At 40.6% G+C, this 71,848-nt stretch overlaps 5 protein-coding genes across 6 annotated transcripts in view; 2 read left to right on the top strand and 3 right to left on the bottom strand.

Annotated features, from left to right (window-relative positions):
• The window catches only part of plek (pleckstrin), a 4,450-nt gene extending 2,852 nt beyond the window's left edge, over positions 1-1,598 (top strand). Inside the window, exons 4-9 of the mRNA XM_029520980.1 lie at positions 15-106; positions 203-387; positions 503-607; positions 843-926; positions 1,049-1,118; positions 1,253-1,598. Of these exons, the coding sequence (XP_029376840.1) occupies positions 15-106; positions 203-387; positions 503-607; positions 843-926; positions 1,049-1,118; positions 1,253-1,392 (676 nt within the window). The 3' untranslated portion in view covers positions 1,393-1,598. The remainder of the gene's footprint in view (positions 1-14; positions 107-202; positions 388-502; positions 608-842; positions 927-1,048; positions 1,119-1,252) is intronic.
• An 11,332-nt stretch (positions 1,599-12,930) lies between these two features.
• Positions 12,931-16,949, bottom strand: prokr1b (prokineticin receptor 1b). The gene is made up of 2 exons (XM_029521811.1): positions 16,483-16,949; positions 12,931-13,654 (listed from the first exon to the last, which is right to left on the bottom strand). The coding sequence occupies exons 1-2, from the start codon at positions 16,947-16,949 to the stop codon at positions 12,931-12,933; spliced, it is 1,191 nt and encodes a 396-aa protein (XP_029377671.1).
• Positions 16,950-22,020: 5,071 nt separating this feature from the next.
• Positions 22,021-29,028, top strand: bfsp1 (beaded filament structural protein 1). The gene is made up of 9 exons (XM_029521667.1): positions 22,021-22,382; positions 23,168-23,228; positions 23,454-23,549; positions 24,625-24,717; positions 26,070-26,183; positions 26,921-27,141; positions 27,691-27,782; positions 28,016-28,784; positions 28,866-29,028. Exons 1-9 carry the CDS (start codon positions 22,021-22,023, stop codon positions 29,026-29,028), a joined length of 1,971 nt encoding a protein of 656 aa, XP_029377527.1.
• Positions 29,029-31,025: 1,997 nt separating this feature from the next.
• Positions 31,026-53,627, bottom strand: pcsk2 (proprotein convertase subtilisin/kexin type 2). 2 transcript variants are annotated; one of them, XM_029521003.1, is made up of 12 exons: positions 53,171-53,356; positions 51,126-51,230; positions 47,257-47,370; positions 46,701-46,809; positions 46,026-46,063; positions 41,864-41,940; positions 40,814-40,902; positions 40,199-40,374; positions 38,256-38,471; positions 37,084-37,184; positions 35,579-35,806; positions 31,026-32,033 (listed from the first exon to the last, which is right to left on the bottom strand). In XM_029521003.1, the coding sequence occupies exons 1-12, from the start codon at positions 53,354-53,356 to the stop codon at positions 31,544-31,546; spliced, it is 1,929 nt and encodes a 642-aa protein (XP_029376863.1). In that variant the 3' UTR covers positions 31,026-31,543. The 2 variants fall into 2 exon arrangements, with proteins under 2 accessions (XP_029376863.1, XP_029376864.1); XM_029521004.1 differs by lacking the exon at positions 51,126-51,230 and having other exon boundaries at positions 53,171-53,627.
• A 17,259-nt stretch (positions 53,628-70,886) lies between these two features.
• LOC115055683 (otoraplin) overlaps positions 70,887-71,848 on the bottom strand; it is a 1,543-nt gene continuing 581 nt past the window's right edge. Inside the window, exons 3-4 of the mRNA XM_029521654.1 lie at positions 71,569-71,679; positions 70,887-71,440 (exon numbers count right to left, since the gene is read on the bottom strand). Coding sequence (XP_029377514.1) covers positions 71,417-71,440; positions 71,569-71,679 — 135 coding nt within the window. The 3' untranslated portion in view covers positions 70,887-71,416. The remainder of the gene's footprint in view (positions 71,441-71,568; positions 71,680-71,848) is intronic.

Raw genomic sequence — 71,848 nt, 5'->3', positions numbered from 1 at the left:
TTGTGTTCCTTCAGTGAGCTGTACACACTAATGAGAGACCAGGATGACGGAGTAAAAGAATTAAAACTGGAGCAGCAGAACCGAGTCTTCAACCACTGCTTCACCGGTACTGAGGAATTTGTTTTATATCTCAGTAGCGCAAGGATTTTTTATTCTTTTGTAACGTCTCACAGTTTTTCACTTTTTTCCTACTTTGGCTCAGGTGCAACAGTGGTAGACTGGCTAATTTCCAAGGACAAAGCAAGGAACAGGCCGGAGGCCCTGATGTTAGCGACAGGACTCCTGAATGAGGGTTTTCTGCAGCCTGCAGGGGACCTGGCAAAAGAAGGAGCGGAGAGTGCAGAGCAGACAGCCTTCTTAGATGAGACAATGGCTCTTTACTACTTCGTAAGATTAGATCCAAATATTACTGATGAAAGAATTTTGTCTTTATTTTACATGGAAATAATATGTTATCAGGCACTGATAGAAATGATGTGTGCATGGCTGTGCTTTGTCACAGGCAGACAGCGGCTTCTTCTGTGAAGGCTACTCCAGTGATGAAGATGTCATTGTGAAGGAAGAATTCAGAGGAAATATCATAAAACAAGGCTGTTTACTTAAGCAGGTGAATCAACACAAGCACATTCGTTATCGTGTTTTTGCTGGTCCTTCTGTTTCCGCACTGTTGATATTCTTGTCGTTGGATAGTGAGAAGTGTGTGTTGTGCCTCTGCGAGTCATCACCCATTCCTCCATGAACTGTCACAATCACACGTTAGAGGAAAGATAAAAGCATCATACGGGGGTTTCGCTTTGTGTTAATGAAAGTCGCTTGCTTTCTGTTGCGTTATTTCTTCACAGGGACATAAGAGAAAAAACTGGAAGGTCAGAAAATTCATACTGCGAGACGACCCTGCATATCTGCATTATTATGAGCCCTCCAAGGTACATTCAGTGGCCGGCACAGGCTTAAACACAGGAAAGGATGATTGCAGTTTCCTCATGTTACTTTGCTGCCACTTTTTTGTCCTCATGTGGTTTCTGGTTCTGTTCTCTCTTCATGTCAGGGTGATGACCCTCTAGGTTCGATCCATCTCCGCGGGTCTGTAGTTACAGCTGTGGAGTATGTGCCTGACGGTAAATGAGACCATTGTCGCACAACAAACCCAGTTGCTTCCCTACTGTGTCTGACAGCGGCCATAAAATGTAATTGGTATTTATCGCCAGTTGTTCCTTTTTAAGTCATCCTACTCATCTTTTCTCGGTTTCAGCCAAAAAACACGACATTGACGGAAACCTCTTTGAGATCATCACCTCAGATGAGGTTCACTACTTCTTCCAGGCTGCTACAGGAGAAGAAAGAAAGGATTGGATCAAAGCGATACAGGCAGTGTCAAAAAGTGGAAAATAACTGGAGCGGTGAAGAAGCACTGCCTGCCACAGTCTAACTGATACTAAAAATTAGACAGCACTGTAATTGCAGTTCATCTTCTAACTAGAACATCACAATGTTATTCTCTATCATTCTAAATAACTGGCAACTTCTACCCCCTACACTATATTTTCTGTGTGTAACATTTAGATATAGCACAAGAAATAAAACTATCAGTGAAAAGGTTTTTTTTGTATACGTGCTTCTATAGACACACACCAGAGTAATTGTATTAGTCTGATGTGAATGGTGTTTTAAATTAGTAGCTTAGTAGCACTTCACATTTTGGCTCAGCATATTGTGGTAGTTAAATGGTTAATAATCATAGTATAGCAATGACAGAGGTCATATTTTATGCTTTATTTAATTGTGAGTTTTTGTTTGTTCTCGTTTTGGAAAATTACAGAGAAACTGATATCAGCAATGTAATCACGTTGAGCTGAAATGGCTCTGCTAGACACGCGCCTACAAGCAAGGGAGGGCAAATAACCTGCTTTATCATAATCGGAGGCTTTGAGCTCGAGCTTTGGTCTCAGACGCAGGAACAACTACAGATGGAAAGTTTCCACAGAATTGGACTTTGAGAAACTCTGTGACCTATTTCTTCAAATGAAACAGGGCTAATGTGATGCACAGCCAACAAGCAGCGACTGAAATACCATGAACAAGCCAAGTTCGACAAAATCTTCTTACTATCTAACTTTCTTTTGTTATACAACTGTGAAGGCACATTTCATTGCAAGCTGTGTGCTGGGGTTTGCTCGCCAGCTTACAAGATAAGGAGACTAATGTTACTCTTTTTGCATAAGCCATTTCCTGAGAGAGTTGATCCGTGAACACTTTCAAATACAGATATGATCCAGTTGTGCAGCGCTATGTCACAGCTGTTGTGTCCTACAACTGTCTGAACATATAAAGCAGCGAGGATAACTGTTTCAGTGTGGTTTTTCTGGTATCCTCCGCGTTCGCTTGTCTTTCAAACGTTTGACAGACTTTGAGCTATCACACAAGCACATGCAGTTCCTGACTTTGAAGGGTGTGAGTTATGTTTTGTCCCCACTGCTCGTTGGTTCATTGCCATTCTGTGGCTTCCAGGCCTCGATGTGTGAGAAAATATATGAGCCACACTGTGTGCGCATTAGTAACTTTTAAAGTAATGATCACTGAAATCAAGATAAAGCAAAAGTGAGAATTAAATTCATAGGTTTGGCTTGGGCATCAGTTCTTTCATCACAAGATTGCAATGAGATCTATAAGTCAAATAATTAAGTTCATCAATAAAATAAGTTGGGAACTGTCACCAGCAACTCACTTGTTCAATCAGCTATTTTGCAGTTCATAGGACAGACAAGTAATCTTTGATTCTAAGACTATAATAGTCATAGTCATAGTCAATAATAATGCCAATGTTGTATTATGTCAATGATAATTGATGTTTATGTGGTTTAATTATAGATTTTTTGTAGAGGGGTTGACATAATCTCCCAGTGTGTTCACTTTTAAGAGTCAATATTTTGAAAGCTTGAGGAGTCAGTCAATAAATGTGACATTTCAATTGTTAGCATCCAAAGAGACTACTGTGGTTGTCTTTATGTGGGTATTTTACTGTTTAAACACAGGAGGGCACTGTTTATCAACCTGAGACTGTCGCTGTGGGTCTTATCAAAGAGGGATCTTGTTCTCAGTGACTGATGGTCAATTGACAGAAATTGAAAAACATGGCAAAAAGTAGGTTAGACTAATAAAACTACTTGAGCTTGAATAAATGTTCCTTGCACCCTGTGGTTCAATCTCTCCTATGTACTGTCAGAGTTTGAAGAATGCTAATCAATGAAAACATTGGGAAATGTGATCATTCAATAAAAAAAAACAATCAGAATATTTTTGGAACTGGGCCTATGTCGGAAGAAACAACATGTATAAATTATTTGCGATATGAATTTGATATCCTTAAACAAACAAACACGTTATGCAACAATAGTTTTTGAGCCTTTGGTGGTCAAATGCAAGCAGAGATGTGCTGTCCACGATTCTAGGAGAAAAAAAAAAAAAGAAAAAAAAAAATCAATGCCAGAATGGTCACCATCTACCACCATCTGGCTTTTCTAATAAATAAGTGACGACAGATTTAAGATTCACAGGCACAACAGACAATTTTTCAAGCAGTGTGTCTAAAAACCAATTCTGGAGGAGGATCCCAAATCGTCCTGTCAGCTCAGATGGAGGAAGCTGTGAGCTGCTGTTTCAGCGCAAACATGGACCAGAGTCCAACAACTGAAACCACAATAGATGAGCATCTATTGAATCCAATTGTTCAAAAGAACACAATGTTCTTTAGTGTGCACTTGATGAAAGTATGAAAATTCAATAAAATTCAATTTTCTTCACTTTTGGGAACTTTTGGAATCCCATGGGTCAAGTTGACCCGAGACATCATTTGGATTTTATGAACATTACAGACAAAACTTTACTAACTAACTCATGAACATATGAGCTTCATCCTAATTTCAAACAATATAGATGACTTATGGGATTGATGTTTGTGATTAAGTTCTACTAGATCATGTATAACAATATTCCCTTTTCATTATTAAGTTGTTATACATGTAAAAAAGTGAATATAATAAATCCTCAGGTGTCATAAATCATGCTGTACCATTCATCTCATTGAAGATGAAAACCATTCAACCTGGTCATTCTTGGACAAATATTTCTGGTTTGAGATCCTCCAGCTCCTTGTGATTCATCTTCAAATTCACTTTCTGATCAGAAATTATTACTGAGATTATATTTCTTCACTATCCTCACATTCTGAAACAGCTTCGTCTTTCACATCGCAGTGTGCCTTACACTCTTCAAATATTAGCTCCAAGGCCCTCTGCAAGCTGAGGGGGAGGTGGGATCAGGGAATCTGCGTGCGACTGTGCAGTTGCAGAGGGTAAAGAATCCATGTACCAATATCTATGCATGTGTGTGTGAGCCTCATACTCACTCTTTCATGGTGGAAAGCTGCACGATTAAGTGCCTCTGAAAGATGGAGACAACTTTCATTCTCCACCACCGTCGTCAAAGCATGAGAAGTGGCCTTCGTCGCTGCTGTAGATTTTGAGAGAGACTTGTGGAATAACTTGTGGGTTCAGATTCATATAGTAAGAGATGCCGTTTGTTTGGGGACAGGGTTATATGGTGTGTGCTAGAAAATCAGAGCTCATATTAGCTTTGTGCATGACACTGGATCCGTCCTAGAAAGACACCAGGGCTTCTCTTTTCTGAAGTTGCATTATTTTCCGTTTAATTTTAAGCTCCACATTTTCCTTGTTTCCTTTTTCAGGCCTAATCACATTCACACACACATGGATTTACAGAGAAATGCATCATTTGCAACAATAGCCCCTCCAAATGTTTCAAGACATACCTGTACATGAATGAAGCAATCTTTTTCAAAGGGTGCTATTTGCATTCATGTAGCACAAGCTGCCTGCAAAAGAAATGACAGAATAATTACATTAAGAAAGAACTGTTAACTGATGTGTGCGAAAAAGGAATTAACTCTAATGTGAGGTGCAACAGGTTCAGCGTTGTTGCACTGGATATATGACAATATATTTATGCTGCTCGCTATTCACAGCTGACACGTTGTCTTACACAGTTCAAGTAAACAAATAGATGGAGCAAATATTGCCTGGCTATGTCTCATCGTCCTCACAAAGAAAAGCACCATGGGAGCAAAAACAGTCAAAGTCACAATGACAACAGAGAACAGAGAAAATGCACACGTTCGCGTTGGTCGTGGGAAATAAAACCTATGGCAGGAAGTAAAACAGTGATTGCAGCTGATGCGTAATAAAAAGCTCAAAAAACGGGAAGTCAAGAAAAACAAATAAAGAGCTAAAACTACCAAATCAAACATTCAAACAGATTTGTATATCTACACAAACAATGTGAAAACTGACTTCTGCACCAATATTCTGTATTGAGTGAAATTATAATGAAGCACTTGTTTGTTGATGACACTGAGCAGTATTTTATTTATTTATTTTTCTCTTAGAAAGCACTTCCCTTTTCAAGTTACGTACAGAAGACTTTTCCTTTTTCTCCTTGTTTGTTTGTTTGTTTTTTTCTCCTGCTGTCCCTGAGGAGGAGAAGCTATTTCCAAAGCCAGCAAAAGAGAACACTTAATTTTCTATTACTCTGAGAGCCCTTCCATGGCACCAAAGAGGTTGATTGGATTTATGCTGCAGCTGCTCAGGTCACAATAAATGACTAGTGAGACAGAGCAACAGGGAACGCAACAGGGGTTTGCCACAGCACGAGAAAAACACTAATTGAAATAACATCTGAAATAACAGTGGTATGATTGTTTCGGTTGAATTTATAAAAGGACGTATTCTGTTATTGTCTGTATATGTGGCTTTGTTTGAGCAAAGGGAAGCTCTGTAATATTGGCACAAGCAGAATATCGATGACAGCAATAAAAAAATAATAATAAAAAAAAAAAAGTAACAAACAACAAGTCTTTGTTTAAAGTAAAGTAATCCATGTTCCGTATCACTGCACTGTCCTCATGTCTAAAATGTGACCTCAGACCTAATCAGTTGGAGGTTTTTAATGACAGTGCATTGTATTCAAACAGTGCTATTGATGGAAGGCTACGTGGTCAACTTGCCTCTTTTCTGATGTTGCAGAGCAGCGGCCGCAGCAGAGCCATGAACACTAACAGCTCCTGTGCTGTTTCCTGTTCAGTGCCTGGTGGGGAGGAAATCAGAAAACATTTTGCTTAACAGGATGAGACGTTTCGAACACTAGAATGACATGAATGTGCTGCACACTCGATTATCTTCTGGAACAGTTTCATACATATTGAAAATACAAGTGCTGGATTATTATTACATTTTTTTTACCCTTGATTCTGTATTGTTACACCAGTGTAGTATTTTGAAAGGTCAATTTTCTGAAGACAGATTACCAATTAATCAACATTGTCAAAGGCAAGAACTGAAATAGTAATTAACCTCGAGGTAACATAACTATGCTGAGCAGATCTTACTGTTGTTGCGCCCTTTAAGCTCAGCTCTGGGAATCATGTCCCTTTTATGACTGAAGATTGACAAAAAAGTGTTGCATATAAAAAATTTCTCATGTTGATATGCAAATACACACTTTAGAAACAGGAGCAGAATCTACTGTTTCTGTTATGTAACCAAAAAAAATAAAAAAATTCAATCAATTTTAAGACAATGAATGATAGGATTGTTCTTCTCTCAGTTCACACCATCCTGTTTAGAGACACCTGCAACTGTGTATAACAAGGGTCAGTGGAGAGATGGCCAGTTATTCATTTAAGCTGTGAAAGGAACAGTATTGATCAAATTGCTCTCCGGTGAGCACAAACAGAGCCTGAAATCAGAATCATTATTCACGACCAACCAATGATTTGCTGTCTCTGGAGGTCCGTTGGCCGCGTGAGGTGGGAAAGTATGCAACCGCTACCACGGGAGATGTCCTTAACAGTGCTGGTTTGTTACATTCGAATCATTTGTAGCTGAACATGCGAGCTCCAGGCAAGACCTGCCCACCAGATGATCTGCCTGAAGGCTGTTGGTCAAACAGAAGAGCATCTTCAGAACATCAGTGGTGCCCTCATATCTGGTTGGTAGGTAAAGCCAGGAGAGGGTTAGCTCATAGCTTAGCACGACGAGTTACCATTTTTAAGTTTGCTCAGCTGCTCAAAAGCAACGTAAAGGAAAAAAGCAAAATGATGGAGTACTGAGCCGTGGAGACACACTGAGTGTTTAGAAACACAGCACGTTCAGGTTGATGTGTTTTGACTTTTTCTTTTTATCCTTTTTATCCCAGACATTCTGGTTCAATATTGCTGTTGTCACCTTCTGCAAGCACGTAGGCAACGAGCTTTAGAGCCACCTTTCACCCCTGACTTTAAGAGAAAAGTTGTTTTATGGAAATAATATTGACAAAAGAGACTTCTACCAATAGATACTATTAAACGTGGATGTGTATAAATTGAATTCCCATTTAAGGAATTCAGTGTGTAGTATGTACTACATTTAATAAGAGAAAAAGAAGAGCAACTTCTTGTCAAAGTCAAAAAGAGCTTCCTGGACAGACTCAACCTTCTGGATACACTTCTGTTGACAGTCAGCCATTTAAGGAAAGCTTTTTCTAAACCAAACAGAAGTCTCAAAATAAAGTCCTGTGAAGTTCAAGCTCAGCACATTTGGAGAAACACCAGTATATCTTTTTGCTCAGGGCAGGTATAGCTCCATTTCTGGATAGAGTCAACAGGCTGGATCTGCTCCTGATGGCTGGTCAGACTCAGAGGAACTGAGCAGAAAGAAAGAGAGACACAAACAGGGGTCAGACTGGAAACGGCACGGTGGTCCCTTTTACATGCACTGAATTATCAACAAAAACTCATTTTCATAATGTTGTGGACTTATCCAGAAACACACGCTTCTCTTTAGCACATCAACACTGATAATTACTGTCGAGACAGTAGTTTGAGTGTGCTGAGACAGAAAATGAGTAACTGGCTTAAGGATGTCAAAAGGGGATGAGTCAGCCTGTTAAAAGCAACTTATGGGTCATGGCTGGAGCTTGTGGAAATTATGTCACATTTATTCTGCAAGGCCCATTAAGGGCACTAAAAATGTTGTAAATTGGCATATATTTTTACTTTCCTTTTTTTTTTTTTTTTTTAAATCAAGACTTGGTCAAAACCAAAAGTATATTTGCGTGTCATTTTTCAGCTGGTTTCAGATTGTGGATTTCCAACTGGAGATGCTCACATTTATACTAACTCAATGCAATCAAATTTCTATAGCTGTTCTATAGCCGTTTTTAGCAACACAGTTTTAATTTCTAGTATAAAATACTATGTCTTCACCAGCAGTCAACAAACCCTCAACGAAGTATTGACCAAAGAAAAGTTCATTCAGGGGTGTCTGTGGAGGGAAAGTCTGAGCTCCAATACAAGGAATTTTCCTTCTATTGTATGGGAAATAGCTAAATAGCCTTTTTGAAAACTCCCTAAAGGATTCGGAGAAGTTGTTCAATCATGCATCAAAGGCACAACAATGCCAATCCTTCTTGTTTGTTTGGTAACAGCCAGTGGTGAAACTCCAGCACCCGTCTGGCAGATTGATTGTGCAGATTGTGCAGCTGTTATACTATCTCTCAGTCATGGGCATTCTCATTTATATGGCTGCACGTACTGGTGCAGTCCAACAACAACAACAACAACAACAAAAAAAAAAGATTCATATAATGACAAAAAAATAATAATTTTTATATCTGAGAAATTCAGACTAGCTTCCTGTTGTTTGCAGGATTAACGTGTGAGTTGGATCGGAATGAGCCATCGTCCATCTCCAACGCTGACTTATTTCTTCATTATTCCCCAATAGCTAAACAAGTTATTCATTCTGAACTTTTCATTAGGTGATTCAGCCTAACAACGATAGATGACTCTTGTTCACAGTGTGGATACTGTTAACATGCATCCCTAATCAGAAAAAATCTCAACCCTCAGGTGCTGAGAACAGGAAGCGTTTCTCTTCTCACCAAAGAGATGAGGCTTTCAATGATTAACTGTTATATAACCATTCCCACTGGGACCGTTTTATTGTAGTCATTGATCAACATGAGAAAGCTCATGTAATTTCATCCACGATTATAGAGGACTTGGAATAGTCAAATATTCCACAGAAACCATCTTTTTTCATATATATATATATAAAAAAAAATGGGTGAACTTTTATTTGAAGGGAGGAAAAATTGCAAAAATTGATGCCATCTTTTATATTGAAACATTTCTGTCTTGCTTACCGGCATATTTGAAGTAGATTGATAAGTACATTTATATCAATGAGTCTGTCTAGTTCTACACTTCTTTGATAAGTTTTCAGTTCAAACTAGTAATGAACAGTTATTATTCCTCCTTGCCTGAAAAATAATAATGGCCTTCAGACAACATTGGAAATCATTAATGCCTGTGATGAAGAGCCCAATATTTGCCTTTGGAGTAGAGAAGAACGATCTTGACAGGAAAAGGAGACATAAAGACTTGCGACTCACTGAGGAAGAGCTCACTGGAGCCTAATGTTGAAAGACTGAGGCGTATGAAGCCAGAAAATATATATACTTGAAAGTGTTGTGGCACCCCGCGTTGACATTTCATCCCCAGGGGCCAGAGCTCAGAGACTAATGGGAACAATAAACAAGGGCCTAGATGGTGGCAAAGTAAACATTTCCCAGCATCAAACAACAACCTGGAAGAAAATTTGCATAAAAAGTGATAGTCGTTTTAAGCTGTCGAAATATTAAACAAGAACGTAATGGCCTGATTGGGCGAAGCACTAAGCTTCATGTCCTACAATCAGAGAGGCACACATAAACCACAGGATGGGAAAGAGGAAAGAGGGAGGAAAAAAAAACAAACAAAAAAAAAAAAAACGGGTCAATATATGAAATGCTAATGGTTAGGAGCTTGTTGAATTTTGAATACAAGTCAAAAAGTGAGTGGCCTTTCAGATTTGCTGCTGCCGGTTTCTATAAGATAATTATAAGCAGGCAGCTGCTCAGGATGCGTTCCATTACGGTGATCCAATCATGCCCACGGTTAACCACCTCAGCGGCCAGAGGTGGAGAGTTTAAAGTGAACTGAGGTTCTGCTTCCCTTCACTGCTCTCCACCTGGTACTACCAATACACTGTACTGCTACACGCTTGGCACTGTCCTGTAGTTTGAATTTATACTTTGAATGGACCCAGACTTCCAGCATTTTAGTCCGTCTTTCAGTACTTTCCCACTTTTCGAACTTCAAAGCCATGAAAGTCATTAAGGCAGCACCTCAAAAAGCGTTATTGGATGTCATCCAGTGAGACTTCCCATCCACGAGTCTTTCTCCAGTGTTCAATGGAGACAGGCTCAAAGAGCATAGAGCGACATCTAATACAGTCTGATTCAGAGGGAAAGGTATTCCATTCGCAGCTTGAACTTCAGGTGACAGATTGAAGAGACCTGACGTTCCTTTTGATGGTCTTAACATCTAGAAATATATTAAAAGCTATGGAGGCATAGTTATTAACTGTGGGAAACATTACCATCCTCTGTCGCACTGTGTTAGTGATTTCAACCTATGTCTCTCTGATGTGAACAGAATTTGCTCTTGCATTAGACGGCGTAAAACTCTTTTGGAATACATAGATATATAAAACAACAGGTTTATGAGTGCATAGGAATTTTGTTATCGTAAGAAATGAAAGCTCTTCACGCAATAAGAGTTTTCTTTTTGTTCATCGCATTTTAAAAGGCCAGAATTTTTAAATTGCCTTTGTGTATAACAATTTTTGTACAAAAAAAATAAATAAAGTAATTACTTTGGAGGGAATTGAAGATCGTGAAGGTCACATGGCTGTCATGTGAGAACGGTCTGTGTTACTCCAGTAAGGTGCCAAACGCTGTGAAAATGGGTAAAGCGATTGAGAGTCACTGCTCTGTTTCCACTCACCCCTCCGGGCTGTTTGATTTCCTCGATAGATAAGTGGTTTCTGCATTATATATCGTGCCTTTTCACCCTGTGTGCACCTGATGAACGGCTCAGATGGAATTCTTTTTAAACCAATCCCTGGTGTCTGTCCAACATGTGTGCTTAGTGATCGTAAGAGAACTGCCCTCATCCTTCAAACCACTGAATCTTGCCGTGAGGAGAAACTAAATGCCTCAGCAGTCAGTAAATACTCCCACCATCAATATACATCATGTCTTGTCACATAAAAGGGGAGGTCAGCTGTTGCTTGAAGAGCTCGAATATCTCTGAAAAAGTTGTTGTGGTCTTTGATTAAAAAACAAAAGCCTCTTTACTTTTATCCCAAAATGCAGATTCTAATAACCCTCTTAACCATGACAGACGAAGACAAGCTTACGCACTGCGGTGGCTTCAACAGCACTCAACATCGTGCTTAAGTACTCAAAGTCAGATTTTTGCAAAGGTACCAAATGTTTGCAAACTGTTTTACTGATCTGAATTCAAGTTTTCATCTTCATTCAGCGAAACCAATTTTAACCTTACAACACATTTTTCAGAATTGTTCAATATAAATCTGTTAGTCAATTTTCCAAATCAGAGAACTCTCAAAGTAATATTAATGAAGATGACTTACTAAAGACTGTACTATGTAAACTATTTGGGATGTGTTTAAATTCCTCGGCATTCACGTCACCGACTCTCCTTCCTGGTCACTTGTTAAGAAAGCAGAGCAGAGACTGGTCTTTGTGAGGTGCATCCAAAACTGCATTTTTTCCACACCAGTCCTCATTAACGTGTATGGAAAGAGTGCATCCTGTCAAACATTCACGCTAAGGATCATAAACTCATTAAAAAACAAAAACTTACCTCCTCACTTTTTAACCCCATGTAACGGGTGTGGTATGAGCCCAGATGCAGTCCACAGAGGCGGAGGATGATTTCCCAGCAGGCAGACAAAACAGCTGAGTCAGGAAACAGGCGGTGTCGGTAGCAGGAAATCAGGCAGGAAAAACGCTGGTAAGGAGTGCGCGTGGAGCTGGCGTTGATTGCAGGGGATGGGCTACAGGTGTGTGACCAGGCGAGGGGGTGTGGCTAGGCAGGCGAATGGAGACACAGGTGCAGACTGTGACACCCCAGAGGGTCGGACTTTTGAACACTGGCTCTTGAGTTTTGTATTGCCCTGCTGTTACAGTAAAGCAATGCAGTTATTTACAGTTAGTTATTTAATTTTTTTATTATTAAGGGAAGCAGTGAGGTTGACTGGGAAGAGGCATTTCAGCATTTAAGGTATATGACAATAAAGCAGATATATCTAGTTTAATAAATAAAAGCAAGTTTGTTTGCTGGATCTCTTTTTTTTTATTACCATAAAACACACATAATATGCATTAATCGACAAAGCAAGCATGCAAACAATGCAGTTCTTTAGAAGACTTTTTTTGAGACATTGAAAAAAACATTAAGATTATGTCTTTTCTGGTCCTCAAAGGGGCCTTGCAGGTACTCTTTAGAAAATGATATATTTTTTAGAGGCAATAAAACAATGATAGAACAATTGCACAAATTTATAAATACAACAGCTCTCACCAGTGCAAGGACTTCTTAAGTATCAAGTGTTTTTAATGTTACTGAAAACCAATTTTACCAACTTTACGAACATTAACCTTATGTACAGTAGGTAGCCAACACGGATCAGATCATTTTTAAGTCACCAATATATCGTGCATATGCAGTGTGCTTTAACATTTCACAATACGCTGTATGCTCACAGTACGCACATTACACTCTCACACCGTAATACCCCAAATACAAGACCAAGGAAATTGGAGCTGTGTTAACTAAGGACTTCATCCTTCCCTCTGCTTTGTGATGCCTGCAATCTCTCCAAAATGACATTTAGACATCAAAGAAATGCACCATGGGAAAGTCATTCCTGTTGGTTATGTTATTTTTTATTATTGACTGTTAGATTACAGACTCTCTTCTTTGCACCTCAGGTGAATGCATTCAATTTCCTCCGTTACAGGCATGGAGGTGGTCCTCATATCCATCTCATCCACAGTCTTACTGGGGGCGTATGTTGACCTCCACCGCAGCAGTACAATCTTCTTCAAGTGCTTAACGGTGTTGTTCTTGACGCTGACAAAACACAAAGTATTGATCATGCTGTTGCTCATGGCAATGCACTCGATGATGTAGAAGGCCACCAATGAGTTCTTCTGGCGGGAGATGAGCGTTGGATGGAAGTCCCGCAGGATGGTGAAGCCGTAATACGGTGCCCAGCAAAGAATGTAGGCTGCCAAGATCCCAATCAGGACTATCACTGTCTTGCGGCGGCAGCGTAGCCTCTTCCTAATTTGCTCGGTCTGGAAACCCGGGACATTCTTGAACCAGAGCTCGCGGGAGATCCGTGTGTAGCACAACGCCATGACGATTACAGGCATGACGAACTCCACAGCAAAAACAAACAAAAAGTAGGACTGATAGTAGGCCTGCTGGTCCACTGGCCAGATCTGGGCACAGAAGACTTTGTGGATGGTGGGAGAGGTGCCACTCTGAGGGTACATGGTCTCTGAGGCAAAGTAGGCTGAGGGGACTGATATCAGAATAGGAACAATCCAGACTCCTGTTATCAGGCAGTAGGCGGTCTGATATTTCATACGAGGCCTGAGAGGATGGACTATGGCCATGTACCTGAAAGAAAACAGATATTACAGGACATAAGACGATGAAACTCCATAGATTTGGCAAATGGCTCTTGGTCACTCATGGAAGTTTAAAGTTCATTACACCACGATCTATTATTCAGTGAACTGAATTTTTCATAATAGTTGGAGGTGATTTATGCTCATTCAGATCTGTAATCCTTCTATAAATGGAGTAGACGGCACCGAATTGCTGAATTTATTTGCAGGTCATGTAAATGCATGCGCGCATAAAAACCATTTTTGATTATTCAGGTTTTGCATATCATTTGCTCTCCAAAGAGTAAAAATGTCTACTACTTTAATTTCAACTGCTTATTCTCCTCTCTCTTTCTATATATTTATGCACACACAGTGAGAGCGAGAGAACTGTAGTGAGAATTAGTAAAGAGGAATTATAGATACCAATGAATAAAGCTGTCTGTTTGCATTATGTGTCTGATACAATTAGCTTGTAATTTATCCTATAAATTTAATACTGTTTGGTACATTTTGAAATGTTTTTTTAATGAGTAAATATTCAACTTAATGACTTTATATATATTCCTTTTCCTCTCCATCTCGTTGCCGAACTCATTTCCATTTCCCAGTTTTCTTTTCACACAGTAGAAGCATTTAAACATATTGAGCAATATCCACAAAGTAGTAAATGATCACATGGTGGTCTGCTGTAGTCAGTAAGCTGTTGCTTTTTGTCAGCAATAACAAGCTAAAGAGCGAACATAATGTCTCAAAGATTATTGATGGAACTATAATTCTTAACAATTACTTTGGTACGCTGAACACATTATCCACCCTCAATGTTATGTTTTGGCCACAAATCAATACAACAGTCCTGACGAGACATCTAAAGTCTGAACTATACTTCTTTGTGAGTCTGTGGGTGTTGTGTGTAGTCATGCACACAGAGAGGAAGCGTTATACGCTGTGATCGTTACCTGTACCTCTCTCAGAAGCATTGTAACAGAGCCTCCGGGCTTCCTTGTGTTGCTTTTACTGGCTTTTTTCAGTATTTGTGAAAGTAAGCCTTTTTCACAGGAGACTGTATGATTTGTTGTTGGATGAAAACAAAATGACACTGCTCCTCCCAAATGTCCCACGGAAGGAAAAGGAAGCCCAGCCATCATTAATCTTATTTACACCTGTGCTTTTTCCTCCTGTGACATGTCCAAAGGTCCTGTGTGGTAAAAGCCCGGTGAGGATGTGAGCCTGTTCTGTCACTTCCACACTCTAATTAACTGAATACGATTCGGACATTGAACATCGATTGTGCCTGTGTCCCATATAAAGACCCCCCGGATCCTATCTGTACACAATAAAGTTACAAATGTAATGTAAATGTAATTTTAGTATTCCCTCTCCTTTAGGTTTCGGTTGCAGTATGATGTTAGGCCTTAGCGACTCGACTTAGCAACAGCATAGCTGATATGTTCACCGAAGCATTTATCATGGCAGGGAAAATTAATCCTGTCAACATTCATCCATCAATCCATCCATCCATCCAACCAACAGTTCATCATATTCCCGAATAATCCTGGAGGTGATCTGTCTCTGATATAAACGCTAATGATCCAGGCTCACCTGTGCAAACCACGTTACAGTATGGCTTTTACTTGCACTAGTGGGACAGTTTGGCCGTATTCTGGGATGAATGGATGGATGGATGAATACATGCATAAGACGGCTCCTCCGCCAAAACTAGGGAGGTAGGGATTAACCTCTGGAGGAAAAGGCAGGATCGTGCCCAGGTTCGCATCAAGAAAAGGTCGTGGACTTCAGATTTCTTGAGACACAAATCTCTGGACCAGCAACAGCTCTGCCATTGTGAGAAAAGCACAACGCTGTCTACACTTCCTTACACCGAAGAAGTTTAGTCTGCACCCTGGAACCGATTCTACGAGATTATACAAATCTTCTGTCCATCGCACACCTGAACTCGTATGCGCTCGTGCACTTGCAGGACTTATTTACTTCTTACTGCTGCTTGTCGCCACAGTTTATTTATTTATTGAACTGCTGTTGTGTCTGCTGTTTTGATTTATTTCTTCCAAAAGGAGTTGATTTTGAATTTTGCTTCATAGTTTACAAAAAAGGAATTCTATTCTACATTTCTATTATTGTTTGGTGCTTTGCCAAGGTTGTGACCGAGGACCTCTAACCATCCACTCAGTGGTAGGAACAGGCAGTTTGAGTTCACTAAAACTTAAATAAAAGTGGTGAGTGAGTCTTGCAATGGATGGAGGTGTTGGATATACTATGAGTGCTCTTTTTGAAATATGCTGATTTTGCCCTTTATTCATACGGACTTCAATGTCAAGTGTTAGCTAAATCCCAGTCAAATTGAATATTCCATTGGATGACTTTCATCATGGAAACAACATATGTAACTGCTGTTTGAAATCTGCTTCAGCCACGGGCTGAATCAGTTCACTGTGAGAGGTAATTCTTCCAGTTGCATGTTAAACATAACTGAGGGAATGTTTCCTCTTTTTGATGTGATGAACAATAAAAAAAAGATCAGGGCATGTTTTTGAATTTGCCGTACTATTCACACTAGTTTGTGCACAAGCACAAACCTTTTATTTTGAGAAGTTGTGCATGAAGAAAAATCTCTGACTCCACATCACAAATGCAGCATTTACAGCTGTGTCATAGTACACTTTTTTGTGAAGAAGATTTATAAAGTCAAATCTCTCTTGGGAGATTTTTATAAGAAACAATGACTAATTGAATGGAGTTCATGTTCACATTCACAGGTAAACACTGACACTAATAAAAAAAAAAAAAAACAAAACATTGAAAACCAAACAGACTCACCTGTCGACTGCGATGGCGAGCAGTGCATTTGTGGAAACGTAGAGTGACACAGTCTGGAGATAGTTGATGGATGCACACAGCACCATTCCATGATTCCAGGAAAGCTGCTTCACCACATAGTAGTCCACCAGGAACGGGCAGCACACCACTGCCACAATGAAGTCTGAGATGGCCAGGTTAGCAATGAGCAGGTTGGTGAGATTGCGGAGCTTTTTGTAGCGCGTTAGCGTGGCGATAAATATGAAGTTTCCCAAACCACAGACAAGCATGATGCAGACCAGGACCACACCGATAACAATAGTGGCCACAAAGAATGCCTGGCCCTGCGTGGTGTCTGGGATCTCATCTGGAGGGATACCATAGTCCATATCATAGTGGTCCATATGGTGATCCAACGTCCCTGCAGGGAGACTCTCCTGCATCTCAGTATGAGCTGCATCCACGTGGCTGATATTGGATTCCCCCATGTCTTAACGTACACTTTTATTCTGGTAACTTTAAGAAACGACTCCAACAAATTAAGTGGAGGGACGCTGTTCTTTTTGGCACATCCTTAATTGAGTTGTTGGTGCAATGATGAAGACCTGAACGGGTTGAGTCAGACAGTTAAGCACATCTTCACCTGGAACAGAAAGTCCCCATCTAACCATTACTCACGCTGGGTTGGGATTCATGGCAACAAGATATCGTCAAAACAAATTACATGATCTCAGGGCTTCGGGCCTAACCACAATGACATGTGTGACATTTCTATGCTCTTTCCTGATGAAAAACGTTTGTGGGTGAGATCATTATATCTAGCAAAGGCCTTCAGTTAATCTATTAGGACAATGTCACTTTACAGCAAGGCAACATGACAGGGCAATTTTAATTTGCAGCAAAATTGTGCACTTAAATCCCACGGGGTGCTCACGAGGAAAAAGCAAGCAATAAAATAAAAGAAGAATTCAAGAAACACAAGCGCGTGTAACAAGTCAAAACAGATTTGTGTTGATGCATCTGCACAGGGCAATTCTTCTGGCTGCAAAATACCAACAGGATATCATCTCCATTACCAAAGTAGTTTCCAAAATCCTGACTTTTGAGATCATTCTGAGCAAATACATGCATAAATGAGAGAAATGATTGCTTGCAGAGTTCAGCATATGACACAACTCCATGTAAATAAAGAAATGCTTTCCACCTAATAGGCTGCAGGTTCTGTGATGTAAGACTAAGAATGGACAAATGCATCGAATTGAAATCAATCATCTCAAGTACTTACCAGCAAATGCAGGTTCCGCGACCTTTTTTTTTGGGGGGGGGGGGGGCTGATAATAAAAATGACAATGAGCAGAAGAAGGAGTAATAACCATAAGAAGACGAGTCCCTGTAAAAGTCCTATATTATATGTCCCACATTATGTCTCCTGTGGAGACAAGGGTCGCTCCTGCCTCTGCAGCCTCGCCGCTCCGCTCTCCTCCTGACCGCTTCTTTCAGAGAAAACGGTGAGGGGGGCTAAAAAAAAAAAAAAAAAAAAAGTTGCCTTTTTTTCTCTCCGCCTCACAAACCAAACCAACATGACGAGTACTGAAGAAGCCCCCCCTCCTCCTTTCAGCCGGAGAGGAGAGGAGTGTGTGTACGCAGGCGCCGCGGGAAGTCTTAGATGGTTGAAAGTTCACCAGCTAATAACCCACAAATATACTGTGTGTTAGATTTTTTTTTTTTTTTTTTTGCATAAGGGGTGAACCTTTCTGTATTTGGCACAACGTGTGGAGACAGGCACTTGTTAAAAAGCAGGTTCCCTCAGTCACTGCAGCATTTCACTGTGTGGCTGCGTTTCCTCTTTATCAGACGCTTGGTTGACTGAATCCTCCTGAAGGGTTCTCTAAAGCTGGAGAAAAGAGCTGCCCTGCTCATTATTAAAACAACAACAACAACAACAAACTGCTAATACGTTTGCTCTCACCTGCAACGAAAAGCAATTTCCCCTTGGGAACCAATAAAGTATTTCTGATTCTGATCTCTAAATATACAAATAAATAAACTGGTCCACGGGATGAATTACTTTGATATTAAACCTGCACAGCAGCTGTCGGAACAAACTCAGCTCTGACATGTGGTGATATGGTAAGTTTATTGAACTTTTCCAAAAACACAGTGGATGTGGAGTCTGAAAACACCATAAAATGGCTAGCAGGAACTTTTGATGCACTTCTTTCTTTGATTTTCTTGCACTCAGATGGTATTCTTAATATTTCTGGATACGAAGTGAGGTTACTGGCACAACTTCACCTACTTCCAAAGTGCACGAAAAAAAAAAAATCTTAAAAGAAACTCTTAAACAGAAGAGATTTCAGATGCCAAGGCTTTCAAAAACTTTCAAAAAGCGTCCGCCAAAGTAGTAAATACAATATAAATGTAAATGTAAATGTAACCACTTGACATGTGTAAGTACGACACTCTTTCTCTCGCTTTACCTCAGGAAGTCTCTCCCCCACACCTGAGGTACAGCCCACATCTACAGCTTTCACACATGAAGCTCAATATAATGTGGATGGTGGAGTTCCTTGAAGCATAGAACTACTCTGGTTTTCCAGTTCAACAAAAGTGAATACGCAATCACCGGCAATTAACAAAGAAATGCCAGAGAGAAACCCACTGGGAGCTGCCTCCATCACTTCTCACTTGTTGCTGTGGACGCGTCAGCACTTGAGGATGAGACAGAAGCGTGCTCTTTAGCAAGCTTCTGTGTCCTTAAGCAATCCACACTTTTAAGATTCTCGTGACATTTTGCAGGGTGGTACTGTTTGTGTAATGTCTGGAAGTAGAATGTTGAAAAGTAGTATGATAATGTTCTCATTTCTGTTTCCTTAGCAGTTAAAAACTAAAAAATGTCTCGTCAGATTTCCAATAAATCAATGCCTTGATTGATTGATTGAGCTTGAAAAAAAAAAAGATTACAATTTGAATTTTTCATGTTTTGGTCAGTACCTTCTTTACATCTCAGGTCATTGCTGTATGTGATTCAAAAAGTCAAAAAAAAAAAAAAAAAAGATGATGAGACTCTCAACCAGTCTGAGAGTCCAAAAAGATGCAATTTATTTGTGTTTGCTCATCACAAGAACTCTCCACTTTGCCAGTCTCAGGTTGAAAGACCTATGATATTGAGAGCAGCCATGGCTGACACTGATTGCTAGAAATCCATGTTGAGATGTTCAGGAATAGGTTTGTCCATCGATCATTCTTTCCTTTTCAACTGGACTCGGGAAAATAGCATCATCAAGAGTCATTTAGTAAGACTGACTTCAGTCTGAGGTCCTTCCCCTCTTTGTGGTGGATGGTTTTGGGACTTGGGGTATGTGTGTAGCCATATCTTTGTGGTCAGCCATCCTGAACAGCAGATAAACTGTCACAGACAGCAGTACTGATGACTTTTCAGAATCAATTTCTTATTGTGATGGAGAGGTAGCGCTGCTGATCTGTCAATAGCACTAAGAGAGCGTTTGTGTGTCCTCTCACTCCGAGTGCAGAAGGCTGGCTGACATCGACAGCGCAGTTTGAATACCAAAGTTAGGGTTAGGGGGAAAAGCTTGTTCTCCTGTCTAGGCCTTGAATTTATTCATCGCTGCACCTCGCAAATGAAGGGAAAACTCCATATGTATGTTCCTGTTTGGTTTTTATCACTTTTTAAAGATCAACAGCTTCTTGTTCAGCCTTGATAGTGTCTGTCACTGCAGGCGAGGAGGCCTGAGCACCGGATAAACGCTAGGCTTCCACTTCCAACTCCGGACAGCTCTCTAATCTCACACAGTCTTCAGATTTACTGCCACTCGTAACAAATGAATATAGATGGAAAAAGGGGGGCCAGTGTGATCCTGGCATTCTCTGTTCAACCATGAAGAATATGCACAGGATATAATTTATGGTATCTGTTAAAAGACACCACAGACACTGAGGTAGTTTATTGATGACAATGTTACGCTGGAATAAGCAGCAGTGAAACAGAATCCATACAAATATATATGCGGGGTTAAAATGTGACGCTGACTTGGTGAGTCAGTATCTGTCAAACGCTCAGCCACTGCTCGGCCACATAATCCATTCAAACCGGTGTACTTTTTCACTAACTAATTCTTTCTGTGTTTATTTTATGAGTGGAAGAGCAAAGAGCTTACTTTTCTCTGTGGAACTCAGGAGTCTGGGGATTCCTTCTGCATTTCGAGTTAAAAAAAAAAAAAAATCGCCTTTGTAATCAGCTGCAGTTTCTGCACATTTCCTGCATGTCCTCTTTAATTAAATCTGAGTGACATTTGTTTGAAAAAAATGATATGCACCATGACAGTTTTTGTCACGCAGTGTGACCACGCTGATATTTCTGCTCGTTTCATCTACACATGATATATAATGTAAAATACCGTGAATGGCATTTCACATTGGTGGGAGGACGATTCTGTCTTCTAAAAGATTTTCATGGTCTTGTTTATTTTGTTGAATGGATTTGAATGAGAAAAAAGAGTAGACCCCTGTGGCTTGAACAGGAAATTAGCCAAACAGTGTTATTTTACCGCCATTACATTTTCTGTTTTAGCAGCTTAACTGCCACATTCTGTTCCCAAGCCATGGGATCTGTTGGTGCCGTAATATAGTGAAATGCTGATGTAATGCCATTTGACTCGTATTTTATTCAGCTGTTTTACAGACAGCCCGCTGGATCTGTCCAGAGGGACATTTTGACTGACCTTGTCCCACAGCCGGCAGAGAGCAAGCCAGAGCAGAGGGTCCTCTGCCTCCTCATCACTTTTGAATCACTCTGTCGCAGTCTCATCTTGGCTAAATATTAAACTGACTGGAGGTGAAAGAATGAAAATACAAAAGCTCTATTAGTTCTATTTAAAACAAACATAACATGCAGAAACACACATTGAAACATTTATTATATAGAGCCAGATCATTATACTTTTTTTTTACTTCTAACTAATTTCTTCTTATGTTTCCCTTTCCTTTTTATATATTTGGTATATTTGGTTGTTTTATACATTTGTTTGGTTTATATGTTGGCTTTGTGGAAGAGTGCAGTTTGTCAAAACTAAGCCAATTAAACAGTAATGGAAGAGTCTACACAAAATGCACTGCCCGAACTTTCTCCTCTGTCCTGCGGTGCACCACCATCCAATGCACCATATCAAATGGGGATCTAGAAAGCAGCTGACTAAGAACCAAAATAATGGTGTGCAACAACCCAGTGTTTTCGCAGGCCAGTCAGTTGTTTGTGTTTGTTGGTTCAGTTAGTTCTGCTTTGTCATCAACAGCACGGCTTTTCTAATCTCTGCCACAAAAGCAACAATACTCTCTGGAAGGCCCGAGGCTCACAGCACGTGTGGCCACAGCCAGGGGGGAGGTTTTGGGGGCTATTTCGCCACTAACCAATGCTGTGCAGAATTTAGTCTAGCATGAGACAGCCAAGGGTGAGCACCCGAGTTTTCACACAATAAAGGTGCTGAAGGGGACCAAGCACTCAGGGGATACCACCGTCCCAGGGGAGAGAAGCGTACCACCATGTTCAAGACCAGCTACCTTCGTGAGGTGCGCAAGGAAAAGTACGAACGCTCAGATGTCTTCGATGAGGACGAAGACTCTGCAGGCATCTCAGCCATCCAGGGCTGGGAGAGCCTTCAGGAGCTCAACAGCCGTTTTGCCCGGTACATCAACAGGGCACGAGTCCTGGAGCAGCGCAACGCCGTGTTCCGCAAGCAGCTGGAGACGCTGCAACGCATGGAAGAGGCCAGCGGCCTAGAAGAAGCCTTCACTGAGCAGATCGATGTCAACAAGCAACGGATCCAGGAGCTGTCCTCTGATCATTCCAAGCTGGAGAGAGAGCTGAAGGATGCGTGCCGCATGCTGGATGAATTTACTAACAAGTAAGGAATTGAGCTGTGGTTGGTCACCCGTGTGACAAGGTCAAGTTTTTTTCCCTCAAAAACGTATCTATACACAAACATCAACAAGATGAGGAGATAACCCTGAAAAGTGCCACATTCCACAAGAAATATTGAAAATTGTCAATATCCAAAATAGATTCTGTCAGTCATTTTCAAAGTTTCCATCGTAACGCCCAGCTTTTATCAGATATGTAATACTGAACATTTCGCCTAAAGATCGAATTATTCTGAAGGGTGACATTTTGATAAATATATCCTTTGCATGGACATGACCAGACCACAGTTTGCGATACTCCCATAATGTCAGCATTACGTAGAAAAAGTGCAAAAACAAATTGTAGAGCTTAATGTGTTTTTAAATAGGGACAATTAGGTCCAGTGAAAATGGTTCACAGTGAGGTTTGAGAATCATCCAGATTAAAAATGTTTCAATGCTGTGAGCGTCACAAACAAAATTCCAATAAGCTCTATTGTTTTTATTGTTGTGGCGTGAACAACCCTCAACACTTGGGCAATCAAACTATATACATGGCTACCAACCATAACAGTCTATAGCATGCAGGCTACATTATTGATTAGTTCATGAGAATATTATAATACATTATTAGAATATACCTACATGAGCAGGTGTGAACAATACAAACATACAGTTGGTTTCAAATAGCAGCCAGCAAATGACAGCACTCATATCACAACACAAAAAGTTAATTTATGTTGCTGGGTGGCCGTGGCAGCTGCAGTAACTGTAATGTTTTGTGTTTCAGATATAGAAATGAATGTGATTATCAAGAACAGCTACGAGGCACACTGGATCAGTTAAATAAGGTATTGTATAGATAAAAGTTTATTTGACTCGCATCAACATACTAGCTGAAAGGATAAGCTTTCAAAAACAGAACTGCCAGCACAGAATTGGATTTTCGTTGCAAGATTCGAGTATGCAGTGTGTTTATTTCCACTTTCAACTCAATACATTTCACTCCAACTTTCTTACCGTTTCAATCTCTTTGGTCTTCCATTGTTTCTCTTCTCTCTCCCCTCCTCTCACAGGAGGCGGACAGTGCTCTGCTGAGAAACCTGGAGTACCAGATCCAGTCACAGTTCATGCAGGATGACATCAACTCCACCAGAGAGAGACACAAGAAAGTCAGTGACAAAGTATCCAAATGTACAAAAATGTTTGTGCAGCTCCATGATATCTGGATCCTCTTTTTTTATTATGCCACATTTTCCTATATTTTTTGCACTGTGCACTGTTTCAGTTATACACTCCCATAGAAAGCATGTGTCTTGGTGTAATGTGTAAATGCCACTCGTCCAATTTAGCAAATGTAGGAGGGGAACACATTTGTCCTGACAGTTTCATTCGGTGGCAGTTTGCATCATGTCTGTTGCATACCTCATGCCATTAGTCAGCAAAAAGCATTTTAGCTCAGGCTTTAAGTTAACGTTTCATTCTGTCTCATGGCAGATCATTTTCTGTCAGTAGCAAAGGGGATGAATTTGCAGCTTTCATCAGTGCAGAGGAAACGCCAGAAGAATGCAATTTTCTGCTCACAGCATACCTGCATTTCTGCCATATTACTCTCCCAACAGCTTGCAATTGTGCCCATATTGTTCTTTTTGGGAGTGTTTTTAATCTATTTCTAGAAAAACATTTGACATCAGTGTGCTTCATCAGAACTTCAAGTATTTTGCACAATATTACTTGTTTTTCTATCTGCTGTCTTTGTGCCTTGTTGATCTTAGACCCCTACGGTTCAAACGTCTCAAAGAGATTCTGGTAAAAATTTGCTTTCTTGGATGTAAGCAGCTTGAACCTGCTACAGAGTGCGCCACTGAAATGCTTACAAAAGAAAGCAAGATATTTTTCATTGACTTTCATTTCTGAGCTGCAGTATTTCTCTCAGTTAGTTCCACCCTGTGATTGTTGTTGTAAAAAATTAAGCTGTGGCCGTTGCATGGATAGCAAATCAAAGGGCACCAGTCTGACTATATAAGATGGGAAAGGACAAGGTATGCTCTTATACGAGCACTGGACCTGCGCTCCTAAACTATGAAAAATCTATGAAATATCCCCAGAGACAAAATATATTTACTCTTTATTCGCAAATCTGAAATCATGATTGGTTTATACATATGCAGCATACCTGTAGGTGTTCGAAGGATGTTCTTCCTTTTGATGAGATGTAAATATATATGTTTTTGTTTCTCCCCACAGAACCTTGCAGAGATCCAAACCTACGTAAACATTTTGCAGCAAATCAACCAGACACTTCCCCTTGTTCCCAATGTGTCAGTGGGCATCTCTGAGGTGAGGTCACTGTGTGTGTGTGTGTGTGTGTGTGAGACAGTGTACTGCCACCCCAGGGAAGAAGATGGTGCTTGCATGTGTGTCATGTGTGTCAGGCCTGGCTACGTGTCTGGGTTTGATGAGGTTACTGCTTTCTTAGTGCAATTTGTTGCCTGTGTCTGCACGCCTGTGCTCTTGTATATGTGTGTGTGCGTGTGCACGAGAGTAAAGGCAAAGACAGAGAGTCAAACCGCCTTTATGACACATGGTAGGCCAACAGTCAGAGAGTGTCAAGACACAATGAACAAACTGCCAGGAAGAATGGCTGCGCATACAAATTTTTGAGGAACTGCAGCTACAGGGATGATTGTTGTTTGTGTAGAAAATCCTGCTTCTCCAGATGCTAAATAGTGTAATTGCTTAATTTGTATGTTTCAAGCTGCTGGGGGATGAGCTGTACAGAAACAATGACTACAGATACCTCCTTACAGCCTTACTTACAGCGCGCAAAGTCAACACTGAATGGTTTGATGCTTGATTCAAACCCTTTGTGTCACACAATATGGTATGGAGCTGGGGAATATAGGTGCGGCTTATATTGGCACCTGACTAACCCACTTCTTCAAACTAACATAAGCACAGATACAATATTATGATTATAATACATAATGTGCCAACATCCTCTTAAAATATCAAAATGTCAGAAAATTCAGAAGACAAATATAGATAAATATTGTAAGTGCAAAAGATGCAGTGTGAGCTCGTATGCCTAAATATTACTTACCAAATCTTTTCTATGAACAAAAAAAGGAGGCTTGACATGTGGCTGGTAAATTTTGAAAAATGGATTTTAAATGCATAATGCATAAATATTAATTATTGTAGCTAACTTTTGGCTTGTTTGCCATATGCAAATTAAATCCAGAAAGGCGGAGCCAGGTTTTCCCTATGCAGGGCCACAGAAAGGCATTGTTGGATTGATAAAGCTAAAACTTTATGAGGTTTCTTTATACAAACACCTGCACTGCTAATGACTAGCCTAAGTGCTATGAACTCAATCATTTTCTCGAGCAACTTTGTGTCCAACATGCTGCTGCAACAAAAGCCACATTTATATCACATTTGAGACTTTTCAAATCATTGATTCTGTTTGTGGGAAGCAGAGGCGGCACTCAGCCTGCACTCTGAGGTTCATTTAAAAGAGAAGAAAACATCACCACTACGAGAGAGAATTGTCCTAATGGCCTGAGATTCAAAAATCAATCACACCAAGATTTCAGAGAGAGAGACTTGTGCAGAAGTGTGTGCGTGTATATGGCCTATCTCTGATGCATTTAAGACACGTGACTTCTCTTTATGCTCAATGTGTGAAGGAGCAGGAGAAGCTGCTGGCTCAGAGGAAAGTGCCGGGGCTTCAGAGCCAGCTGGAGGAATATAAGAGCGCCCTCTGTCAGCTGCAGGCCCAGAAACATCGCTTACAGACCGAGGTGGGTCCCACTGTCACCATGACAACGAGAGGTTTCACACTGATTACATGCAGCATTTCAATTTTCTGTAATAAACGGCTGAGAAATCCTCATCATCAGTTCATCTCTAACTAGTGAAGAATGCCCATTGGCTGTAATGTGTCATCACACATTCAATAAGGCAGTGCAAGGGGATTGGGTGAAGAACACCCAGTAAGAAGAGAGTAAGAGCTAGGCCATGTTTGGCTGTATGATATGTTAGGTGGGAACGCTGTCAGAAGAGGTGAGACTCAAGAGAATTAGTCCTCAGGTCTGCTGGTGTGTTTAAGCCACAGCTTCACCTACTGTTGTTCCTGTTAAATGTGTTTCGTTCCATGCAAGATAAATCAAGTTCAGAGTAATTGAAAGTATCATCATTTTAATTTTTACTCACTTCATTTAATATCTTTCTTAGAAACTGAGCAAGGCTTTAAATTGGCTATTGCCCTTCAGCTTGGTTATGTGATGCTCACGACCGGATGTTGAAGAAGAACCACTAGATGGCAGCCTTAACCATCTGACGAAATTTCATCACATACTTGTCAACCTCTAAATCCTACTTCTGCTTTTCTTCTTTTATATAATTGGTCTTCTTTTCTCACTTTCATCAGCAACGCATAATAACTAATGTTGTTAATCATGATTAGTGAGAGATTTCCACAAGGGAGACTGTCATTCATAATGTCTGATGAAGTCCTGCCTCTTTCCACTACTTTCAGACTACTATGTTGGAGCAAGCCATCAAAAACACACAGGAGAGTTATGATGATGAGATCCAAATGTACAACGAGCAAATCGAATCCCTGAGAAAGGAGATTGAGGAAGCTGAGAGGTCCCTGGAAAAGTTCACCAGTGAATGTCGCCACCTGGCCATGTACCAGACATCTCTCGAGAATGAGCTGGAGCGGTACAAGAGGATCATTGAGAATGAAGATAACAGGTATATTACCCCCGACTGGGACATTGAGACGTTTTCCACTGTGCACCAAAATAGGTTTTCAAATGTTCTGATTTTATTACTTTTAGGCATTTTACTGAGAATTTTTCTTTTTTTTTTTGTGCTGCTAAGGAAATAGTCTGTATCTGTGTGGTAAATGATGATGTGACTGCTGTTTCATGGTGCCAAGAGGATCATCTTTTGTCTTTTGATAACCTTTTTTTTCCCTGTCTAAATCTAATATGGGCCCATTAAAACCACCACAATACAGAAGTCGGGTGTGCTGGATACTGCTGTACTGAGGTCAATGTGTGGTGCAGAATAAGCCAGCAGCTGGCACTGTATGAAAGCGAATGGTTTGCTCCAATGCACAGGCACAACAACAACAAGCAGAGCAGGTTTAATTTGATGTCATATAAGCTATATTTGTATGATTTAAGGTTACATGACTCTTTCTTCCTTTAAAAAAAAGATTTTCTCCATATGTTTTCGAGCAAAGCAAAGCTGCTCAGTGGTTGGGTGGCATCTCACTGCTCTTTCTCTCTCCTGCAGGTTGAATTCGGCAATAATTGGCACCCCCATTACCCTGTTCACAACTAATTACCGCTACACTCACACACCAACTGCACCAAGCAGGGGGAGAGGTAAGGCTCATCGAAGCTGGTTTACATTGAAGATATGCACATGCAATCAGCTGCCATGTTAGAGACAACTACGCTCTCTTAGAGATTCAGTGTCAAAGCTAAAGAATCCCCTTTAGCAGTGAAAGCAGTACCTTTAATCTAATGAGCATCCCAGGATATGTGAGCAAATGGGTTTGGTCTAGTCTTAGTTGACCGGTTCCAGCTAATTAACCTTTGACCTCATTTGTGTCCAGACATCACCCAAGCTATCCATGAGATCACGAGCGTCAAGCCGCGCCAGAAGATCATGGCCAAGAAAGTCCTTAAGAAGAAAGAGCTGACCCCAAAAGATGTGATAGACAGTGGTCAGGAGGAAAGAACTGCAGAAGCCCATGGAGAACTCGCAGAGGAAGAGACAAAGGGGACCCCATTGGAGCCAGTGAAGGAGGAGGGAGTGAAGAAACAAGAGCAAAGACCTGTTCTCACCGGAGTGTCTCCACAGGATGTCCCAGATGGAGCTCAGATCAGCAAGGCCTTTGACACTCTCTGTAACATCGTCAGAGACAGAATGAGGAAGTACAAGAAGCCAGAGCCAATTGCTGACTTCTATACCAAAGGTCGCTACGTCCTCGTCACTGGTGACGGCAGCTACCCAGATCCCTGTTTCTACACCTCAACACCGTCAGCCGGGCACATCTATGTCACTATCAGAGATGGAATGATGTCTCCCTATGAGCCTTATGGGGGCGGTACACCTCCACCTCCTCAGCCCATCGTAGCCCCCCGGCCTCTCAGTCCCACTCACCCCCCAAATGCAGGAGGAAAGGAGAACAATAAGGGCGGAAAAGCTAAGGATAATGGCGGTAAAGGAAAACAGAAGAGTGGAGAGCCTCAACCTCACTCTATAGACCCAAAACCAGTCCCTCCATCTGGACCAGGCACCAGCCCCAAAGACCCCACCCCATCTGGTGATCATTCCAAGAAAAACAGGGATGACAACGGTCCAAGCGAGCCAACTCCAAAGCCGGCTCCCCGGGGTGCCAGTACCAGCTCCAGTTCCAGCACCAGCACCAATACTAGTACCAGCACCAGCACCAGTACCAGCACCAGCTCCAGCAGCTACACCCCAGATGCTATGAGCTACGAAAAGGTGGAGGTGGTGGAGTCTGTCGAGAAGTTCTCAAATGGCCGCAAGGTGAAAGGTTATGAAGAGACCTCCATGGTGGTGGAGACCATGATTGAGAAGTCCAGCAAGAAGAAACATTGAAAAGCCGTTGTCTGACATGACTAGTCAGTTAACTTCACCAGGGTCCTACATGGTCGAGGTCTTCTTACAATGAGACAACTACTATTGGTGAAATTAAACAACTTAACTACTACTGTTCCTCAGAGTACTGTTGAAGACTAGTGTTCTGTCTCTGAGGGAGACCGACTATGCTTAGACCATCTACACATTCCTTCTCTGATATCCGATGCCCTTCCATTTGCTTGCAGTCTCTGGTCTTGCTCCCAGAATACATTTGGCTGGTTCCATAAGTACCGCTGTTGTTGTTCGACTTCACGCCCATGATCATGCTATGAGTCCTTTACTGTCTGAAAACTTGGGACAATGAAAAACTCGATGCCACCTATTAAAAAAAAAAAAAAAAATACAAAAATAAAAAGTGAGAGGTTGTGCCACCCTTGTGAACTCCCACCTTTCCCCTTTGAGCTCATTTGTTTAATTGGATGCCTCTGCCTGCCCTCAGCACAATTTTGCTGTGTATTAATTTGGTTTGATATATTGAATAATAATAATAAAAATCTTTCAGACATCAAAATACTGTGTGTAGTTTGTTTGTAGAAAAATGCATGTGCATCGGTGGAAATAATAACAACTCCTTGGGCATTAAATATGGATATTTTTTGTGTCCTTACTAACAGATTGCAGACGGTGGTCACATTATCCCTGAGTCTCAAGAGCTGCAGAAGGCTATTGCTTCATTTATGTGACCTTGAGAAGGTCACAGTGTACTTTGCATTTACAGTGGTATGATTCAAACAGGTTCAAGAAAGGACAGCAGTAATAGAAGGAGGGCTGTAGGAAAGATGACATTGGCTACGGATGTTAGAGGAGTTTGGTGGGGAAAAAAAATGACGTGATTAAACTACAGTAAGCTGCAAGGTTTAAGTGGAGCGCTAATGAAAATACTGAAAGGAATACGAGTCCAAATCACAACACATGTATTACAAGCTATTGTTTCCAATTAGATAACGTTTGACATGACTAGTTTTCTCATAAACCAATGATTTTTTGGGAGTTCTTAAATGTATCATATAGTATATCATATCATAGTTGTATGTATATATACATACATTGAAATTAGAAATATTAGAATTAGGGTTAGGGTTAGGAATTTATCTCGTGTGTTACCCATGTCCAAGATTGAAACACCGGAGTCAAATTCCTAGAATGTTTACACATAACTGGCAATAAAACGATTTCCGATTCTGATGTATCAGTAGATAGTGAATGTTTTTTTAAGCTTTCACTGTTTTGCTGATAATAGATGTTATTTTTCTTCCCTGGGCTTAACCCTGCATTGACTGATTGATCTATCACCTTTTGAGCTGCCAAACAATTGCTTACTTACACATTCAGCAATACAAAGCAAAATGGGATTCATGGAGAGATTTGTTTCTTCACACCTCATAAAAGGAAGCCTGACATTTGTTCTACTTTTAGCTTGCTAGAAACTCTCCAGTGCTCAGTGGCTAGTTACTGATTTCGTTTACCGTTTTGTGGAGGCCAGGCAATGCGCAGTGTGCCCGGAGCTTTTTTAATTTTTATTTTTTTGGGTGTTGACACAAAAAAAGCCAGGGCCCTAATGTAGAACACTTGGGCACCACTTTAAACAAATGGGAGGACACCTGAGATCATTAATGGTCTCAGCTGTGATATTGCAGAGCTTTTACAGTGATTTACCAATGCATGTAGCATCTTTTCATTTTAGTCCCTTAGGTTAAAAAATGAAAAGTGCAAATGTTTTGGATAGGTACGTTGCTGGGCCTGAGTGCTGCTTGTACTATTCCTTTTAAAATATAATATGTTGTCTTTTTTTCCCGCTTTCAGTGTTTTTCCTTGGAGAACAGTTTCGTGCATTGAAATTGCAGAGATCAGTGTGGTACGTTAACTGAGTATGTGTGGTAAATCAGTCCAGTGCTTTAATAAACAGCTGAATAGATTTATTATAGTATACATCAAAGGTTATGAAATATGAATTAAAGACCACAGGCTGAAAAATGAATCACACATTCCTTCCCTTGTTTATATAAACGGTGCATGTCACAAAAATATAAACAGAAAGAAGTATCACTGCTCTGCTTGCAACAGATTAAACTTTAAGTAGAATGACACAGAAAATCATTTACAGTCACAAACTGTATAACAGTTGGCAGAAGAGAGGTGAAGGGCAGTCAAAGCAAGAGCATGAGAGAGTGGATTATATTTGGTTTATGTACAGTTCTGTCGAGTGTAAAAATTCAGGTGATGTAGTTTGCTTTCTCTATGCAGAACAGATTATTCAAGGTTACACTTTCCTCATGATTGAATTACAGGAGATATTCATCGAAGGTTGGGGGCTAATTGAAACACTTGATAACGAAAAGCAGAGTGAAGAGGGAGAGAGGTAGACAACGGAAGATGAGGGAATGACAAGAACTGAGGAGATGCAGTTTGAAGTATAGAGCAAGCCTGCAGAGAGAGGGAAAGATAAGAGAGTTGGCAACATGCAGATGGGACTTTAGTTGTTTTTACTCATCAAGCTCTTCAAACTTCTGTCTATAGCTTCGTCCAGCTCCTCCTCCAGCTCCTCCTTTTTGGACATGGCGAGTTTGGACTGATAATCACGCACTATCTGGTCTATATAAGGGGCACTTTGTGTTCCATGCAGCATGAGAGTCCACTCCTTCAGCACTCCACGCTGTGGCTCCTCACCATGAAAACCCACCTCCAGGACCCAGGTCCCTCGGGGGTCCTCGCCCCAGGTGTGCGTGGTCATGAAGGGCCACTTGTCAAAGCCCACCTTGGAGTCGTCATCGCGCGGCCTTCGGCTCAACAGGATAGACTTTGTGCCCATGGGTGAGGTCATGTTGATGTTGAGGTCACCGCGGCGGCTGGCATTAACAGTGACCACCGCCTGAACGTGTTCCAGGTAGCGGACAAAGTTGTCCTTTCCCTGGCAGGCTTCAGTTGTGATGGCCAAGACTAGCTTGTTCCCAGACTGGATTTTACTGAGGAAAAAAAAAACAACAAAAAACTGATTCAACAAGCTGAGAACTTGTATGACAGAGACCCAAAAAAATTCAATATGGCCTATGCCATATGAGAGCAGCTGCAAGAGTTCTATTTTTTTTCTTTTTGTCTACTTACACCCTGCCCTGCTCTCCTTCAACAGTTCAGTTAAACACAATATTTGACCTACTTGTGGAAGCATCCAGCCCTGATAACGCATCAATCCTCTTTTTGAACCTGCTCCTTTCATCACAGAAGAGCAGTGAGGGTCGTCGTGTTTGCTTGCTTCACCATACAATGCTAGTTTCTGAACAATACATGGGTGCCTTTCTCATTTGTTGCCACCTGCATATGCTACATAACTGTTCAGCTGTCGCCAATTTGGAATTATTGTCTAAATGTAATAAACTCTTAAAGTGCTTTTAATCTAAAGAACATCTGTGAATAATGCATTGGTAATGATGCAAAAACATTTGTACGACTAACTACATCTGTTGATGCTCAGAGTGAGTATGGTACAAAGCTACAAAACAGCAGCTGAATATATCTTTAGCTGAGATTGTTGTGTTGTAACAGGATCATAGGATTTTAATTGCCAAAGTGGTCTTGTAATACAAGACCCAGAGGCTTTGACTAATCATATTTTTATTTCTTATTATTCATTTATTATTCATTAGTATTCATTTGTATAAAAATTAGGAAAGTCAACAGGTTCTCTCTGCAGTACTGTAAATTTGTCACCTGTTAGTAAACATATCTAAGGTTTATTGTGGTTTATGTTTATGTTTATTGTGTACAGTTGGATTTGTTCACAACAGGGTGTAGAAGCCAGTTAGTCCTTGTTTTGTTGCTTTAATGTTGGGAGGACATACTGCTGTGCTCATCTCTAGCTGATGGAAAGAAAGAGTGAGAGCACAATAGGACAGGGGTGGTGACCCTTGGCTATGAGGAGACTTAACAACATTATTAAAGCCTGAGGCCACATTGCAGGCGGTGGGAAATGGGAGAGCAAGGGAGGTGGAGAGAAGGCAGCAGAGACAAGATAAAGAAAGAGAGCATGATAGACATGAGAACAGCAGTCAGCTTGCATGATGATTAATAGAGCACTATGCTGAGCACAGATAGGTGAGGGCAAGGGTTGATGAGGGGAGTTACTATTCCCAGAAAAACAGAACAATTCACAGTGTGAGGCTCATTGTGTGCTACGCCCTGCATTCATCTAGGGTGTAATCTCTCATAAGCAAATATGATAGTGTCCCCCTCCCTATCAACAACATGATATATGGGCATTATGTGCAAACCTTCATTGTCATTACAGTCCTCATTTTTATTTCTGTTTGATCATTATAATTAGTTCATTTGAATGCATGACCGTGATGTATGAATAAAAATCTGGGAATGAATCTGTGCTGATTTTGCTTCTGGTACCCAAAAATTATTTTGTGTGCAGCAGGTGCACAGTTCCCATCTGATAATGTCATACAGAGTAATTACAGCAGTCGGTCAGAGAGCAGGTTGAGGGATGCCTCTGACGGGCAGAACCAGCACAGATTAAAAACAAGCCCTGCACACAGAGGGGCACTTGATGCCAGCCCCACTGATAGTTCTGCTTCAGCTAAGTAAGCAGCAGCTAACAGATCAGTGTTGATCAGTGTGCTTGCAAGCATCACTGTGTTGGCGCTTATTACCTTTCTCTGGCGACACACTATCATCAGAGGAGGTTGTAATTATATCACTAAAACATAAGTGACAGCACAGCTGCTTTGGAAACAGTACGATGGTGAGAAACAACTCAAAATACAAATATGCTATTTCTCCTTCATAAACACAACCATATTTTGAGGGATAATGGAGGTTTCTACATGACTGAACTGATGTAACTGCAGTGAGCGAGGAAGGTCTCCAGACACAACCAGCTTGTATTATGAGGGGAAGTTCCTCTTGAGATTAGCATGTAATGTCCTCATGGATGCACTAAAAGCCAAATGACTCTTCAGATATGATCCTTTTTTTTTTTATCTGGCTCTGCACTTATAGGAGGCACACACCAGCAGACGTTCACACCATGTTGTTGTGATTGCATTGTCTGTGGAGCACTGATTAGAGGCTAAAATAAGGAATCGGAGGTCTTGACAGTGGCAAAAAAAAAGAAGAAGAAAGAAATCACAGACGTAAGGCATTTATTGTGCCTTTTTATCTTCACCCACACGTTGACACTTTCACAATGCATGTGAACGCTTGGGTTTAAGACACACACATTTACACACCTCCACTTGGGATCCCTTGCCGGCTGTCAGTCAGTTTAATTGACAGGGTTTCCGGGGCATGCCATGTCGGACCATTTTTGGAGCTCTAATTAAAGTGAATGAGAGGACTCGCCACAGGAAACCACCAGACGTCACACATGGAGGCTCACAGCCTCAGGATATGATAGATAGATGGATAGCTATGCCCTTGTGTGGCATGTGGAGGGGCGTCAGCAGAAGGGGAAGGATGACAGGGAATGAGGCTGGATGCACAAAAGAGGAAGTGAAAGCTGGGTAATAGATGGAGGAGATGCTTGGAGAAAGGATGATACAAGGAGAGATACAACCTAATGTGAGCAGACATTGAGATAAGATTATACGAAGGACTTTTCAGATGCACTGCTGAAAAGGGATTTACAACTTCCTTTAGTGCATGTAAGCAATATCTAGAGCTTGTCATTTCATACATTTTAATAACTTTTCCTTTTTCCTCTTAAAATATACTCTTTTCAAAGGCTGATAAGCGCACAGACAGATTGATGAACTGAAATATTTTTTCATTGTGAAAACATATTGTAACCATTGAAAAAAGGGAGAGAACTGGCTAAGAAAAGGTCCATACTGCTGCAATGGCCTTTTATAAATTTGGAAGAATGAGCAAAGATTAGCCACTTTGAATCACAACGAGTGGGATGTGACTCATAGTCAATAGTCATATCAGACCAAGTAAAATTCTTATAGTGAAACCCATAATTGTTAAAAACAGTGAAAAATCTGCAATTTCTTCTCTCAATAGTCAAAATTTCATTCCAATCAATTTGTCTTTTGTATGAAACAGAATATAAGATTTTTCCTTTAGCTCAAAACAAAATGACAACTGATGACTCTCCAATAGCTTTTCTGCATTTTTCATAGACTAACTTTGCCATTCTCTGTCATATTGAAAACCGATTTAAATGTCAAAAAACAAAGAGGAACAACAGCAACCAGGATAATGGACTATGTCATTATAAATCTACAGCACTGTCAGAGAGGCTGAGCAGCTAATCTAAATATTACAGGGTTATGAAGTGGACACTCCCATCACAGATGTTTTATTGAATTAGCCCTTATTGGGATTAACCCACTAATCAGATGAACGTGTCTCTCATTCTCTGCGGAGTTTTTCTTCCCACATTGCACTAGGCACAGTGTCAAATATATTGCGCATATGCATGCGTGTAGTACTATACTAAAGCACTTTTAGTACACACACACACACACACACACACACACACACACAAAGGGATGTTACTCACTGGGTCTCCTGAATGGAGCCGGCTACACAGTGGAAACGCTCAGGCACAGTTTTCCAGTCCTTGGCCATTTTCACCATGCCACCAGCATCCAGCACACCATAACCAAATAGGTGATTGAACTCGAGGCCTACGCCGTTCCTCCTCCACTGGTGGACTTCATCGTGGAGCTGGTTCCTCTTGGAGGTCAGGACTGACAAGTGTTGCATGTCCCTCCAGGTCAGGTCAGGGCTACAGCAGACAAGCAGTCACCAGTGTGCACGAGGCAGAGACAAGGAAGATAGAGTCAGGATAGAGTGACAGAGGAGAGAAAAAAAAAGGAAAATTATAAATATCAGGGACTTACAAATAGTAGAACTATGCTATTATCTATTATCAAAATGAACTATTATCTAAATAGTCTAGTATGTACTTTGGGCCAGATGGTTGCCTTTGTCTGTTTCCCTTCATTATATTGTCTGTGTTGACAGCTTTGTTCTGGCTGACTCACCGAATCCTGCTGTTGCATGGTTGAAGTGTGTTTGGGCAGTATAAAGGCCCTGCACTCATCCTAACAGCCCGACGGGTTATTTGCCGCCGGATAGGGTCACTATCTGCGTCTCCCAACAGCAACATCATTATTGTGTGTGCAAAGCAAACAGGGTTTCTTTATTCAACCCCACTGGCTGGTGTTTGGTAATAGCACCAGAGTCTTGTGAGCCTTTAATGTGAGAAACGAAGCATCTGAGAGAATGGAACTTTCTCCTCGTGGATTTGAGGAACAGTATTTCTGTCTAGGGTTTTTGTCATTTTTGGATGATAATGTGTGGGTGGGTTTACTTAAGTGGTGTATGTTTTCAATTGTGTCCTGATCTACAAGGAACGACCTGTTCTGAATCCTCAAGGATTATTGAATGAGCTGCAACACGTACCACAATGTTAATATGACACAATTAGCAAGCTGTGTCGCAAGGACTGAAGCTCTGATTTCACTATTAGACTACAGTTAGTAATATTATCATCCTGGCCTCATCCAGCATAGTTTCGCTGTATTATGAGTATAGGAAGTGCAGTTCAAAATAAAACATAAGCAATGAGATCAATCTAATATTAAATAAACTATAAACAGCCATTCACTAAGATATAAAAAGCACTGATGTAGATAGAATTTACATTATTTGTAAGAACACACAGAGTCTGTAATTTGTGGGTGACAGAGTGCTGTTTCACTTTTCATTCACCTCATGATTTGACAAATTAGGAATTGTAATCAAAGTGGGGAAATTGTTTTCTGATTTGCAAAGACAAAAAATAAATAGATAAATCAGTAGCTCCTGAATGAATTGCATCAAATCAGTTATTTAAATTTCATGTTTGAAAACATTGCATTTGCAAAGCATACCTTCTGCACATCACTGTGAGCAGAGAGGAGTTTAATGAAGCAATGCAAAACCGTTTTATACATAGAGCCAGTTTAAATCAATGATTGCAATTATAAAGGTGTGTGCAAAGGGCAGTAGAGCACATACTTAGCCTCAAGAGCAAGAGCAAAGACACCAGCTGCCTCCGGAGCTGCTGCTGATGTACCAGAGTGACGCAGTGTGCAGTTCCCATACAGGTCTGTAGTGGCCTGGAATAACCGAATCACAGGAAGGAGCAAGAATGCGATTTCAATAAGATACTTATAACCTGCCTTGGGAGCCGAAAGTGGACTGCGTACAAATGACAAGTTACCTGGGGATATTCAAAGGAATTGACATTCACTCTCCTGAGCACCTAGACCCAATGCTAGTTTCCTCATCCTTTGCTAGTTAACATTAGAAATTGAGTACTCTACGAGTTTGGTCATCAGCTAAAATAACAGCAACTATCTAAACTTCCTCAATTTCTCAAACCCTGGCAGGCCAAATCAATCTTGTGTAGTCCCTAAGATACTAACTTAGATATTCAGTACACAATTTTCTGTGAAAGCAATTTCCTTTCAGGTAATCAATGTTTCTGCCACTGATCCTTTATGTATGTTTCAGAATAAAGCTTGAAAGGACAAATCAGAACAAACATTGGCTCGTTTGTTATACAAACATAGCAGCTGACAATTTGTGTTTATATTTACTGAATAAGCAATTATTTATTTTATTTGGTTCTTAATTAGAAATGATAACAGATTGACTACAATTAGACAGGAAACCCTAGGGAACTTCTGTCGCTCTGTCAACAGCCAAAGGTGATTTGCATAATCACAAAAACAAACACCACAGCCTGAAAAAATTCACAATCATGGTATAGAAAGTCAGCCTGTAGTCTCAGCATGGACGTGATAAAATACAAGTACACTTGCTACTCGAAAATTAGCCATCACTGGCAGGTATTTAATGCCTTGGGACTTAGCAGACCATATACCTGCATACTATAGGGAAAGAAATGTCTGAAAAGCATGAAAGTCCTGTTTAAGAGCACATCTACCACAATGCATATGCTATTATCACCACAGTATCATTGCTTCTCTGGGCACTTGCAGCTCAATCCATATATAGTGAAACATATTGAAAAGACATAAAAGGTTGAATGTGTGCATATACCTACTGCCATCATCTGAAAACCACATGAAAACCAATTGACAAACTCTACAGCATGCATTTCAGATGATTTCCTTTTCAACATCTCAGAAACACGATCATTGCTTAAATACAAACACACTCACAACGCCAGCCTCTGGGTTCCTTTTGCGTCCGTTGCTGAACGTAGATGCCAGAGTGGAGGAGCAGCTCTCATCGTACAAGGCGGTACGTCCATCATTGATGGCTGAGTTGATGGAGATCGTCCACATGCTTGAGGCGTAACCATCACAGTTGCAGTCGTCATAGCTACCACCATCTCCTGATGCCCATACATAGATGCTCCCTTTTCCTCCACGGCCCTAAACAAAAAAAAAAAAACAAAAAAAAAAACAAAAAAAAAACAAAGATTCTCATCCAAGTAGATGAGAAATATAAAATATTTATTGGTTCTGAATATTACTTGTGGGAGTTGCGTGGGTGAAATGAGAATTGGGAATATGGGAATTTAGCTAGTAGATGTTAAACACATCTAGTAGAAAAAGAGCCCAAATGGTGTTGCTTTTTGTTTTTCTGTGCTCCAGCTTTTCAGAAACAAACTACTTTAGGCATGTTGTATTTATTCAGGCTTGTGATAAGTTACTTTTGCATTTGAATTTGTCTGGGTTTGTGAGGAATATGCAGGATAGGTGTTTAACTCTTGTGTGCATATCATAATAATAATACATATGATAATAACCATTGTTACTGTGTATAAGAAATTAGCCAAGGAAATTGACTGACAAGCTTTAGTATTGAGATACATTTAAAGAAGATGTGATGATACTGATTGCCCTGTTTTTATTATAGCAGGCCATTACAGTGTTGCAGGCACAGAAATCATTCTTCATCCTTTTTTTTTTTTTTTTGATGCAGAGTATAAATTGAATCCCAGAGTAAACTGTCTTTGTGAGTGCCTGGAAACATGAAACAACTGAATGTGGCGCCACACGGAGACAATCCTCTTCACCAAACACAGCACCTGTTTCTACAAAAGGCCGAGTGATTCCCGGCAGAACAAAGGATCAAGTGGAGGAGGAGTGGCATGTCCTTCCCTCCACGATGCTCATTTATGTCTCTCTATTTGAATTGCAAAGAGAGATGTGAGCATCTCTAAGCTGAAGCTTCAGGCTTCCAAACAAAGTGCTTGAATTTTTCACAGTGCACAATGTCATTTATTTCCATTATAGGGGCTAATTTTCTAAATCACAGCTGTGTTGAGGATGCAGACTTAAAGCCACTCTATTTGACTTAGTGGTTAATATAATGTAATAGAGTATGTTAGTTTAAATGTTTCTTTTTGTTGCGCTGTGCACATCATGCTCAGCTGGTATAAACTTATATAAGTGATCATTAAAATCTAGGAGGCAGATTGCAGAGTGGCTGCTTGATTAGTTGAGTTTACATGATTAGAGATTACAGTCAACTTTGCTCCTACTCAGCTACTCTGCCTCAAAGAGGGTCATTTCTGAGCAACTCACAACTGCCAGCACATGGTGCATGATGATTAATCATCAAATAATTGCCAGTGGCACTGTTTGCATGGCAACTGCGTGTGCGTCCAAGAGGACTGCCCCTCCACCAGAGGGCCTACTCTTAAGCCCCTGTTGGGAGGCCTTGAAGAGTTTTCACATTGTTCACTGAGCAGGACACAGCACTGAATGGCTACACTGGCCTGTTTGCCCTTGCAGGTGTCATCATAGTCCTTGTGGTAAAGTATTAAAAATCAAAGTTCAAAAATCAAAAATCACCAAAGTTATTTCAATTTATCTTGAGGAGGATATTATTGCGTGTCTCCAATTTCATGCCAATTCATCTCATAGATCTGGACATATTTCAGTCCAAGCCACATATGTGAAGATATGTGAGAGAAGGTCAGCAAAATGCACAGAAGTCCATTCATAGATTTAGGTAGGACACATACATTAGACTATAGCGAATGAAGCTAATTGAATTTATTGCAAAAAAGGTGACCTGATATTAATTATTTTCTGGCATCCAGTCACATTGGTAGAGGATCCTCATCACAACAGCTACGGTGCACCCCCACCTTGTTGACGCCATCAGCCATAGCCTGCAACGTAAGTTCTCTGGGTCCGTCCACTGTTTTTCCGTCATCAGTTGGTCCCCAGCTGGCGCTGTAGATGTCTATAACCTGGGGCATGTGGCTAATGGATGATGCCTCTATGATGTCAGTCATAAAGGGTTGATCCAACATCCTGATACCTGACATAGGAACACCAGCACACTCCATATGAATCTGACATAAAAAATTCAGGCATCCATTTATTGTATTGTTGTTGCTGCTGGAACACAATGTAGTTCTTGTAGTGGGTGATAAAAAAAAAACAAAGAACAGCTTTTTAGGCTTGTAGGTTTATATTATCTCTCAAAATAAAAAGCTGTTACCATTAATGGTGACTTCCAGATATGTTGCAATAATTTGCAGTAATTCTGGGAGTAGACAACAAGCAATATGGTGCTGATCCTCCACAACAATCTTAGGCATGGTAAATATATGCTGTTTTGCCTCAGCACGCCTCTCTCCCATCAGACCTTTGATTCTTTCATCATACTGTTATCAGAACTGTCATTTCCTGTCATTACTGTCAGTTGATTGTTATTCCTCTCAGTGTCAAATCCGAAGCATTCATATGTCACAAACCTGCCACCTTCGAGTTGTAGGCGACTCCCACTCCGCAGATGTTGTTATTGGCTGCTGCAGACACCTCTCCAGCACATCGTGTGCCATGACTGTTGACAGCAAAAAGCAGAGAGAGAGGAGAGGACTTGCATGAATTTGCATGAATTTACAAAGGATATATTGTCGGTTATGGCTGAGATGAGATATCACAGATTCTGACAATGAAAAAAAAAACATTTAATATTGAATTTTGAATTCTGTGCAGCCATAAATGAATTCCAAGTAGCACAAATGCTCTTGATAATGGAAATCATGGAAAATGGATTTATCCATTCGCTGTCCCATCACTCATCTCCATCTGTCTGAATATGTTTGCACAGTGTTTTTGTGTTCCATGTGTCTATCTCTCCATCCTCCTCTTCCTACAGGGACACTGCAGAGAGTCAACCCCTCTCTCCCAGCATGCTTTGCTACAGACAGGCAGCTATTTATAACAACCAGCTGATTAGCCAGCGAGTTTTGCCTGACACACAGAAACTGCTACACAGACAAACCCAAATATTCCCTTATCACACCGACTCACAGGCACACATACATGACACAATATATCTGAGCAGATGAAGTCACGGTGGAGGAAGAATATTTCTCTTTGTTCCTCTCCTCGATATGTGCTGCAGTGGCAGTGGATCAGAGTGTGACTCGGAGATGTGAGGTAGATAAGGTGTTATCAGACAGCAGGTCACCATTGTGAACACTGCTGCTCCGAGAGTGGACTACACTTGTGTTAGTCCTTCTTTATCTACCTTTATCTCCTCCAAGTGAGCAGGTAAAAAATAGGCAGTATGTTTTCTATTTTACCCAGAAATGGATAAGCGGTTGAAGATGAATGAATTAATGTGTTGTGCTGGACAAAAGCTCTGTATATACTGCACCATTATGTTTTGATGGAACTATGCTGAGAGAAAATCAATAATAGGAAAGGTGCCATACTCAAGGGAGAGCACACACGTGCACACAAAAACACTCTGAGCATGTGTATATGAAAACAGGGGTAGGCTGTGTGAGCTTTACCTGTTGAACCAGTCATCTGTATAGCGTGGAAATGGGAAAGGGTCATTGCTGCTGAAGTCATAGCTAGCATCGGCATTCTGAAAGGACCAAATGGATACAAAAACAACAAAATTGAGGCTGAAAGCAAAAGGAGAGAAGGCAGAGGAAGAGCATTTCAAAGTAAAACATTTCCCTTTATCACAGCTTCTTTTGTCATCTGGATTCAAAAACATTATTCGGCCTTTTTGCTGCAGATAATTTAGCTTAGTTTTGCATAAAGATGGGGAAAAAACTAGAATTTGTCATAAATATGTTTTCCGCAAAAGGTGTGCAATAAATGACATTCCAATGATCAGCTTTTGTTGAAACTGTTGTAGAGAGTTTGACAAAAACAATCTCACAAGATACACTCATTAGCTTTTCAACTTTTTGCCAGAATCTCATCTAACCCTAACCCTTTGTAAGTGAAAGCATCTTTAATATTTAGTCTTCCTTTCAACAGCCCCAAACCCCATTTAAAAAATTTCCTTTAGTTAAATTTGATTCAACTGCACCACAAACTACTGCCTCCAAAATGACATTAAAGCAGAAATAAGCTTTCTGAAGCAGTTTCAATGAAAACTCATGATATAACCTTTGCATGAGGCTAGACAGTTGTATTACACTGCACTAGTTTTAGTTAGTTGTACTGGGAGGTAATCTAATAAACCAACAACTGCATATGCATATGAACAGGAATACGACACAATACTTGACTCTAAATCTTTACTCTGTGGCAATGGTGGGATAATGTGTGGCCACAGTGGGGATTTCAAGCTGAGAAAATAATGGACCAAATCTTGCCAGCATTTAATTCCACATGGCCAAAAGTAATAGGATGAGATTGAAGATCAGCAGAAAAACAGGAGGAAAAAATTGCCAGAGACACACACATCTGGCAGAGAGACGTTAATGGAATCAACGTGAGTATCAGAATAACCATGCCTGGATGACAGAACACACAGACAATGGCATGCACACAGTAAGATTGAACAGATCTCCGTGGGAAAATCTCAGCTTTAAAGCTCTTAATGTACCTCCAAAGCCATCCTCCACCTGTCAATATTGTCACTTGGATTGCTACTTATTTCTGGGTCTGGGTGTTTTGTGTGGTCATGAATTTGGGGAAACGACAGCAGCGTCGATCAGCCACAGACTCACACACATCTGATCAATCCGGGGGTCTTTCCACACTCCACTCAGACAGCCTTCTTGGCTGGCATTTAGAGGAGATGACTCAGTCAGCATCAAAGCAAACTCAAAATGGCAAGCACTTACTGGGCCAATGGAGAAGCACCGTAACACAATGTGAAACAGATAACTAGAGTAAAATGGACGGGCTGACTTGAATGATGACGTTTCCACAAGGACAGAGTCTTGTCTCCATAAGCAGATGTGGTGACAAATGTGTATGTCAGTTTTCTAATTTGTGATTGTTTGCTGTTTGTGTATTTGTCTTTGCTCTCATTAAGATGTGTAGACCTGTGTCAAAGAAACAAACTGAAGAAACTGATAGGGAAACATTGGAAAAGTCTAAAAATCTCATTGAAAATGTTGTTTTTATTCAGAGCAGAACATTTTCTAAGGAAAAGCACACCAGTCCCAGATCTTTCACTCATGTCAGGAGCAGGTGGGTGTGTTGTGTCAGTGGATTTTTTTCCCCCCTTTTTCATTAAATGGAGTGAAAAGTGCTGAGCCTCTGTAATAAACGATACAGGGTTAGGTCGATTAATCATTTGGTGTGGTTCTCCAGCTCATATCTTCAGCTATCAATCAGACTCTGGTCTTCCTCTGGTGTCCTGTGAGCAACAAGAGTCACAATAATGGATTAGACCCAGTTAAAGCCACGTCACCTTTCCCCAGCAACCCTTCTGTCCTTGAAGAATTAATACTTCAAAAAGCAATCACTCAAAGTTGTTACGGCGGAAGTCGATGTTCCCTGTTTCTTTAGATGTAGACATAGCAACAGTTAGAGCCCTAAGGAGGCTGCAGGAAACGTCCTCAGCTTGGCTTCCTCATACAATCTTACTTGCTGTTACCAATTTCATGAGAACAATGTTTTTTATCACAAGCTAGCTGACTGTCAGTGTTGCTGTGTAGATGATGGCTGATTTGGGTTGGGCCAGATTATTTTTTGTTTGTTCTTGTTTACACTGGCCAGCTAACACCTCACCCTGATAACATTAGGGATGGGAAGGAGAGCCAGAGATGTAACCAGGCGAAGCATTTATTTTGGTCTGGCAACCGGTCTTTTCATTGTTGCGTGGATATTCTAAAGCTTTTAAGTCTGTCATTCAATCTATGCATATGCCCCCCCCCCCCTTTTTTTTTTTTTTGAGTGAGCCATGAACTGTGTTGTGAAAAATCAATCTTTGCTGAGCTCAGATTTATTGTTATCAGTTTAAGTTTTACTATTCATACAGCAAACACAAGCTGAAAATGTATTCCCTGAAATAACTGTATTTTTGTATTTTGAAGGTACATAACCTCTGTTTAATACAAAAACCTTTCAGAAAGACAAGAAAAAGGTCATCTACTGATCTCAGCTGCCATTACTTTGAAATCCCTCAAATATTAAAGTAGCCAAACATAACACTAGTATTGATCAGGTACTAACACACAAACACATACCACTGTGCTGGGATTAGGTCCAACTCAACATGAGAAATATTACATAAAGACAACAGGATTTGTTCTTCCCTTCTACTTACCACTACCTCTGCTTGAAATTAAACTCTATAATCTGATAAAGGCAGGAAATAAGCATCAAAATACATTCTATCATATCACTTTTAATCCCTTAAATCAGTGCAGATGTATTTATATATGTAAAAATCATTAAACCTGCCTATAACTATTGGCACTTGCAGATAAATGCTCCATGAAATTGAATGACTTCAGTTAGAAATTTCTCATCTCACAACGCACACAATCTCACAATTAATTCACCATATCGAAACAATATCATCACACTAAAAGGGAAATCTTGAAAAACAACGAGCAGATAATACAACGCCCACACAAACACTAGGGTGTCAAAAGAGAATACGCACATGCACACAAAGGCCTACCACAACCACACAATCAGTTCAAATCCAATTGAAAGATGTGATGATCCCAAAGGGATATTTTTGTTTTTATTCAGCCGGCAGTAGAAGGTCTTTGTGGGTCTACATAACACCATGATGACGGTAACAAAACAGGCTTATAACAAGTCTTATTCTCGTTCTCTCACACTCACACACACACATATAGAATTTAGACCTACACTCAGCATGATCCATCAATCCAACAGAGCATGTTCCTGCATCACCAGAGCTGAGGCTGAGTGTTATTTTTGGGCCAAGGCTTCTCATGTTAACAGGGAAGAAGCATGTGAGCACAGGCAAACACGGTGGCATATGAACACATACATGCATGCACAAATATGAAAAAAATGCAAGCCACATTTAAATTAATCACAAGCTGAGGAGGAAAGCAAAACAAAGAAGAAGCTGCTCCTAGATCAGCTTCATTATTCCTTTCCAACAATATTTTAACTAATAGTGGAGAAAACTATGTAAATTGCTGGCACTTCTTAATAAAATACTTTTTAAAGAGCATGAATTAATTGGTAAAAGGCTTTTGTTTTTATTTTATTTTTATTTTTTTAACCATCAAAGCAGCACCATCCACTCTTACATAACACTTCCATCTCTGTGAAAGAAAGTTTGTATTTGCGCATCCTTGGGTTCAACAACACACCGAAGATGTGGCCAACTTTATGCATTCCCTTGTTCTATTTAGCAGCCCCTCTTGCCCTTTAAGGTTTTATCAGTATTCTGGAGACAGCGCATAAAAATTATGCAGCGCCAACTACCCTGGCATTATCTCTGCTTGTGACAGATCGGCCTGCCATTGTGCCTGCCACAGTGCAGTGTGCATTAACATTAAACAGCTTGGCTGGCCGTCTGCCTGTTTCCGCGTCCTCCAGGAATACAAGGAGACTCAGCAGCCATGAAGGCAACTTGGAAAGCACCTGTCACTGCTGATGGCATGCCACATGCAGATTGTGAAATCCACCACCTCAGCCTGTGCTTCACTTATTAAGAGCAGTTTGACGAAATGAAGGAGAGTGTGAATTCAATAACACTGAGGTACTCACATAATTTGATGCCAAGTCTGGATGTAGATAGTCGATGCCTGAAATGAGATTTTGATAACAATTAGTGATTCAGAGTGCGAAGGAGGATAGGAATGACGTCATTGTCAGAACAAACACATACAGAAAGAATGGACCTAATGAACCTATTGATGGAAAATTAATTGTCGGGAATCATTTAAATTAGATTATCAATATTTTCTACGTCTAGTTCACAGAAATGTGATGAGTTGCCATTTCTTTTCAGGTTATATTATGTGATATCTATAACATGATATGAAAATGAAGAGCTGAATTAAGAAAGCTAAGGTTATTTTTTTTATGCATTTCAATGTGTGCATTTGTATCTGTTATCTATTGAAAAACTATTATTGCACTTTATTGACAGTTGCTGATGTGAATATTTCAGCTAGTTGCTGTGCATGTGACAAATACTCACATGCAGTAACACTAATACAAAAAATAATGGTTGGCAAAGTGTACAATAAATATAAAGTTTCTATATAAATTGATTATAAATTATTTTTATTTATATTGAAGGTTTACCTTGTTATAAACCACTGTCTGAGCTAGTCAGTCACCGTGAACAGAATAAGACTGAACCAGCAGAAATGCAGCATTATCATTGGTCTTTCAGACAGAGATCCAGAGTGCAAAACAATAGCACTTAACACTCACCATCATCCATGATTGCAATGGTAACTCCTTTGCCGGTGTAACCCAGTTGCCATGCTTCAGCCACATTAAGATCCAGCCCAGGGGTCCCGTCTGCCTGGCCTGTGTTTATCTAATCGCCCAGACAATATGGAGAACATCTATGACTCATGACACCCAGGTGAGCCACCATTAGGAAACAACTCAGTGTGGAGGATGCGTGTGGGAAGGGGAAGCTACGGATAAGGAATGTTTGGAGATGGGAGAGCGGAGGTGAGAGGAAGGGGTAAGTAAATGTCAGCAATATGGCACATTCATCAGACTCGCCAAATGAGTGACAGCAAGTTTGCCGTGGCGTAAAAGTCACGCTCGCAAGTTAGGGTAAACAAGAGGGGATGAAACCAGGCGGCAATGAGGCGGCGCAGACAGTACTGGCCAGGCTAATTAAAAATGAATAACAACATTGATTCAGAAAGTGGTGGAGAACACGCCTGGCCTCTGAGTAATTAAGGTGGAAGAGTGTGGGTTAGTGCTAAAGGTCAGGCAGCATGCAGACATCTGCTTGGCTTGGATTACTCACCAGATACCACTGTTTGGTGAATAGTGGGTCACTCATGTTAACTTCAATGTCATTTATATTTCTGTAGCCGCGCTTCTGACGACTAAAGCCCTCCTGCTCAAAGATGTTCTTCACCTGATAAAGAAAGCAAAAGAAATGCCAGATCCCGGTTACAGGTGCACAATAGAGCCTGTGTGGGAGCACGTATGTGTTTTCTTGTGATGGGTGAGATGAAGAAACATGCTACCCTGAAAATCAGCAAACCCAGCTGCACTCTACTGTACCAAGAAGGCAGAATATCATGTTCATCAAAGGGGCTTTTCTTTCTCTCCTAATCAGAGAGGCTGCAGCTGGAGCCAAGGCTTCCAAACTCACTTGCCACACAGAAGATGGAGATTTTTCTCTCCTCTCAGTAAATTTTTCAAAAGAAAATTGCAGCAATTAAACTCACAAATGCATTTGTGTTTCTGTGAATTTTCAAAGATGCGCAGAAGGACGAACAGCTTTGTTTTGGATTACAAATATTTACCACAAGCTATCAGTATACCACTGTCAAAGACTGAAGGATAACAAAGGACAGCCAATAAATGATCAGGATTAATTCAGTTGAATGATTAGTTTAGAGACAAGGGTGTGATGGCAAAATGATCGAGTGGGACAGGTAATTTTCCATTTTCGCCGGATATTTCCTGCCCCTTATTCCACTGCCTTTATCTTTCTCAGTATATGTGAGGTAGGTTACTGACTGCCTTCTATCCCTCGTAAAATTTGAGTGAATTTCATCAAATAGGCACCGTTATGGGTTTGGGGGGAAAAAAAAAAAAAGTTAGGTTAAAGAGAGGTAAAGGAAGGGCCACCATTTAATACATCAGTCTGACAGTAAAGCTAAACCGAGCCTAGTGATGCTCTCAATGTGAAATTTATTACCAACAATCTGCCTGTCCTCAGGTCTCAAGGACAATGATTTCATCTGAAGGTTTAGGTCCTTTCCAAGCTGTCTCTTTGTGTGTTTGTGTGTACGGTGTGGGTATACTACAAAGGCTTCAACATCGACTTTTTCAACATAACAATGTCAACGCTGCAAATAAATCGATACCCGAGTTGCTTCATTGACAGAAATCCTTTCTTGACGTAAATTAGTGATGGTAATAAACCGTTTCAAAGCAGCATTTTGGCTAAACGTTCCCCTTGTGCTTACCCTTAGCAAATGCACTCCAGTGTGACTGAGAAAAACAGGCATTGTCTGTTTGTATTTGCTGCCGCAGATAAGAGAGCTGAGCAACACTTAAGGCAGCCTTTTAAAATGGCCAAAGCCTATTCATCTACATCTTTCTTTTATGGCATACTCTAAGCAATCAGGAGGCACACACGCTGTAAATTAACACATCAGTAAGTCGTTTAAATGATACGTCAGCCCTGCAAAAAAAAAACAAAAAAAACAAAAAACAAACTATGTTTGCATGTTTATCTTCTTCTGTATGGGTGGATTTTAAAATGCTGAAAGTAGATTTACCAATTCTTTTTTTTTTGTATTGTTGTCACATCATTTAATTCACATTAAGAGAAAAACTGCCAGCCTTTTCTACATTATCCCCTCATGCCCCTGTTCTGTCTATCCATCATCTATTTATTTCATCACTTGGCACGAAAGCTGGCATTTCCCTTGAGACAGCATGTCAGTCTGCCCACTCACAACATCAAACAGTGCCCATGCACGACCAGAACTCTTCATCTATGCCCTTTTCTCATCCACAACTCACAACACTTCAGTTCGCTTCAAAGAGCTGTGCCTGTCCCATCGCTGTCATTTCCCTACTGGCTTTCCCTGGCATTCGTCTATTGGGGTAAAGGCACACTCTTCAATTTTATTTTATTTTATTTTTTTCCAACTTTTAAACCCACCCACCCCTCCAACCAACTTCCCTGCATGTCTCAAATAGATTTTGAACGCATCTTCTGTGAGTTATGAAATATGTTAGGAAAGAAACATGGATGGATTGATGGATGGATTGATGCATGAACAGACGAGGGAAAGCACAAATGTGTGGGGAAACAGATTTCTCATTTGCAATCAATGCAGGCCTTGAGAGGTAAAAAGGCAGGAGGGGGAAAATTGTGACTAATCAAATTGTAAGATGCAGAGGGACTTGAAGAAAAGATGGGTGAGATGAGGAAGAAGTGGGTCAACATGCTCCACTAACAGAGTCCAGCATAGAACAGGGCATGTGGGGCACAAAGAGATCCATTCAACAGTACATTTAGTGCAGCTTCTCAATTAGATATCATTTTAAATATGTTAAATGAGTCCATAGTGGCTCTTCCAATGCAAAAATCATTTACTAGAACACTAAAAAAAGGTATACCTTTTAGCCTTAAAAAATTACATTTTGTGTTTATTAGCATGCATTTTTTTCTTGTAAATTTCTTGATGACCGAATTGTAGGTGCAAAATTTAGATATGCTCACTGTTCTACCTCAAATCATTTGGCGAGATGGAGGGGGTCAGGGCACTTAACCATAACATACAAGCAACAGTAAACGAGACCAGCTGCCCTCATCTGCTCCAGATATACAGAGAAATCAATAACTGCAGTGCCACATATGAGCATGTCAAGCATCTGATTATAATCCAGCATCTGGAATGTGGACCTTCCCGTGCCCATGCTGTCTCACTTCCATTAGCTGTACTAGCTCAATCAAGTGGCTCACATGTATTTTCATTAGCACTTTTCGTAATGGAAATTAGAGAGGTTGGTTCATTGTCTGCAGCAAAGCACGTACATGCACGCACACACATACACACACATTTATTATATATTAATACTATTAAGACAAGCCATACCTCTCTTGTTTATTTCACAAAAGAGAGCTGAAACTGTTTATGGATTCTAATTGACAGTGGATTGGCATTGAAATGATTCTACAGTTATAATATCTAACAATTAATCATTTGAGTCATTTTTCAAGCAACTCAAATGTGAGAGCTCAAAGTGTTTTGTTGTTTTGCATTAAGGTAAAAAACACACAAGAAAAATGTTACAGCATTTGATTTAAGCGTCATTAGACATAATGTAATTTCAGTATGGGCAAATAGCATATTGGAGAATAGCTTTTTATTTGTGATTAGTTGCGATGCAAATGCAGTACTACTGCTAAACCGGCTGAAATCACCTGTTATTTACGTATGAATCTTAAAGTTCAAATGAAAATCATAAAAGGCAAAAATGGAACACAACAAGCTAATACATTCAAAGCATTACTAAGAAAAATGTCTCTAAAAGAGAGTTATAGTGAGCCATTGAGAGCCGGGTATTGAATTTGTTGCAATCCACTGAGTTTCTAGTAACCCACATGCCAAAAACACTTTTTAGGACATTTTGGATCATTGACAGTTTCCAATGTATAAACTCCTCAAGATAAAATATAGATATGGTTATTTATGTATTAGGGACTTTTTTCTTCTGAACAGAAGTTCCAAAGATTTAATTTTATTTGCTCAGTTAATGAAAGGAAACGGTTTGTGAAGATTGACAGAATGATTTCCTGTTAATAATTGATGTTATGTTATTGTTCAACTGTTGCTCATGACGTCAGCATATGCAATGCAGAAAAAACTCAGTTCACACTCCATACTCACAATGCATCACCACCAGTGTACTAAAGCCACAGTTGTTTTTGTTTTGATGTGTATTTGAGAATACTGGCCACCTTTAGAGATCTTCAAAATTGTCTTAATGAAATGATGTGTCACTGTGTTTCCAGAAATCCAAAATAAAATCCTGATTTTCCACTTTGTTTTACATGAATAGCCTCAAAATAAAAATAACGACAACAAAAAAGTGGTGGCCATGCTGCTGCAGGCACGTGTGCTCTTAGTATGTATCTCTTACCCTGTAGTCTTTTTGGAGGCGCTGTCTACTGCTTGTGCTGCGTTTACTTCGTCTCTTTGAAGTGTCCTGAGGATAGAAGTGAAAGAGCCCCTCTCCAAAAGGAAGCTGGTTTCAAAAAACAAAAAACAAAAAAGATTAGGATGTATTCCTAAGAATACAGAGCAGAGACAAAAACCAAAATGAACAGAGAATTGGCAATAAGAAAGTGTATGAAATTCAGATCAAAATGCATCATAAATGGAGTTGAAGGAGAGCAGGTCATCCTTCAGGTGAGAGCAAGGCCTCAGTTCCTTGGCTTTCATCCAAGGTCTATTTTAAGGCACTGGAGAACAGTGCTGGAATCAACCATAATAAATCGCAAGGGCAAGAAAATTAGATGCATCATCCAGAGTTTTCCCTCCAGCACTGTGCTCAGATTAAAGGCCCCCTTATATTTTAGTAACAGTCCGGGTGTAGGTCAATCCTCAAAATAAATGCTTTCAGATGCGCCTGTCAGATCCAATGTGAAAATGAAATTCTTCTGGAAGGACAAGGATTATTCTTATTTTAAACTGTTTAATTGTCATGTCTTGCCAAAAACAGGGAGAGACAACAACAAAAATCCTGCATTTACATTGTATGTTCTTTTGCATATTAAGGTTTTTTATATATATTAAATAAGCACTTGTTTTTTGTTCACATCTTTATGGTTTTATGTCCTGGTCCAGTTAATTAAGCAAAAGTAGAATATAATTCAAACAACACAAACATTGTTTAATGATGCATATCCCATCAAGACAAATATAGCTGCTGATTACATAACCTGGGAGGCAGAAGATGGGGGTGTGAGCTGAGAGAGAGAAGGGTGGGGGGGTCTAGTGCCAACAAAAAAAGGAACAAGTAATCACAGAATTGGTGATGCAGCATGGCCACCACACAGATATGATATGATGTGGGGCAGATTGAAACTTGTATTTTTTGGTAGTATTATCATTGATACTGATGTGGTAAAAAAAAGAAAAAGAAAAAGAAAGAAAATCCCCATTCAGAGCAGCTTGTCCACTCCTCTGTTCACTGCTACGCCTCACTGGCTGAGGCTCCAGCCAATTTCACCCGCACATTTATTTTGACATGTGACAAGGCATACACAGTGTCAGGGCATTATTTCCATTGGTCTGCCATAAACAGCCTGTTAACCCCTTTTGACATGTTATGACGTGCTGCGTTTGTCAAACTCTTTAATAAGATGTATTGGCTCAGGTAAGAAATTGTCTGTAGTGGAGCCCATGAATATCAAAATAAGCAGTGTGAATGCACTATGTGGTCTATGTGAGACAGAGAAAGGTGTGTTTTAAAATCAATATTCATGTTAAAAAAATGGGTTAATCAATTTAAACTAAACCAGGTGTTCAAATGATTCAACAAAAATACAAAAGCTTGTTCTCACCCAGTAAAATGGGATTTAATGTCTAAATACAAATACACACAGATGAAACCTATCAGATTCCCGGGGATGAGATCACACCACAACTTTGTTGCTAGAGAAAACCGGTTGTTCTTTTGTCTTTACTTTTTTTTTTTTTTTTTATAGCAGCACTCACAGACGACTCCAAGTGCCCTTTGCTCTGCAGGTTATTGACACGAGGTCATTTCATTGTTACAAAATATAAATACATTTTTACCTTGGTTAGAGCTGAATCCCTAGCCAATGGGGCAATGAACAAACTGGCAGGCTGCTTACTAGGGCCAGTATTTTTAGTAGGAATGACGTCATTCAATTAGGAAAAAGTGTCATGAAGTCACCAAAAGAAAAATCTTGTGAAGCTTCTTGGCGTCTTCCTTGCTGGACTGCATATGCTGCTAAAGAGAGTGTGGCTGGATAATTATGGCGAAAGGATGCAAACGCTGCCAAACTGGCTTGTGTCTTGGTACTTAATACTCTGCTTTTTGATAATAAATAATTCACTGATGCCTAGTTTTGTCAAGAAACAGGCAAAAAAAATGTACATAAATGAATGCAAAAATCAGATGGTGTCAGCAAATCATGGCAGCGTAATCATCCCTACCTTTCGGGCACTCTGGAACCCATGTTGTGTTGCAAGTTGGTGCGCCTCATCCTGTGCGTCCTCGTGCAACTGAACCAGAAGATGGTCCGTTAAGGCTCCTTCTGCAGCCTGCGTGTCGAGCAGCAGCAGCGCGTTCAGCAGCAGCATAAATCCCACGGTTGTCCCATGTCGGGGAGATGCACGCATCGTGTCTGCCTTGTGTCAGTCCGCCTGTCTGCCCGTCGGAGTGAGATCAGTGTACGGGATGCTCCTCGCTGCTGGTGGAAGAGGCACGGGAGGAGGAGGGGAGGGGAGGAGAGGAGGAACGGGAGAAGGGCGTAAAGGAGGTCGGATTAAAGCTTTTGCGGACGCATCTCCTCGCCGTCAGCTGACTGTGACCACTGGAAGTTGGATTTCAACGGAGTGTGGCCGCTTCTGATGTGCGGTTATGTCAGTGGTGGGGGCAAACCTGCATCCTCAGCTTTCTATCTCTCCTCCTCCTCCTCCTCCTCCTCTCATCTCTAATTCATTTACCTTCCTCGCTCGGGTAGTTTCTGCGCGTGACGTTGGACCAATGGGCTCCGGCGGGTGTGTCCCGTTCTTTCCTCCCCCGGATGAGCTCGGGGACAATTCAGCACGTTGGAGACTTCCTCCTCTCCTCCTTACAGTTGACGGATGTTTATTGATTAGTATCTGCTGCTGCTGCTGCCTGCTGAGACGAAAAGAACCACTGTGCCATATACAGCCTACTTAGGAAAACATACCTTTTTCAAATGTACAGAATATATACTACATGTCTATGAGAGCTCAACAGATATGGCATGGTGTCTAACACACATGACCAGCCTGACCAGCCTTGGTTGTGTTGAGGAATGTTAGACCAGTCCTGTTGGACTGTAATTGCTGATATAGATAGGGACTGTTGTCGGACAGGAACCTGCAGAAGGACTGCTCATTAAAAGACTCTTGCTCCCTAACCTTCTCCCTGCTTCCTTGTTTCCCTTTGGTACATGAATTGGATCCACGGGTCTTGTGGACACACTTAACAACGATTTGCATTAGTAAGAAAAGAGAGGAAAAGAAGCAGTAGTGATGAGTGACCCCCCCTATACAGACAAGGTTCAGTGAAAAGCACCATGTTCTCACTGCTGTACAGCTGGTTGGTGTAACTACTGTCTTTTTAGTTCTGCCATTAGGGTTTCACAGTATGCACTTCATAGGACAGGTATTTGCCCTCACATATATTAACATACCATTAAAGTAATTAGTACGACAGAATCTTTTTGCTTTTCATGTTGGGAAAACACCACTACCAGTTGTAACGCGTTATGCAGAAACAACCTACGCTGTCCTTAGTTTCATGGTCGCACAGTCTGTCTAGCTGTTGCAAAAAAATAAAATAAAAAACAATAATCCACAAATAATCCACTTGCCTCTCCAGTCCCCATATTTCAAATATTCATTGTTGCATACATTTCAATTGTCTGCTTCATAAAATCTGTTAAAATGGTGTGTTCGGTGACGAAAAATCATTAGTTTTCATGCTCCATTTCCTGGTAAACTGTTCGACTTGTTCAGCTAAAAGGGAGATATAATGTACATGGTGAAGAAAAGAAAACCATTCATTCAGTCATCTTCTGAATGTTTTTGCGTCGTTGTGGTGCTGGAGCCAATCCCAGCTCACACTGGACGAAGGCAGGGTACACCCCGGACAGGTCGCCAGTCCATCACAGGGCCAACACACAGAGACAGACAGAGATGAACCATTCACACTCAGACCTACGGACAATTTAGTCACTAATTAACCCAAACATGTCTTTGGCCGGTGGGAGGAAACCAGAGTACCCAGAGGAAACCTACGCAGGCGTGGAGAGAACAGAAAAGCCCCAGACCCAGGAACTGAACTTGCAAGCTTCTTGTAGTGGGGCAACAGGGCTAACCTCTATCCCACCGTGCTGACCTGAATGAGGAAACAGAATGAGTGTTTCTGTTAAGCCGTTATGCCCTTGTTTAAAAGAGGCTTAAAAGCTGGCATAATGGCATACTGTTATATGCATTGCATGCTCTTTTGGAATATGGAACAAGGGGGTGCAATAGCATGTGAATTATATATAATAAAAGTGTGGAAAAATAATGAGGGTGAATTTTCTTTAAGTGGATCCACTTGACTAATCACTGTTTCCGTGCTCCCTGCAGATCTCCTCCCACACTGCTGCCATCCTACAGCCCAGTGATTATTTATTTAGCTTGGGCAAGCCAGCAACCTTCTCTTCTCCAGCCATACTTCAGCTATGGGCCCTCATGACCAGTCCACACTGCCATTTAGACTGTTGATTCACACAGGCTGAGCTGCCTTTTTATCATCTCTGTGTTTAAGATAACCTGCAAAGAAAAATCCACTACTTTAAGACAGCGTAGGGTTTTCCGGACAAATCAATAACAGTATGTTGTGAGAAGAGTTAGTGTTTACATGCCTTTAAAGTTGCTCTTTCTTCCACTGTAAGAAGTTATGCTCAAAATTGTGACAACTCTATTTCTGTAGATTTTACAGAACAAAACTGGCCTAACATTCAACATAAATAAAATTGTTTTTAATGGTATCATTGCTGTTTGGAGTTGCATAGACCACAGCTTTAATACATGGTGAACACATTTTAATTGTTTTGTACCCGAGATGTGTCAATGCAGCAACATACTCAATCCAATCCCAATGAGTCTATTCACATTTTAGGTATACATGAGAGCTGTTCCTGTTAAACTTCTCTGTGGTTTAACTGGCTTCAAAGATTAATAACATCATTGTGATGAAGAGATTACAGATTTCTTCCTTAGAGACAAAATGTATATTACTGCTTTTATATATATTTCATAATCCTACGCCTTTGTGAGAAAATGTAACTATTTGAGGAGAAATATTGTTTTTTGAGTACCCAGAGGTCAGCCCCATGGAAAGTCATGGATTATGTGCCATTTAGGGTCACAGTAGTAACTTCTTAAACATTATGAAATCAAATATTTACACTAAATATCTCTGTGAGTCTATGAGAGACTGAGAGTGTCATTTTTCTGGCAAAAAAAAAATTAACTCAACTGGGACTCAAATGTTACTTATTATTACACATATTTTAATCTGCTGACTTTGTCCTGCTCCATGAAAGACACACACAAACATTACTGAATGCTATAGGTTCCGCAGATATTTATACTTTTGTCCTCCCTTTATTGCCCTGTTTTCTTATTCTGGTTCAGACACAACTGTTTCACAGAATAGCTCTCATTTATGGATCTTGCAGTTGGATGAACATAGACTGATTTTTCATATTTCAATTTCAACTCAATTTCCAAAGCTCCCAAAGAAGTAAAATTTTATTTAGCCCGAGATGTTTATTTATCTGATAATTATTAGTCATTTCTGGGCTAGAAGCATCTGTATTCACATACATTTAACTTGATAATACTAAACTGGGTGATGACTTTTTGTGATACCTGCGATGATATTAGAGACAATTCATCTTCAACACAGACAAGACACTGAATTTTATACACACACACACACACATACACAAAGGCAGAGAGTACGTTTCCTATACTCGTCTAATAGCTGATGACACAATATGAAAACTTTTGAACATTGAATATCTGACAGTGATATTTCATAATGTATGATTAGGCAAACCTTGCAGCTGTACAGTGATGACATAACATAAAGGGAGCCGGATGTGTATCTGCAGCAGTGATAGAGGAGGATCTGAAAAATATGAGATCTTTAATTTTTCATGTCTGCCTGAGGCTGGAGTGGATACAGGCTGCCTGTCACCCTTTCTGCTACGAGTTTCAGAAATAGCAGGAGAGATTAGGACCATATTTACGAGCTGATACTCAAAAGATAATCAAGCATACAAACACGCACCGACCAGAACACAGAGTTCACGAAACCAGAACAAAGCCCTGACAACCTTTACCGCCAACCTTTCAAGGAGAGTGGAAGTGTTCACTAGATCTGAAAAAGTGGTCTGTCACGCCTGCACTTTGTAGTGTCTTCAATTCTAAATCAAAGCAATCCATAAACACCCGTCTGTCTGCAACAAAGCACAATTTTTATGCATTTTACATGCAGAGATGATGAATAGTTTATTAGACATCCCACTCTTTCAGATGCTGACGCATTGAAATGCTTTTATATTCAATCAGAGAGCAAGTAAGTACTCGGGAAACCTCAAGTAAAGAGCTGCAAATGGAGCCATGAACCTGTTAACATGGTGCAGTTTCTTCCCTACAATTTTCACAGAAATTAAGAGCAATACAGAGAGAAAGAGACTCAAAAAGACAAGACCAAAGGGCTTTTCTAATCCCTGCCAGTGGTTATGATGTCATTTCAGACACAGCACTAAATTTTGCTGCTGATGTTGTGGGATGGGATGTCTGAGTGAGGGTGAGTTTGGGGGGGTACTATAGCCACATTGATTGCAGAACAGATAGCATCAGGAGCTACACTTTTGATGGTTTCATTCATGCTTTTTCTCTGTGTCTTTCCGCTTCACTCTCTCTATATCATAGGAAGCTACCGTCTGTGTCTGGCTCTGTGAGATAAGACGCCAGCCTTCACAGGTAGATGGCTTATCATAACCCACACGCAACACTGGTCCTCCATAATGTCAAAGAGGCTGACAAGTGATGTCATATTATGATCCCAGTCTCATTTGCTTTAGATCATTCAGTGCGCCTTCAGCTGTGGTCTTCTAGATATGAGAGCAGAAAGGTAAATAAAGTCTTTCTTCAGTCATCAGTTGTGGAAGTCAATACAAAGGCCTATGCAGAAATTGGCACATATCAAATGCAAGTTTTGGTCTGTACACAGAGGATGCAAAGTCTCTTAGGTCTGGTAATTCAGAGTAATCTATCTAAAAAAACTGCCAGAGTTAGCATTTTCCAAATAAGCAGATTGGTTTGTAACACTGTGTTGTACAGATCTATTACTTCCATAGAGCCAGCTGACAAGACACATAGCAGGGAGGGACTACATAAGGTTATGATGGTCTTGATGTGCTGTGAGGTGTGGCAGACAGCAAGGCCAGTTCAGGTGGAAACATGGGCTCGATTTGTCATGGACCACACAACTCAGCACAAAGGAAGATTAAATCGAACCCATCACTCATGCACAGCTTTTATATTCCTCTGTTCCCTCTGTTTCTCATTCAAAGTCTTTCTCTATCTGTTTTTCTTCTGAAAATAATTATATAATTTAACATTTACTCTGCCCTCAATCTTCTGAATTGTCACATTGGCGTGTGAGTGCTGTTAACGCTGCCCTTCACATACAGGAGTCCTTGGAAAGACTGGGAAGCGTTTTAATTCATTTGACACAGCCCACAGCCTGTATTTGTGAGGTCCAGTACTACACTGCTGTGATGTTTTGATTTTTCACTCCGGGAGGTGTTTGCTAATATGGATACTATTGATATTCCTGCCTGTGCTTCTGGTTAGCACTGAACTAGCTTATTACTAACTATTGAGTGCTGTAATGCATAAGAAGGTTTGGTAAGTGTCCTGTACATAAAGGGAATATTTAGTCTCAGTTTTATGGACACACACATCAAAAATGCTTATTTTTTCATTGACTTTGCAATTGTTTTCGATTGTTGATATACTTGCATGCATCATATTTCAAATATCCATGTAACTTGTTTTTTTTTTTTTTTTTTTAACTCTTCTGGCCACAGTGGAAACAAGCACTAAAAGCAATAATGGCATATTAACACCTTTTAGTAATAATTGTGTTTGAAAGGAGTTGCCATCAACAGAGCAAAAGTTGCATCGTCCCGCTTTTTACTATCATTACCTGGTTGCCGTTAGGAGTCAAACAGGCAATGTAGACTGAGATGTTCACATATATAATAGATTACAGCACAATACATAAATGTTTTTCAGAGAAATCAAATTTTCCTAATATTTTCCCAGTTCATTACCATACAAAGCACAAACCTAATAATAATCAGTTTCAAACCTAATTAGCAGAACCAATTTTATGTCAGTCTTTTATTTGGGTAAAATTTAAATACCAGTATTTAGGGGTTAGGGTTAGCATTAAATCAAAACTTATCATCATATATATCCCATTTAGCTGTGTTTCACCGGGAGTATTATCTTTTATTTACCAACTGGAAAGACAAAGTATGTTATTGTCTCTCCTTCCAGAAACAAAAAAACAGCAATTTCTTCTCTCCAGTCTGCTTCTTCAATCCTTCTGCAAATGACACATGAACTCTTTGCATTTGTGCAAACGCTCACCCACAATATGGAGGAAAAACTGTGTTATATAATTGATATTCCTTGGAAACACAATCCACTTCCAAAGCCTGTAGCAGAAATTCTGAAACCTTTTTTTGACAAGTGTAAATTTTGTTTTTAAAAGAGGGAAAAAAACAACAACCAATTGTGCGGGCAAAGATTATGCATAATCACAATAATTACTTTCCCCTGTGTATTACTTATTTTGAAGTGAGTACAGTGTGATGTCTCATGAATGGACCACCTAGAAGGCGATAAAAGGACAGGCAAATGAACTTCAGAGATTAATCATATTCACTGACATGAAGGAAACATAATGTCTGACTTGATTAATTAGTAAAAATCACTCTCTGACTGCAAAGGTAACAGAATCCTTCACACTATCAGGCAATATTAAAATCTGTGTTATAACATGGCAATAAAGCAGACAGTTTAAGAGCCAGCACAGACTTTGTTCTTATTTTATGCCTTTCTCTATTTTCATACCTTTTTTTCCAAAAGGTTGTGGGGTTCCTGCTTTGCCACTAATGAAACATGTCCAAACAGCGTTAGCGCCAAGCTCCAATAAACTGATTGTTGCCACAGTCCTACTGTCAGATGGGCAGTTTGGAAAATGGAGGACATGGAGGAACAGAATTGTTTGGGCTGTATTTTGATGAGAGCTCATCTGACAGCATCTATAGCTCTGTCGGATAATGGGATGATTTGTCAAAAACACAACAGTAACCAGCTAAATGATATCAACGGGAGCTTTGAATTTTACAGTAAGTTTGTGGATGAGCAGTTCTCATCTCAGAGGCAAGCACTCATGCCCTGCATGCCACCAGAAATTATGTTGAAGTCATGACTGCAGCGGTTTAATTGCCATTACTGGTATATCATGCTGAGTGGCCTCCAGCATGTCCCAATCAAACACCTCAGACACATTTGTTGCTGATAATTTGAATTGGACACTGTGGAAAACATTACCTCAAAGTTAATTTTTCTAATCAAGCCTCCTGAGCTTGTCCTGCTCCTGAGCTGTTCACAACCCTGCCAACTTTCCCATTTCCTTTCATATGCTCATTAAGTCATCAGTGAAGTCAGCCACCTCCAACCTGATGTCTGAGCAATTATGGTTCTCGGTTGCCCAGTGACATTTGACGACGCAACTTTGTATGCCATTTTTTCGGATCCCTCTGAGACAGCCTGACCTTTGAGGTGCAACAAGAAACAATCATCATTTCACTAAAGTGGCTGTCTCAAAGGTGATTGTTGAGCTCTATGTCTGCACAAGAGAGGTCATCCTTTCCACCTGTTACTTGACAAAAACCTAAATGGTCCAAAACACAGGAGATTGTATCATGACTGGACAGGCAAAATTAGCTGAACATGGTTAATTTTGGGAATAGAGTGTCAAATATCCAATGTTTCCTCAACAGCTTGAGAAAAGTTCCTGTTTTGCTGAGAGGCTGTTTTATAATGTGATCACAGAAAAGGGACAGGACAAGTGACCTTGGAAGGAGATGATGACAATAGGGCTGTATCGTGCAAACAGCATAAAAAGCATACACAGCAGTCTCTCTCTGTGGGCTCTGATGCTCTTTCCATTTTAAAAGGACATTAGAGCTAATGGTAATGGTATCTTAGAGGCTTCAAAGGCTCTTTCCAGTACTGCCCTATACACTAGCAGCAAAAGAGCACAGTCCATTAAGAAAGTAAACAATGGATATTTTTCATAGGCCACACAGGGCAGAGGGTAAACATCACTGTACCAAAAACAATTAACATCAAATAATCTTCAGCTATTTGCAAATGGTAAAAAAAAAAGCATTTACATTGTGCTTAAAAAACACAAACAGCCTAATTACAAAAAAGAGATGTAGGAAGAGATTTTTGGTGGTGATAAGGAATAAATATTTCCAGCAAGATACACACAAAGTCGTTAACATGACTGCTTGACATTTAAGCAGTGGTTCCTGGGAACAAAGGTTATAATAGATACAGAGAAATGCTGTGTGGATAAAAAATCCAAAAAACAAAGTGGTCTTTTGCATGGGTGCATGTGCAGTGTATGGGTGGATGAGCAGGTTTTTCCATATTGCTTAGATGAGAAGCTGTGACCTTTACAGACACATGGAGTTTAACACCTTTTATTAGACTCTTACCACGGCTGTGAGAACCTGTGCAGTTTGATCCGCCATGGGATTAGAGGTGGCCACAGTCTCTTTGTGATTCAGCAACTGCACTGAGTTGACAGGAATAAATAGAGATAAGCTTGCCATTCTGCCCACTGACTGTGAAGTCAGCACAGCTAATTAGCACTTCTGTACCCTGCCGATTAATTTATTTGGTGTAGCTTCATTTATTCAATCGAGTAAAAGTAATTCATTTGCAGAGAGTTTAATTGTTTTCGCTTCACAACTTTCCTAACCAGAGCCATTTTCTCATAGATATTATTAAAAGCTGTTTGCTTCATTATAACCGGTCAACCATGCAGTGGATGATGTGCAATTGTCCCCTCTAGCACCTTTTTCTCAGATCTATACTGCCATTGTAAAAACAGCCTTTGAGCAAAGTGTGTAAATAAACTCAACACTGGCTGCTCAAAAAGGGTCAATAAAACTGCAACCTGAAATGCGTTTAGAGATCCTCATTGTTCATCCTGCCCCTGCGATTTGCAGGGATATCTTGGCCAATCAATACAAGGACCATTAGGCTTAACAAACCTGGTGCGTCTATAAACTGCCCACAGGTTCTACAAGGAAGCAACATCTACTGTAGCACAGCCTGCCTACCTGCAATGGCTCAGAGGCAGGTGGTTGTCACAAAGCCAGACGCAAATGTATGTGATTTGCCCGCTAGTATGAGGAACATTTTACATGTCATATTAATTGCATGCTGTGGTTTCACAGTTGCGTACATAGACAGACGTAGATAACCTACACAGCTTTGTGCAGTAATATCTGTAATGTATGTGTGTGCGCAAGCTCCACTCTCCGCTATGATTTGACATTTAGCAAAGGAAGTTATACATGTCTGCTTTCTTCCATAATAAGAAGCTCTATTACAGCAGTTTTTTTTTTTTTTATGTAAATCACTGTCAGTCATGTTACTCTCTTGCAACAAGCTTTGGATGGCTCCGAGAATGAGTAATGAAACTTGATAGAAACGGAAGGGTAAAGAAGCCATAGCTTTATGCAGCATGCTGACATCGAGCATCAATATTTGACATTCAAAAACCATATGAGGTAGGATGCTTAAATAGCTCAGTTGTAAATAATAATTCAGTAATCAAAACCTTCTCCTACTAAAAACAGGACGGCACAGTTCCTATTGCTTGCAACTTAACTCAACAACATAGCTGTACCACAATGAAAATTATGTCTGCAGTAGACAGTCTGGTTTTAAAATACTAGGAGAGCTCAAATGTGAAGCAAAACGTGGAAAATGTTATTAAATTAAACTCCACAAAAAAACATTTTTCTCTGTTTCACACAAATAGGCACCTGAGCAGAAAAGCACTGAGAAATTCTGCAACACACAATTTTGTTTCACCACTTAATTGTCTTACTTAGCCTCACTGCCTTTGTAATGGGTAATTGGTTGTCATGACAAACACCCAGTCTATTCATAGCTCAGAGGCTTTTGTGCAACAACCCCTTTGTAAAAATGTTTCAACACAGGATGTGAAAGATTTTTCCGAGGCTCCAAAAGCCAAATGATGAAATTAAATGATAAGCTATTATTACTCATGTCTCCTTAGGGCAAAAATTAACCCCAGCTTTTGGTTACATATGAGAAACCAGTGTGATAAAGGTCCCTAACAATATATTCTACTCATGAAGTGACTTAACTCTTTTTCTGCAGAGAAAAGCTAAATAGTTTTTGGGGTTCTACATACTGATAAAAACAAGAAAAAGGAGCTGAAGTATCATATCACAAATACAGTGTCACATTAATAACATATGTGTCATGTTGGTATATTGCAGAGACGCTGGGAAGCAGGACTTTACAAGTGTTTTTCACTGCAAGGTGTACACAATGTCATAACATGCAAGTATTGAACTCAGCAGGCGGCATTCTCAAGGACCGCCAGCCGTTTGTTACATGAACACCTGCATTATTTAAGTTGCCTTGCTTTCCAACTCAGTAAATATTATGGTTTAAGATTAAAGTTACATTCTTTCAGTCATTATTGTTTGAGGGGAAAATGTGAAAATCATATTTTGGTGCTCAGACCTCCAAAATCCAATGGTTAAGTTTGAGGGAAGCAGATCAAGCTTTAAGCACAACATTGACACAACATTGTCACTCGGTTATATGTAGTACGCTATTGTGGTGAACATGGTAGCAAGCACACATCTATTCATTCATCTACACAGGCGTGAGTCTCGTTGAGTCATTCAAATTCCTGTACATTTATCCTGTGCAGAGAGTTCACATCGGTGGTAATTATTGCTGTCTACGTGCCTCCTCAAGCTAATGCTAAAGACTCCATGGAGATGCTACAGCTCTCCATCAACAAGCATTTAGCCGCGCAGGCAGACAGTGTAATTATCGTGGCAGGAGATTTTAACCACGCCAACCTAAAGTCTGTCCTGCCCAAATTCCACAAATATGTGAACTTTCCCACCAGAGAGAAAAACATTTTAGACCAGGTGTACTGCAACATCTCCAACGCATACAAAGCCAGCCCTTTGCCTCATCTGGGTCTCTCCGACCATCTGTCCCTCTCCTTCATCCCTGCGTACAAACCACTGATCTGTAGACAAAAAACAGCTACAAAGACAGTCAAAGTCTGGACTGAGGAAGCCACCGCAGCCCTGCAAGACTGCTTTGAGGTCACAGATTGGGGAGTTTTTGCAGAGGGGACAGACCTGAATGGCCACACATCTGCAGTACTGGACTACATCAGCTTTTGTACTGAGAATGTGACAGAGAGCAAAACTGTTAAAGTGTTCCCCAACCAGAAACCGTGGCTCAACAGTGAAGTGAAGACCCTGCTCAAAGCACGTGACACTGCTTTTAGATCTGGGGATCCACAAAGCTACAAAGATGCACGGAAGAATCTGCGGAGAGGAATTATAAAGGCCAAGCGCAGTTACCAGCAGCGCATAGAGGCCCACTTTTACAGCAACAACTCCAGAGGCATGTGGCAGGGGATTAAGACACTGACTGGCTACAATAACAACACAACAGCCACAATCTCATCAGACAGCACCCTCCCAGATACACTGAACCAGTTCTTCGCTCGCTTCGACCGTCACAGCGAGAACTCAGACACCCTCCCTGTCCCACCAACCAACAAAGACCTGCTCCAGCTGCAGCCACACCAGGTCAGGGCCACCCTGCGCAGAGTCAACGTGAGGAAAGCACCCGGCCCAGATGGTGTCCCCGGGCGCGTACTCAAGGCCTGCGCGGACCAGCTCGCAGAGGTATTCACCACCATCTTCAACCTCTCGCTTCTGCAGTCTGTGGTTCCTGCCTGCCTCAAATCAGCCACCATTGTTCCTATACCAAAGAGGAACACAGTGAACTGCCTGAACGACTACCGCCCGGTTGCTCTCACCCCCATCATCACTAAATGTTTTGAGAGACTTATACTCCCCTTCATCAGATCTGCCATCCCTGCTGACCTCGACCAACATCAGTTTGCATACAGAGCAAACAGGTCGACAGAGGATGCGGTCATAATGGCGACCCACACAGCCCTCACTCACCTGGACCAGAGCAACACCTACGTGAGGATGCTGTTTGTGGACTTCAGCTCAGCATTTAATACAGTTATCCCCCAGAAACTAGTTATGAAACTGAGCAACTTGGGCATCGGCAGTTCACTGTGTGCATGGTTATTGGACTTCCTCAGAAACAGACCCCAACGTGTCAGGATGGGAGATCGCACCTCTTCCACGCTCATCCTGAACACTGGAACACCACAGGGGTGTGTCCTCAGCCCTCTCCTATTCTCACTCTTCACCCACGACTGCTCCCCCATCCACCCCACAAACACCATTGTTAAGTTCGCGGACGACACCACCATTGTAGGACTGATTAAGAATAACAATGAGTCAGCCTACAGGGAGGAGGTCAAACACTTGACGGACTGGTGTTCCAATAACAACCTGGTCCTCAACACAGCCAAAACCAAGGAAATCATTTTGGATTTCAGGAAATCCAAAAAGACGGTGCTCCCCACCCTCTCCATTAAAGGAGAGGAGGTTGAGAGGGTGGAGAGCTTCAAGTTCCTTGGAGTACATATATCGGCCGACCTCACCTGGGCCGTCCACACTTCGTACCAGGTGAGGAAAGCCCACCAGCGTCTTTACTTCCTCAGGAAGCTAAAGCAGGCTCACCTCCCCCGCCCCCTGCTGGTTAACTTTTACAGGGCATCCATCGAGTCCATCCTGACCTACTGCTGTACAGTGTGGTCCACCAGCTGCACAGCCAAGGACAGGAAGGACCTGCAGCGGGTGGCGAGGACGGCGGAGACAATTATTGGGACCACACTCCCCCCCCTCAGAGACACTTACGCTGGCCGACTGAAAAAGAAGGCCAGAAACATCAGCACAGATCCCTTACACCCCGGTTATCCCCTATTCTGCCCCCTCCCCCATGGAAAGAGATACCGCTCTCTCAAAGCCAGAACTACAAGACTCATTAACAGCTTCTTCCCCCAGGCCGTCAAAGCCATCACCCCACCCCCACCCCCACCCAAAGACTGACAATGGCCACACTCACTACCAAGTGCAATATCCCTTCCCCCCCAAAGACACCTACCTGCTGTAAATAATGACATTGCCATAATGTAAACTCTTTTGCACTACAGTATACACTGTTTCCCGTATTTATCATACCCATTCCCATATTTATCATAACCATTCCCGTATTTATCATACCTTGGAAATACTTATTTTATATTTTATATTTTATATTTTATATTGTTTTTATTGAGATATCGCGCTTTTGTGTTTTTCTTGTTTTTCTTTCTCGCTGCCATGTGGAGCTGCTAAGCATATTTTCACAGTTAATGTTGGTGACAATGTGAACAGTGACAATAAAGGATTCTATTCTATTCATTTCATTCCAAATGTCTTCTCCTCTGGAACACTACTTGTCGTGCAGTATTCATATTCATTCCATTTTATTTAATTAACATTGCATTTGGAAGAAACCAGCTTCGTTCACTGACTTACCACCTGCTGTCTCCCGCGGTGGAAGGAAACGGCAGTTGGAACTTTTGTGTTGCTCTCGGCTGCATCACTTCTTTTCCTCGGCAGTAGTTAGCATGCTAATCAGCTAGCCTCCGTCCAAGACGGACTCCTCACTTTCTCACAGAGTCGGCGAGGGCGTTACAACCGCTTGTCATATAAATACAACAAAGGCTCGAGCTTTTGGCAAGACTGAAAAGGAAACAGCTGTTAATTCAAAAGATGGCTATGGTTAGAAATACCAATCGTCCCTTTTCGGTTATCACTAGCTATTTACATTTCTATGCCGCTTATCCGTCAGGGTCACGAGCGGTGCTGGGGCCAATCACAGCCAGCGATCCGGGTGAGGGCGGAGCCACCCTGGACAGGTAGCCAGTCCGACACACAGAGACTGAAATGAACTATCAGTCACCGATCATCCTCGACGAGCAAGTCTCAAATGCCGGAGTGCGCGAAAGAAACCTGCGCAGCCAAACTCCATACATAAAATCCGCAGGCCAGGGAATCAAACCCATGACCTTCAAGCTGGGAGGTAACAGCGCTAACTGCTGTGCTAATATCGGATGGATGGATACATGACTTTTGACAACATTTATTTTCGGGCTATATTAACAATGTAACGCAGTTCTCGCAGGTGTATGTAGGTTGGGAATCAAACAAAATGAAATGAGCCCGGACTGCTAGTTACCATGGTTACCAGCGTCAATGAGCCAAGCTAACGTGAAACGAGACTTAGCTTTATAGCTAGCTACACTAGCATAAGCTGGGCTAGCTTAAGTGCAGAGCCAAGAGAGAGCTACAGATGGAGGTTGCTAATCTACCAGTTTTCTGACGTATGTCTGGACAGTCTTGCATAGATGTATGTTGTATATTAATGTATTGTTATGATAATATATTGGCACTCGAATATACTCCCACAATGGCCCACAATAAGAAGGTTACGGGTTCGATTTCTGGCCCAAACATGGAATTGGAATTGGTGATGTACTCAGACCAGACCCTTCCAGAGAGCGATAGGCTACATGGCCGCCAGACCCACCAGGTACTAGAGACTAGACCGGACCCCCATACCAGACCAGACACCTCCAGAGACTAAAACCTAGTCGGGACCAGACCCCTTCAGACATTCAGTTCGCGTAGGGCCTCTTTAACTGAAGATATTTTTGAGATATAAACATGTCTGTAGCAGAATCACATCAGAGTATTGTCAAGGTCACTTTAGCTGATGTTCACATTAAACATCCGAATGGGGACTTGATTTGTGATTGTTGGTGCCAGACTGGCTAGCTTGAGTCTGAAAGTTTTGATATTCTTTGGTTTTCACACAAAAAGTCTGTGTGATAAACCTTGAGTCTACACCAGCAAAAGACCGCCTTTGGGTTCCACCTTTTCTGAATTTCTGATTTCCTACACAACAATAAGGTAGCAATTAAGTATGAACGACAGAAGTCAATGAAGCCAACATGCCTGGAATCAACAATATAGGCTGGTGGTGATGTAATATTTTTCTTGGTTCCAAGCAATCAAAGTTTAAAACAGTTTATATAATATATAATAGTCATGTAAACACAGCTTCATCTCAAATGATTTTTTCCATTATCTGTTGGAGGACAGCAGTTACTTTAGGAGCAAAGACAGGTAATTTTGCTATGGTGTTGATTATAAAGTGCTTAGCTGATTAGCTGTGATTGTGAATGAGTAGTGGAAAAAAAGAATCTTAGAGAAAGTTATACCACAAATTTTCAGTTGGAAACTATTCCTTTTTCTCCAAAATGCAGGTTTCAGTGCCTTCTCAACTGCTCATTTTCCTCCTTTTATCAGAGAAGAAGAGCAACTCTCAAGTAAGAGATATAATAAAGTGCTGAGCTGTTTGGAGGGTTGAACACACAAGAAGTGAAATCAATGGTTTCTTTGTCTAGTTGTGTGAAAGAGAGCATGGATGAAATTACACTCGCTTGTGCAATTATATGACTCAGAGATATAAAACAGACAGAGAACAGGAGAGGGACATAAATACATGAAAGAGTCAGAGTATTGCTGAAGTTGCATTTTTCTTTTTCACTTTAGGCTTGAAATACAAATGACATGGCCAGACAGTGACATCAAACTAGACTGACAAACACATTTTTAAATGTATATATATATTAATCAAGTAGGAAGGACAGCTGGTGCTCAGGCTACTGAAGTGATTGATTCATGGTGACTGATTGATTGATTTAGTTCCAACAAGCAGTGAGTTGGCATTTACTGACACCCATGGAGAAAATCCATGCTGACAAACCCTGTCATTCAAGCACCTTTAGGACAACACCGATTAAGTCAGCTGCCACAGACACATACACACCCACAAACACAAACACACACTAATTCATGTTTAGCCCCTGCATCGTGCATTCATAGAGCAGAGTCTTCTGTCACTCCAGAGGATAACAGATGCAGTTTTCTTTCTATCATCCTGAGTAACTGTCCTTTCTCAGAGGGACAAAGCCTCCTGTTTGCCCATGTAAAGAGATTAGTTGATTCATTAAAAACTTTCACACCACTGTCATACAATGTTCAACATAGCTACTGCTCCTGAGTTCTATTCCAACCTTTTCCAATTATTTTTTCATCCCTATCAAAATTCTGTTCAATCTGAATTTAAATAGCTACCCAGAGCCAGGCAAGGTGGAAGCATATTTTCCAGTTAAGTGCTCTGGAGTGTTTTGTTTTTCCACTCATCTCTCTAACACAGTTGAAATCCTCTGTTGCTGATGAGAAATTATGATTGTTTCAAATTTGAAAAATAAATCTGCCATCAAAATATGTTTTTCTAATTAAGTCTTATTTACAGACTACATTTGTTTAACAGTATTACAACATATAATATCATACAGACATGAGTTTTTAGTATGTAAAAAAAGAAATTAAGAGTTGAAATGTCATGCTTAGAGCCTAACCAGTCCAAAGGGTGTTGACTTTTTAGTTGCTCAGGATGCTGTGCTGCCAGAGGGTGGAGGTGTGGGTGTGACACGCTATGGTTAAAAAAAAACAAACAAAAAAAACCAAATCTGCATTTGGCAGCTGCTCCTTTAAGCTTAGTGCACACTCTTGCACACACATCAATCTCCTCAGTCACAGTATCCCTGCCTGTCACCATGGTAACACCCTAAAGCTACAGCTGTCTGAAAGATGGACTTTTGACAGGAGTAACTTGGTGTGATTTGTGCATTTTAGCCATCTGCACATATACACCCTGGACAACAACTTTCTTTGGGATGTAGTTAGTAATAAACACGAGATTCAGGATCTAATTTCTCTGTGCGTAATGTGTAACAACACCAGTTTTAAGTCGTCTATGACAGCTGTTATTTAACGTTTTCATCTCATCTCTTCTCTCTTGAATCCCTGCTTTAACAAGCTGCTTTTATATGTATTAGGTATGTTTTTCCTGTGCAGCTGTTTGTGGTAGATGTCTACTTTTGAAGAGGGTTTGTATTGATCTGGGCCAAGAACGGGACAGGAGATTGATTGTAATGCGTGGCAGACCTATTTCCTACACTCGCAAGCATGCCCTTCAGAGAATGCCTCGGGTCGGATAGAGGAATAAACGAATGAAAATTACCTGTTTGCAGTGGATTCACAAATCAATGATGAAGCAGCCTTGTCAGAGACCTGCTGAAATAGCAGAGAAATGGAGTGGAAGCTCTGAGGAACATTAGCTGTATTACTGAGTCTTCCTTTATCATTTGATTGAGATGTCATATTCACTACAATATCTGGTTGAGTAATGTGAAATAAAGAAAAGATACTAAAGATTCAAGTCCAATCAAAGAGATTCAAATTATTCTGTAGAAAGAGTGTTAAATATGACGTTCTGTCAGGTTAAGGTTATTTGTGATGCCTCTAGATGCTGTTTTTGTGTGTCTGTGTGTCAGACATACTGAATGGCAGAGAGGGAACATTATATTTCACATAATTTCAGACTTGTAAATGGGACGCGTGCAATGTGTAATGGTTTGGCATTGAAGTTAAAAAAACATTTATCTAGTAAAAATCATGAAAGTTTAAATCAAAGCTTTAAGCTGCAAATCACACGAAGATGTACGTTTTTCTAAGGAAGTGTAACACACATCACATCTGCATACTTCACACAACACCTAACTAAGATATAAGATTGCAGGTCTAAAGTAATTTTTTGCTGTGGTATATTCTCAGAGGAAATAAGCATCTGTACTTCATCAAACAAAAAAAAACACTTCACAATTTGTTGTGTAGATTGCTGCTATTTTAATTGATAATTATTCATCTTTCTTTTTCTGGATTTCAGTTTTGCATGTACTTTCTACATTAAGTCTTTTAGCTTTTGGTTTTAACAAGTGCTGTTGTAGTAACCAGTTACTGAGGAATCAATTACTAATAAGAATTTATTTATCTTATTTATTTATTAATCATGAACTTATTTCTGCAGCACAATATTACAGTAAATAGTTCATGATGGAACAAAAAAAAATTCTACCAGCATTAAGAAAACTTGATACTTCAATAAAGGCTACAAATTTTATTATTTATCTATAACAGGAGAGTTTAAATGTCTGCATATATATACAATGCGTTTGACAGTTACATTTTGGATTATCATGAAAAGAGTTTTATTGAGTAAGATGATCTGTAAGACTAGATAGCTCATCAATAGGATTATCAGACTTCAGAGTATGATGGGCTGAATGTGTCCAGGTTTTCATTCAAACCAGACCCCACGCCACCAAAAGCAAGATGTAAAAAGAGACCGGCTTCAGTCTTTCATGCCTCAGTCACAGTAGAAGTCCATTCTCTGAAAGACAAGGCAAAATAAAAATATAAAATTAGGTGCCTGAAATGTTGTCTGGCACCTGTTACAGTAGAAAATGAAAAGAGAATTAAAATATATATATATATAATTAAGAGCTAGACAACACTCACAGATGTAGGAATAGTCACTGTATCTTCTGTAAACTTGTGTATCTCCTTCATGACAGTTGCAGGGAAGTACCCAATGATTCCCATCTGGTCCACATACCGCTCACTGTAAACCTGCCAGTGAAAATAACATGGCCTCTCTGCTGTATGCATTTAACCTTGCTTCATAAACGTGACATGATATAAATGCTTACTTATTTACGACACAATGAAATATGAGGAAGGTTGTTAGGAAGGTCAGAAAGTTTATATTCAGTTGGCTGAGCCACTGCACATCTTTTGT

This window comes from Echeneis naucrates, chromosome 15, assembly GCF_900963305.1.
Source record: "Echeneis naucrates chromosome 15, fEcheNa1.1, whole genome shotgun sequence".
In the NCBI taxonomy this organism is placed as follows: Eukaryota; Metazoa; Chordata; class Actinopteri; order Carangiformes; family Echeneidae; genus Echeneis; species Echeneis naucrates.
The sequence above is the reverse complement of the archived record's forward strand: the minus strand, read 5'-3'. Positions and strand labels throughout refer to the sequence as shown.

Bases quoted from the DNA above. Each gene is read 5' to 3' on its own strand.
- bfsp1 (XM_029521667.1), top strand. From the start codon at position 22,021: ATGTTCAAGACCAGCTACCTTCGTGAGGTGCGCAAGGAAAAGTACGAA. The intron at 26,184-26,920 runs GTGGGTCCCACT...CACTACTTTCAG, and splicing joins AACATCGCTTACAGACCGAG to ACTACTATGTTGGAGCAAGC. The intron at 28,785-28,865 runs GCCGGCTCCCCG...CACCAGTACCAG, and splicing joins CCAAGCGAGCCAACTCCAAA to CACCAGCTCCAGCAGCTACA.
- prokr1b (XM_029521811.1), bottom strand. From the start codon at position 16,949: ATGGGGGAATCCAATATCAGCCACGTGGATGCAGCTCATACTGAGATG. The intron at 13,655-16,482 runs GTGAGTCTGTTT...GTTTTCTTTCAG, and splicing joins CTCGCCATCGCAGTCGACAG to GTACATGGCCATAGTCCATC.
- pcsk2 (XM_029521003.1), bottom strand. From the start codon at position 53,356: ATGCGTGCATCTCCCCGACATGGGACAACCGTGGGATTTATGCTGCTG. The intron at 46,810-47,256 runs GTGAGTAATCCA...CTGGGCGATTAG, and splicing joins TCACCAAACAGTGGTATCTG to ATAAACACAGGCCAGGCAGA. The intron at 32,034-35,578 runs GTGAGTAACATC...TTTTTTCCTCAG, and splicing joins GGCTCCATTCAGGAGACCCA to TAAAATCCAGTCTGGGAACA.